The sequence below is a fragment of the Arachis hypogaea genome, chromosome 11, assembly GCF_003086295.3.
Source record: "Arachis hypogaea cultivar Tifrunner chromosome 11, arahy.Tifrunner.gnm2.J5K5, whole genome shotgun sequence".
NCBI lineage: Eukaryota > Viridiplantae > Streptophyta > Magnoliopsida > Fabales > Fabaceae > Arachis > Arachis hypogaea.
In genome coordinates this window covers 138910427-138981414 of record NC_092046.1, presented here as the reverse complement: position 1 = coordinate 138981414, position 70988 = coordinate 138910427, and the positions used below count along the sequence as shown (strand labels likewise).

At 37.4% G+C, this 70988-nt stretch overlaps 7 protein-coding genes and 2 pseudogenes across 9 annotated transcripts; 2 read left to right on the top strand and 7 right to left on the bottom strand.

Moving 5' to 3' along the window:
* Positions 1-13257: 13257 nt before the first annotated feature.
* LOC140176240 (uncharacterized) lies at positions 13258-14910 on the bottom strand. The gene is made up of 2 exons (XM_072206175.1): positions 14271-14910; positions 13258-14081 (listed from the first exon to the last, which is right to left on the bottom strand). Exons 1-2 carry the CDS (start codon positions 14908-14910, stop codon positions 13258-13260), a joined length of 1464 nt encoding a protein of 487 aa, XP_072062276.1.
* Positions 14911-16328: 1418 nt separating this feature from the next.
* On the bottom strand, positions 16329-21152 carry LOC112722954 (uncharacterized). Of its 2 annotated transcripts, XM_072207541.1 has the most exons (4): positions 19069-21152; positions 17907-18967; positions 16979-17798; positions 16329-16863 (listed from the first exon to the last, which is right to left on the bottom strand). In XM_072207541.1, the coding sequence occupies exons 1-4, from the start codon at positions 19982-19984 to the stop codon at positions 16526-16528; spliced, it is 3135 nt and encodes a 1044-aa protein (XP_072063642.1). In that variant the 5' UTR covers positions 19985-21152; the 3' UTR covers positions 16329-16525. The 2 variants fall into 2 exon arrangements, with proteins under 2 accessions (XP_072063642.1, XP_025629931.1); XM_025774146.3 differs by having other exon boundaries at positions 16979-18967.
* Positions 21153-32157: 11005 nt separating this feature from the next.
* On the bottom strand, positions 32158-33674 carry LOC112722956 (uncharacterized). The gene is made up of 2 exons (XM_025774158.3): positions 32738-33674; positions 32158-32622 (listed from the first exon to the last, which is right to left on the bottom strand). The coding sequence occupies exons 1-2, from the start codon at positions 33582-33584 to the stop codon at positions 32285-32287; spliced, it is 1185 nt and encodes a 394-aa protein (XP_025629943.1). The 5' UTR covers positions 33585-33674; the 3' UTR covers positions 32158-32284.
* Positions 33675-33886: 212 nt separating this feature from the next.
* LOC112722955 (glucose-6-phosphate/phosphate translocator 1, chloroplastic-like) lies at positions 33887-37606 on the top strand. Of its 2 annotated transcripts, none has more exons than XM_025774152.3 (7): positions 33887-34621; positions 34701-34926; positions 35029-35251; positions 35356-35569; positions 35847-36062; positions 36429-36724; positions 36873-37606. In XM_025774152.3, the coding sequence occupies exons 1-5, from the start codon at positions 34127-34129 to the stop codon at positions 35856-35858; spliced, it is 1170 nt and encodes a 389-aa protein (XP_025629937.1). In that variant the 5' UTR covers positions 33887-34126; the 3' UTR covers positions 35859-36062; positions 36429-36724; positions 36873-37606. The 2 variants fall into 2 exon arrangements, with proteins under 2 accessions (XP_025629937.1, XP_025629936.1); XM_025774151.3 differs by having other exon boundaries at positions 36413-36724.
* On the bottom strand, positions 36755-39222 carry LOC112722957 (1-phosphatidylinositol-3-phosphate 5-kinase FAB1B). Its single transcript, XM_072207542.1, has 4 exons — positions 38926-39222; positions 37981-38702; positions 37686-37901; positions 36755-37397 (listed from the first exon to the last, which is right to left on the bottom strand). Exons 1-2 carry the CDS (start codon positions 38931-38933, stop codon positions 38018-38020), a joined length of 693 nt encoding a protein of 230 aa, XP_072063643.1. The 5' UTR covers positions 38934-39222; the 3' UTR covers positions 36755-37397; positions 37686-37901; positions 37981-38017.
* A 10284-nt stretch (positions 39223-49506) lies between these two features.
* Positions 49507-50793, bottom strand: LOC112721989 (protein-tyrosine-phosphatase MKP1-like). The gene has a single exon (XM_029289983.2). The coding sequence runs from the start codon at positions 50791-50793 to the stop codon at positions 49507-49509; it is 1287 nt and encodes a 428-aa protein (XP_029145816.2).
* A 522-nt stretch (positions 50794-51315) lies between these two features.
* Positions 51316-54867, bottom strand: LOC112722946 (uncharacterized). Its single transcript, XM_025774141.3, has 3 exons — positions 53975-54867; positions 51894-53873; positions 51316-51778 (listed from the first exon to the last, which is right to left on the bottom strand). Exons 1-3 carry the CDS (start codon positions 54804-54806, stop codon positions 51441-51443), a joined length of 3150 nt encoding a protein of 1049 aa, XP_025629926.2. The 5' UTR covers positions 54807-54867; the 3' UTR covers positions 51316-51440.
* Positions 54868-54965: 98 nt separating this feature from the next.
* LOC112722948 (glucose-6-phosphate/phosphate translocator 1, chloroplastic-like) lies at positions 54966-57450 on the top strand (annotated as a pseudogene).
* Positions 57451-59710: 2260 nt separating this feature from the next.
* Positions 59711-64065, bottom strand: LOC112722952 (1-phosphatidylinositol-3-phosphate 5-kinase FAB1B-like; annotated as a pseudogene).
* Positions 64066-70988: the final 6923 nt, after the last annotated feature.

The following is a 70988-nucleotide window of genomic DNA, read 5'->3' as shown; positions in this document are numbered from 1 at the left end:
TTCAACTGTTATATCTTTTCTGGTATTATCTTGGTGCTTATGACTTGTTTTATTCTGGTTAGGTAATATTATTTAAATCAATGCCAATCTTTTATACCTGTATTACTTTTTGCATTGACATGAATTTATATTATCTCTCTTTCCCCACTCTCTTCTCCATTGTTGTAATTTTGCACCACTGGTATGCCATGGCTTCTATTGTTTTCTCACTTACATGTTGAAGCTTCCATGTAAATGAGACCCTTATCATTTGGCATTAACCAACCCATGTTTTATTTGCTTTTTTATCTTTGTTTTGGGTTACTTTTCTTTCCTTTTTCTTTCAGGATGGCCACCAGGAAGAGGACCAGAAGACGTTTACAAGGGAAAAGACAAGACAAGTCCATCTGCACAATCCTTGAAGAAAAGCATCAATTGGAACAACCCGTCCACCTGCACATCTCAGCATGCACCGAGGACGGTGCAATTTTTAGGTGTGGGGAGGTCGATACCGATCTCCGTGGGTTAGTACCTTCCTATCTCAACACCAATGTTTAAATTTTCTTTATTGCATTTGCATGTTTGTTTGATTTTATACATTTAGCTACCACTTGGTTGAAGTAATATATTCTTTTTCAAGAAATTTTTATAGTATTTCACTAATTTAAATTAAAAACTTTTCTATTAAAACTTATTTGAAGTTGTAATTGGAACATAGTTTAAAAAGCTAAGAACACACAACCTGTGAGATTTTGAGCTTATTTACATGGTTACATTATTTAACCATAAATATTTTATTCTTGTGTGTTTTCTTCCCTATGATTGCAATATTAGCTTTGTTCCCTTCTATATGTCCAATATTTAGTGTATTTACATGCTTGCATATGATTGAGGCCATTATTTGATTTTAGCTCACTTATCCCAAATAAGCCTACCCTTTAAATCACCCTTGTCAGCCACTTTGAGCCTTTTAATCCCCATTTGTTCTATATTTTACCACATCATTAGCCTTAAGTGGAAAACAAATTAATTATCCCAATTGAATCTTTGGTTAGCTTAAGATAGAGATTGTGTATCAACTAAGTGTGGGGAAATTGTGGAAACATGGGTTAATAAGAGAATGTATCATGTTTCTAATTTATTTGAATATTGGGAATTTGGGAACTACTCATGAAAAAAAAAACCAAAATAGAAAAATAATGAAAAATCCATGTGCATTGATAAGTTATGTTCATTTTTCAGATTCAAAAAAAAAAAAAAAACCAAAAAAGAGAGAAAAAGAGAAAAAAAGAATATATATATATATAAGGAGAAAAAATTACCCCAATATTAAGTTTAATAAAAGATCAATGCACATGTGATAAAAATTAAAGAAATTTTGGTACATGAGTCTGGGAATTATACAAAAGTGGGAATTATGGGTAGCTAGGCATGAATTTAAAAGTATATAGAGTATATGTATATTAGGTGAGAGCTTAGGTTAATTAAAGATTCAATTTATAAAGCTCACTTAGCCATATATATACCTTTACCCTTACCTTAGCCCCACTACAACCTTGAAAAAGACCATATGATGTTTGCATTGGTATATTAAATATTGTTGATTGGTTAGATGAAGAACAAGGTTTAGAAAGCATGACTAGAGAAGAGTAGAGTGAATAACTCTATACACTTGAGAGATTAGAGTAATATACACTACTAGTAAGGGTTCAATGCTTGATTCTATGTTCCCGGTTTTCATGAGATATCTTCTTACAAGTTTATTTGCTTTTTATTGTATGATTTGAATTAGTGAAATCTGATTTATATTTGTCTTGAAGATTTATTTACTTTTAACCAAGTAGGTAGAAACATTTTTGCATGTAGTTACATTCATAGGTTGCATTTCATACATTCTACCATTCCTCTTCATTCATTTATAGCTTCTCTTGAGCTTAGCATGAGGACATGCTAATGTTTAAGTGTGGGGAGGTTGATAAACCACTATTTTATGGTTTATCTTGTACTCAATTGAGTGGTTTTTATCAACTCTTTACCCACTTATTCATACTATTTGCATGTTTTACATTTTTCTTCCTGGTTTTGTGCTATGATTGAAAACATGCTTCTTTGATCCATTATTTGCTTATTATTAATCCTCTCTTATTACCATTAGATGCCTTGATATGTGTGTTAAGTGTTTTCAGAGATTACAAGGCAGGAATGGCTCAGAGGATGGAAAGGAAGCATGCAAAAGTGGAAGGAATACAAGAAGTTGGAGAAACTGCTAAGCTGTCCAGCCTGACCTCTTCGCACTCAAATGGCTATAACTTTAGCTACAGAGGTCCAAACGACATGGTTCCAATTGCTTTAGAAAGCTAACGTCTGGGGCTTCGATTTGATATATAATTCGCCATAGCTTCCCCGAAGTTAAGCGACACGAACGCGTGAATGACGCGTCCGCATCGCATCTGCGAACCTCAACCCGCGCGGCCGCATAGACGACGCCTCCGCGTCACTTACCTGCGACCTGAACGTAATAGAAATCGCAGGGAGCGATTTCAGGGCTGCTTTTGACCCAGTTTTTAGCCCAGAACACACAGATTAGAGGCTATAAAGTGGGGGAATGCATCCATTCAAAAGGAGCTCGCCAATTTTTACTTTCCATGATTTAGATTTAGTTTTGAGAGAGGTTCTCTCCTCTCTCCTTAGGATTAGGATTTAGATTTAGGATTTTTATTCGCTTTCAGGATTATCTCTTTTGATCAGGTTTTAATATTCCTTTACCTTAAGCTTCCCTTTCACCTTTATTCATTACTTTAGTTGATTGTTTACTTTTATAATTGAATTTATGAATACTCCCATGTTACAGATTACTATTTTGAATTAATGTTATTTGAGGTATTTCAGTCTAATATTGATTTCTTTTATTTACGCCATTGTTGCTTTTACTCTGAAGACATTTTTATTCCAGTAAATTTACTTTCCCTTTTAGTCTTGGTTAAGAAATTAGTAACTCAGGAGTTATCCAATTCAACAGCATAATTGATAATTGTTATCTTGCCAATTGAATCGAACTTCAATAATCCCAATCTTTTCTTAGGAAATAAATAGGATTCGAAGATCAACCCAATTTGTCCCTTGACCTTTCTTTGCTTTAGCAAGGGCTAACAAAGTAGAATTAAGATTCAATTATCATCATCGTTGACAAGGATAGCTAGGATAGGATCTCTTATTTCACATACCTTGCCAAAAGTTTGCTTTACAGTTATTTATTTATTTTAATTGCCATTTAATTTATTCGTCATTAAATCACCTATTCCCCGTTCTTGAAACCCCGATTTTACAATCTTCATAGCCAATAATAAGAACATACTTCCCTGCAGTTCCTTGAGAAGATGACCCGAGGTTTGAATACTTCGGTTAATAATTTTTAAAGGGGTTTGTTACTTGTGACAACCAAAACATTTGCACGAAAGGGATTTTTGTTGGTTTAGAAACTATATCTACAACGCGACTGTTTTTATGACATTCTTTACTAGCAAAAATCTTGTTCGTCACTCCCCCTTAATATATGCCATTTTTACCAAGGGAAGCACTAACTTGTAACATTTTAATCAAGCTTCAAGTAACAATATTATTTAGCATATTCATTACATGATGCTAAATGCTTGATTTATGAGCAGAGTTGGATGATAATCAAAACTTATTCGATATCATAAATTGATTTTCTGCTCAAACTATAATCAACCAAAAAGTCTTTTGAAAATAAATTGTTGTTTAAAATATTTTCCATTCAAATAAGAGCAAAGTAATTATGATAAAGAAAATATTTTTAATCAAGCTTGATCCTTTCAAACCATAGCAATTTTCAAACTTCATGTTTATATCACAGTTTAAAGGAACTGTCAAAGACAATTCAAAACAGCAACCTAAACAACAATAATTTTATCAAGGTAATTCAAATGTCACACAACAAATATTTTACCAAGATAAATATTAAATTACAAACTTCAAAGCTTCAAGCATCAACTCAAAACAGCAAGCATCAATCAGATGCATTATTAACATCAAACACATAACAAAATATTGAAACTTAAAACGAGGGAGGTCATGAATCCAAACAAGAATTTCATCCCTGTTTTGTTAATTTCAATTTTCAGCACTTTCTCCCCCTTTTGGCATCAAGGGGTACTGCAAAATAAATGAGAACAACATAGAAAAGGCAAAATATTTGTTTTTCACCAAAACACAATGGTCCAGTCAGCACACATGCATTTGAGCAAATGACAATCAAAGCTTAACTCGAAATTAATCCACTAACACAGAGTGTTCAAAACAGAGCCAGATCAGAGCATAAAACAAAGCAAAACAGGGCAACACATTATACAAAGCAAAACAAGTTAATGAAACATAACAGTTTCAATTCAGCCCTTTTTCTCTTCTCCCCCTTTTGTCATCAAGGAGGGACCCTGCAAAGCAATGCAATCCATAATAATTCAAGCATAAAACAAAACAGCATCGAGTTAAGTTTGGTACAGTCATCCAAGACACATGAAAATAGTTCCCCTGAGTCAAATACACATAGAGCAAAATAACAGAGCATTCAGCAGCAGCAACAGGTAACCAAAACTCAACATGTTCAAAAATATTTCCTTCCAAACAATTCAATCAAGCAAAAATATCCAGCAACATAAAGTTCAGCCAACATATCAGATCAAATAAAATTGGCAGGCAGTAAACATCAGAAAATTCAGAGTATCATTAGATCAGTCACTCTCTTTTTCTACTATCCTCTCCTATTAAGATATGATGTGATAATCTCCAAAAATTATTATTATTATTATTATTATTATTATTATTATTATTATTATTATTATTATTATTATTATTATTATTATTATTATTATTATTATTATTATTTTTATTTTTAATAAAAATATGATGAAGGACTCAAACGGGCCAGAGTCATGGAGTGGGTAAAAGAAATTGGTTGGGCCCATGATTATTAATATCAGAATCTGTCTCCCCCTGTATCAGTGCCAGTTCATCACGTCCTCAATTTTGTCTCCTGATTTCCTACAAGACAAAAACAAACAGAATCAAAAAATTTACAAATTTTCAATAGAACTTAATTCTATCATTCCCAAACTATTTCTCAAGGTGCAGAATCTGTCTTCACAGAGGGGCTTAGTGAAAATATTCGCAAGTTGATCTTCGGATTTCACAAATTGAATATCAATAGTTCCCTTTTGCACATGTTCTCTAATGAAATGATATTTTATCTCAATGTGCTTTGTTCTTGAGTGCAAAATAGGATTTTTTGAAATATTTATGGCACTCATGTTGTCACAGAATAAGGGTATACTATTGATCTTTAATTTGTAATCTTCCAGTTGGGTTTTTAACTAAATTAATTGAGAGCAACATGCAGATGCGGAAATATATTCTGCTTCAGCTGTGGATAAAGTCACTGTGGCTTGCTTCTTGCTTGACCACATGTTGAGTGAGCTTCCAAGGAAGCAACACATGCTTGATGTGCTTCGTCTATCCACTCTATCTCCCGCATAATCTGCATCACAAAACCCTACTACACAAAAGTCATCAGATTTAGGATACCATAATACAAAATTGTAAGTCCCCTTAATGTATCTAATGATGCGTTTAACGGCCGTAAGATGGGATTTCTTTGGGTGAGATTGAAACCTTGAGCATACACCCACACTTTGGACAATATCCGGTCTAGAGGAGGTAAGGTACATTAATGAACCTATCATTCCTCTATACCTTGTTTCATCCACATCTTGACCATCATCATCCTTTTCAAGTTTTGTGTTGGGATGCATTGGTGTACCCATTGGTTTGGAATTTTCTAGGCCAAATTTTTTGATAAGTTCTTTTGCATACTTTCTTGGTGAATAAAAGTACCACTAGGAGTTTGTTTGATTTGGAGGCCAAGAAAGAAAGTAAGCTCTCCCATTAAACTCATTTCAAACTCACTAGTCATAAGTTTTCCAAACTCTTCACACAAGGATACATTGGCCGATCCAAATACAATGTCATCAACATAAAATTGAACAAGGAGTATATCATCATTAGATGCTTTAATAAATAAAGTAGTGTCGGTGGTACCCCTTTGAAATTGGTTTTCCAACAAGAAGGCACTAAGCCTTTCATACCAAGCTCTTGGAGCTTGTCTAAGACCATAAAGAGCTTTCGATAGTTTGAAAACATGATTTGGAAACTCTTTATGTTCAAAACCGGGGGGTTGTGCCACATACACTTCTCTATCAATAAAGCCATTAAGGAAAGTACATTTAACATCCATTTGAAACATTTTGAAATCCTTATGGGCAGCATAGGCAAGAAGTAACCTAATTGCTTCCATTCTAGCTACCGGAGCAAAAGACTCATCGAAATCTATACCCTCTTCTTGATCGTAACCTTGGGCCACTAATCTAGCCTTGTTACGAACAACTTGTCCATCCTCACCAAGTTTATTTTTAAATACCCATTTAGTACCCGTAACTTTCTTACCATCCGGATGGGGTACTAGTGTCAAAACCTCATTCTTGTCGAATTGAGCAAGCTCTTCTTGCATGGATTTGACCCATGATGGATCTTCAAGGGCTTGTTTGACATTGTTGGGCTCCATTTGTGACAAGAGAGCGAAATTGCTAGGTTCGGTTTGCCTTTTGGTGGAGGATCTTGTAGTTACACCTTGAGAGGGATCACCAATGATGAAGTCATGAGGATAACCCCTCATGGACTTCCATTCTCTAGGATTTCGGATAGGTGTTGAGCTTTGATGAACTTCTGGTGGTCTCATTGTTTCAGTTTCTCGTGCTTGCTCAGGAGACAAAACGAAAATGTCTCCTCCAATCTGACGAGACAAAACCGGGCTGACAGATTCTTCAGTTTGCACAGATTTGGGATTTTCTTTACTTGTTCCAACCTCTTCACAATCTGAATCATTATCCTTTACAATACTGGAAAATAAGTTAGAATCACAAAAAGTAACATGTATGGATTCCTCTATGGTTCTATGCTCTTTGAGATAAACTCTATAGGCCTTGCTTGTGGTGGAATATCCAACAAACATTCCTTCATAAGATTTTGGATCAAACTTTCCAAGGTTTTATTTATTGTTAAGTACAAAGCATTTGCATCCAAAAACATGAAAGTACTTAAGATTTAGAGGGGTTCCTTTCCATAACTCATAAGGGGTTTTCTTTAACCCTTTTCTAATGATTGTCCTATTCAAAATATAACAAGCTGTATTCACAGCTTCAGCCCATAAAAATTTAGGAATCTCATTCTCACAAATCATAGCCCTAGTCATTTCTTGAAGGCTTCTATTCCTTATTTCAACCACCCCATTTTGTTGGGGGGTTCTAGGGCATGAAAAGTTATGAGAAATTCCTAAGTCATCACAGAATTTTTCAAAATCTTGATTTTCAAATTCTCTTCCGTGATCACTTCTTAAATGAGCAATTTTTAAATCCTTTTCATTTTGAATTTTCTTGCAAAGAGTGGAAAAGGCATGGAAAGCATCATTTTTATGAGTAAGGAAAAGTACCCAACCAAATCTAGAGTAATCATCTACCACCACAAGACCATAGTGTTTACCTCCTAAGCTTTGAGTTCTTGTTGGTCCAAAAAGATCAATATGTAACATCTCTAATGGCCTTTTGGTTGAGATTCCATCTTTAGGTTTAAAAGAGGATTTTACTTGTTTGCCCAATTGGCAAGCATCACAAGTAAGATCCTTATCAAATTTGATATTTGGAATTCCTCTAACCAGATTTTTCTTAACTAGCTTAGAAATTTGGTACATGCTAGCATGACCCAACTTTCTATGCCAAAGCCATTTTTCAGATTCAAGAGAGGTAAAACATGTTACATTTTGTTCTTTTAGGTCCTCAAGGGTTAATCCATACACATTATTGCATCTTTTAGCTTCAAACAAAATATCCCCAGTTTTCTCACAAACAACTAAACAAACAAACTTCTTAAAAATAATTTCAAAACCCAAATCACATAATTGACTAACACTAAGTAAATTATGTTTCAAACCATGTACAAGGAGGACATCATTTATACAAGATGAAAAATTTTTACCAACTTTCCCAACAGCCACTATTTTTCCTTTTGCATCATCACCGAAAGTGACAAGTCCTCCATCATATTCATTAAGCTTTATGAAGAAGGTTGTCTTTCCAGTCATATGCTTAGAGCATCCGCTGTCCATATACCACATATTCTCCTTCCGTTTGGATGCTAGGCACACCTACAAAACAAGCTTAAGTGACCTTAGGTATCCAAATCTTCTTGGATCCTTTTACGTTAAACTATCTCCTATGTCCTAAGCCATTGTGATAAAAAACGACTTTATACACCTTTTCACCAATCATTCTTTTACCAAAAAAACATTGAATGGGAAAGTGTCCATGTCGGTTGCATAGTCTACAAAATCTTGGAGTTGCTGTTTTGTTAAAGTAGGTGGGGTCTTGAAATTTTGTATCATTAGAAGATGAAGCAATGTTCTCAAAATGAGATTTTTCTGTAGATTTATAAAAACCCAATCCAGCTTTATCATAAAGACGTTTTTGACTAGCCAAGATTTGATTAAGATTTTCAGAACTTTGAGTGAACTTGGCCAAGTCTTCCTTAAGTCTTTTAACCTCTTTAAGCAACTCTTCATTTTGTTTAAAACAATCTACATATGCAAGAATGGAATGATCACTTTCACAACTCTTAATTTGGGCTCTTAACTGCTTATTTTCTTCAACAAGATCACAAGCAGTTTCGGCCTCTCTCACTTTCTCTTTAAGAAAGCTGTTTTCAGCTTTAAGAATGGTGATTTGTTGTTCAAGTTCTTGATTTTCCAGCAGGAAGCATCTTATTTTTTCAGAAAGGTGGTCTATCATAAGATGAAGATCTTCAGTGTTAGGGTTATGAAAGACTACCTGATCAATGTGATCTGCCATGAGACATGGTTGTGACTTGGTCTCAGTTTCTTCATCATCATCATCTGAGTCATTTTCCAAGTCTTCCCACGAAGCCATCAGTCCCTTCTTCTTTCCTCTTTTTGGCTTATCCTCCTTCTTTAACTTGCGACAGTCAGATTTGAAATGCCCCATTTCCTTGCAGTTGTAACAAGTTACTTTGCTAAGGTCTTTCTTCATTCTCCTTGAGCTGCTGCCTTTGCCTTTGAGCTTCATCATTTTCCTGAATTTTTTGACAAATAACACAAATTCATGTTCAGAGGAGTTATTACTGGATTCTTCATCCAGAGGGTTAGTCATAGAAGAAAAATCAATTCCTTTCTTTTTTGAATCTTTTTTCAAATAGGTGTTTTCAAAAGCAAGAAGATTTCCTCTCAAATCATCACATGTCATGGAGTCTAAGCTACTGCTCTCAGAAATAATTAAAGCTTTTGTTTCCCACTCTTTTGTGAGACATCTCAGCACTCTCCTCACAAGCACAGAATCAGGATATGTAATTCCCAGAGCATCTAAGCCAACAATGATGATATTGAATCGTTCAAACAGCTCATCAATAGACTCTCCTTCCTTCATTGCAAACATTTCATACTCTCTGTTCAACATATCTGTCCGAGTCTTCTTTACAATGGTGGTTCCTTCATGAGTGATTTGCAATTTGTCCCAGATTTCCTTTGCCGTTGTGCATCGTGATACCCGTCGGTACTCCTCGAAGCTGATAGCACAGTTGAGCATGTTTACTGCCTTGGCATTTAACTCCACATTCTTCCTATCTTCCTCGGTCCAGCTTGCTTCTGGTTTGAAAGTGACTACTCCTTCAGCACTTGTGTTAGTTGGAAATTGAGGGCCTTCCAAGATGATCTTCCAGAGTCTGTAGTCTACTGCCTGCACAAATATCTTCATTCTCTCTTTCCAATAGGTATAGTTTTTCCCATTGAAAAGAGGCGGTCTGTTGCTTGACTGCCTTTCTGTAAGATTGTAGGACACCAGATTAGAGCCACTGCTTTCTACCATTTGGATCTTTTCTCCAAGCTGCAAAGCTTGATCTCTTTGAGACCAAGCTCTGATACCAATTGATGGTTTCAGTGGCTAAGAGAAGGGGGGTTGAATCTTAGCCCCCTTTTTGGCTTGATTACGCTTGCTGAACTTTGAGGAGACTTTTCTGTTTTTATCTCGTCCCTAGCCACGAGACTTTTTATTTTTGTCTCGTCACTTGGCACGAGATATTTTTGGTTTTAGCTTCTGTGCAGTAGAACCAGAAATGAAGTAGTAGAGAAAGAAGATTATACCCAGATATATCCTGGTTCGGCTGCTAAGTGCAGTGCAGCCTACATCCAGTCTTCATCACAACCATGATGGAATTTCACTATAATCAACTTGATTACAAACGGTAAAGTGCTAACCCAACTTACAAGAAGATTCTCACAGAATCATGAAACATAACATAGATGAACAAAGGAACTCTAAGACATCTATGGCTTTTTCTTTTAATTTTGCACTCTCTGCCTTTTTTCGCTCTATGGTTTTTTCATACAAACCTCACTGTTTGCCTTTTTTCCATGAGACTCAAGACATGAAAAAATTAAACAGAAAAATACTAAACAGAATACATTGAAGGAGAAGAGAAAACTGTTAGCTCAGGTAGCTCTGAGAATTCTGTGCCTTGCACTCTCAAACTTTCTCCTTGCTTCAAACAGTGGCTGTTCACTCTTTTTATAGAAGAGAGAAACCTCCACACTTGAAGCCAAAAGCCCAAGCCAACTCCTTCTTCTCCAAGAAACAGAACCGGTTCGGCCACATAGAGAGAGAAGAGATAACCATGCAAAACCCAACATGCAATTACCTCTAGTCCTTCCTTGGTCACCACTCTTCATCAATCCGAGCGCTCCATCCTTGGCTTGCTCTCCAAGATGGATTTCTGGCCCTTGATGCTTCATGATGATGGCTTCATCTGCTCCAATCTCTGCCTCTTCCATCACTTCGCCACTCTAGCTACTTCCTGTGGTGGTTGAGCAGAATCAAAGACAAGCCATACCTCCAAGAATCTCTTCCTTGCTTGCCGAATCTCCTTCTCCATTTTTGGTATGAAGAAGCCAAGATCTCATCACCATATCTTACCATTCATGGTTGAAGATCTTAGCCACAGCATACTTTTCTTTTTCTTTTTCGTGCCATCATTTTGATGGTCTTGTAGCGTGCTTCTTTTTCTCTTCGGTGGCTATGCTTAGCCTCCATGGTTTCTCTGTGTTATGATCGAAGGTTAGAAGCAAAAGAGAGAAGAAAGGAAGGTATGAACATTAACTAAAGGATTTAGACAAAATAAATTAAATGTCCACTTCCTTTTTGTTTCTTAGTAGCGTGCCTTTCATTAAAGGCCATCAATCAAATCAATGAAACTTTCTCTCTCATATTTCCCATGCATTTATTAGCTTTACCCAATAAAATTTTGAATTCCACTTCATGATGAGTAAAGAAGTTCCGTTGGAAGCAATGGAACTTTGCTTTCTATGCTTAGTGGATTCGGATCATGCATTGGGTCTTGTAGCATCAATATTAATTTGGGCTTGTAGCAATAATAGCTTCAATTTGGCCCAAATAATATCACAACAATTCAGCCATACTTCTTTGAACATTTTTTTGAATCAAAGCTGAATTAGAAATAAAATCACACTTGGGCTTGTTGCAATTATATTTTATTTTCGGCCCAATTATAAAACCTGCAACACAAAATTATTAATTAACATATGTTAGATAAAAATCAAATTAATAATTTTGTAATTAATTATTTTAATAATGTTTAGTCATCACAAATATTAATTTAGAATTTTCCAAACTCATCACAGGCATTTGAGCGGTGCCCAGCATCATGACTGGAGAGACCGGACCAAGAAATGGCTTGACATGTGGCGTTATGGCCGCTATAACTCACTGGAAGTCGGGGACGAGATTGTCGACTTCCATCCCCTCCCATTGTACTATGACTGGTACACACAGCAGTACGGGGGTCACCTACAGCTGTCAGATAGAGTTGCAGGTGAACAAGCCGACGCCAACGCACAACAAGAAGGTCCACCACAACCAGCTGGACCTCAGCATCAGGATCCGGCGTATGACCAAGGGTTTCAGGTATCATTAAGGTCTATTAGTATTAATATTACTTCCTCTACTTATTATCATTACTGTTACCATTATTTATTAGTGGCATTCATTTTCATTTAGGTGCCGGCACATGACCACCACTTCTAGATGCCGGCATTTGAGCAACCATTTATGATGCCGGCATATGAGCAGCATTATCAGGTGCCGGCATACGAGTAGCACGTTCAGGGGCCAGCATATGCCCAACAGTTTCCGGTATATCAGGAGCAACAACCGTACATACCTGAACCACAACAACATCAGGTAGCGGATCCCTACATACCACAGCTGGTAATTCCAGCTAATGGTCAGTTTAGTCTGTTGGGTGGGCTTGATTCGATCAGCTTCTCTCGGCTCATGAGAGAGACATCTCATCTCTTTCTAGCGCTAGGGCAGCAAGGGCCTGTTGGTAGTGAGCCGTCTATTGGTCGTCGTGCGACATCAGGTCATGCCAGTGACTTCGACATGGATCGATCGTCGGGGCATGTAGATCCTCCTTGTCCTTCCGCACCGCCGCGCACCGAGTTGTTCGACTTGAATGAGTACCCGCAGCCGGAAGAGGGATTTCTGGGACATGACCTCCAGCACGAGTCTCATTATGGTGGTTATAGTGCTCTGGGTATGAGTAGTTCCGGTTATGTCGACGCTGGCGGTGCCAGCATGCCAGATGTCGGTGTTGGTGACGCCAGTATATCTCAAGGTCATCGGTATAATTTACGGACACAGACTGCGCCCCGGGACAAATACACCCCATCGCAGTATGCGAAGAAGGCGCCCAGGAAGCAGGTTATTGCTTTTTAGTTCAGTCTGTTTCAATTTATGTTTTCATTCAGTAATGTAGATCGTATAGTATGTTTAGATATTTCTATTAGTCATTGTATATATTACTATGTACTTAGATTTGTATAGTATATTTCTGTTTCAGTTCCGTGTGTTGCAGAATTTAACTACATTCGTAGTTATTATTTAATGCATATATAAATAAAATGCACAAAGACATAAGTAAAATGCACAAAAACATAAAAAAGCTTACACACTAGTTAGAACTAAGTAATGAAGGCACAAAAAAATTTACATGAAAAGTTAAATAGGTCATAAAAAGTTACATACAAAGTTACTGACTAGTTTAAAATGCGTTAACATGCAAAAGGCTTAATCACGATTGACCCCCGGTAGAGCTTGGACCTGCGTGCTGTGGACATCGGCTCCGGCTATGTCCCTCCTTACCACATGTAGTACACCGGCGAGAACCACGCATGTCACGCGAATACATCTCATTCAAGTAGCGGGTTGATTTGGGTCTTCCTTTGATTGTGCGCCTCAATGTCCAGTTCGCGATCACCTTCGCTCCTTCATATGGAGCCCACGTAGATGGGTCACCCATCGGGACAAACTCGCCTCTATAGACCTTGCAAATTTTGGACATCTTGTACACATCATGCACATATACTTGCCAATCAAGACGCTGGTTAGCGCAACATGCAAGGACGTGGCGACATGGAAGTCGCTCGACTTGGAAATGGCCACAGTCGCAGTGTCGTTGTGCGAGATTAATAGTGTAAATGGAACCATCTGGCATTTCGCGAACCTCAAACACCTCGTTGCGCCTGTCGAACCGATTGACCACAATGCTTCCTGCACGTCGAAAACTTTCTTCTACTCTTTTGGTGGCAAATTCTGAATACGTGAATCCATTGCGGACATGCTCATGAGCCTCGGCGCTCTTCCGAGTGAACAACTCGTTTAGCCGATAGAAAGTAAACCTAACAATGGCAGTCACAGGAAGGTTGCGTGCACCTTTCATGACAGAATTTATGCACTCTACCAAGTTTGTCATCATATGTCCCCAACGATGACCCCCGTCGAATGCCAACACCCATCTATCAACACCGATCTCATCACACCAGTGCATGTATGCCTCACCTCGCTCTTGAAGCCTTTGGTAGTTCTTGTTGTACTCCTGTTCCGTCCTCGAATATCCTGTTATACAAACCATTTAATCATAAGAAAATGCCACAAAATTATTGTGAATAGAATCATATCAGCAAAATCAAATACCTGTATTAACCACAAGTTTATGCAAATACGAAGCCTTAAACCTCCTTAAGAAGTTGGACCCGATGTGCCTGATGCAGAACATATGCTACGCTCTTGGTGGTGATCATGCACCGTTACTGCGAGCTATTGCTGCGTCGATGGAGTTATGACGGTCAGAAATAATGCCGACGCCATCAATGGTAACAACATATCTCCGCAAGTTGGTTAGGAAAAACTCCCACGCGTCTGCCGTCTCACCCTCGACTATTGCAAATGCAACAGGTACAATGTTTTGATTCCCATCTTGTGCAATGGCAACTAGAAGTGCACCTTTATATTTTCTGTACAAGTGTGTGCCATCAACCTGCACCAGTGGCTTGCAATGTCGGAAGGCTACTATACATGGATAGAAACTCCAAAAAACGCGATGCAAAACTCTTACACCTTGAACCTCCTCACTCTCACGGTAAACGGGGAGCGTCTTTATCTGGACACGAGACCTCGGCATCTTTGCAGTCATTGCTTTCAACCATACCGGCAGAGTCTGGTAAGAAACTTTCCAATCACCGAAAACTTTTACGACGGATTTCTGCTTTGTCAACCAAGCCTTGCGGTAACTAACAGTGTAGTTGAACCTGGATTGAACTTCTGTAATAATAGACTTCACCTTTATCGATGGGTCTGCTTCGACCAACGGCCTAATGGCATCTGCAATTGTGTCTGAGTCTAACTTGGCGTGAGATCGTGCCCATGCTGCACGTGTGTTTGCCATTGTATCTCCTGATCTCCCAACAAGCTTTCTTTCGAATCAAGCTAGCTCGGATAAGCCAGTCGCACCCGGCACCATAACCCTTGCATTTCGCATAGAATGTCTGCGGCTCAGACTCATACACAGTGTAATTAACTCCTTTAGAAATAGTGTAGCTTTTGATTGCAGATATCACCGACTCTCTAGAGCCAAATTCCATTCCGACATTAAACTCACCATCTTCCGCCGCAACGTTGCCTTCACCTACAACATGCGCACCACCATTACACAGACAAGGCAAATAAAATGTACACTAATGGTAACTTGAATTAATAATCATAACATACCCTTATTCGCATACTCAGGAAATTTCGGGGCATGCATTGGTTCGAGATCCAAAGTCCGCATAAAAGATGGAACACCAAACGGGTGCCGGCTTACAATCGAGGCCGCTTCATTCTGCATCACCGAATTGCCTGCCAAGTCTCCGTCATCGTTTTCGTCATCGACTTCATAGTTGGCTTCGAACTCCTCTTCACTATCGTTGTTATCTTCTTCCCAATCTAGGTCCCCGCACTCATCAACATCGACCTCCTCGCCGGCCACGTCCAGGCTCGAATGCTGTTCGAACTCAACGTACAGCTCTATCATCGGCACGTGAAATCGGATTTGTTGATAAATACAGAACATCTGCTGCATGTTGGCGTCATCCGTGATGGGCATTATTTGAAACTGTATCAGCCCACCAAATACTTGTACATGATTCCTGTATAAAATATTGCTCACCCTTTTCGAAATGTGATTTTGTATGTTATCACAAAGACCATTTTTCAACTCTACAAAACTCATCGTGCACAATATAACAAATGACAACGGACATTGACAAAGAAAACTCACTCCTTCGTATGTGTTTGGTATAATATCACCGTTATAATACACTCGCAAATTTGCAGTACCTTCCATAACTCGATTTTTTTTACACCAAAAAAATTCAGAACTGTTACATATATGAAAGAAAGAAGAAAAGGAGGAATAGAAGTGCAATGAAGTATTTTGAATGAATCTTGCTTCGTATTTATAGGTTGGGTTCCTGCTTAAAATATATTTTTTTTAACAAACGCATCCTGCATTTTTGGCTTTTCAAAAAAAATTTCTGACGCACAAAAAACGCAACTTGCGTTTTATTTGTTCGAAAAAAAAAAGACTGCCAAACTAAAAAAAACGCAAGCTGCGTTTTATTATTTCAAAAAAAAATAACATACTGCCCTCATTAAACGCAGGTTGCATTTGGGCGCAATCAAAATTTTAAAAAAAATTTGAAAACCATTAAAACAATAAAACGCAACCTGCGTTTATCTAAATTGCTGAACCAAAAAAAAAGAAAAAAAAAAACAAAGATAAAACGTAGCTTACGTTTTTTCTCTGACACCATACCAGTAGAATTTCTTTCCACTCTTCCATTTCATTGCACATCACGTTTCTTGTTTCCATATAGGAAAAAATCAGCCGAAACACGATTCCAATTCGCAATGCATATAATTGTTAAAATGAGAAGTTACATCTTAATGAAAAGGGGTTACTAGAACTTCTAAAAATGATTCTAAATATGTAAATTGAGCCTAACACTTAAGCATATATTTTAGTTCAAGAGTAATCTTTTAATCTTGTTAAGAGCATTCATAGCGTCTTTCATTCTTGTCCTTTCACCCGGAGACTCAGCTGAGCAATTCAGAGCTAAAGTCATTATAGACAACAAGCAGTCCTGTTTAGTATCTGTTTCTCCTTCTTCCACCAATAATTTTGCATCAACGATATCAAGTAGTGAATCAGGGCATGACATTTTCACCCACTCTTTGATGCTAAACTCTCCCACAAACATTTCATCAGTGGGTTTTTTCTGTGTGAAGGTCTCCATAAGTAAAATTCCATAGCTATACACATCACCTTGCCTAGACACTCTTCCCTCAAGTCCATATTCTACAAAATAAGAAGAAAAACATCAAAGTGGAAAACAAAACAAATTTTATTAGATTCATAGCTGATTGCTATCAAGGTTTATTACATAAAGCATAAGATTAAATAAGAAACTCACCAGGGGCCATATAGCCTATTGTGGCTAGATTCATGGTTTGAGTGATGGAGTCATCCCCACTCAGCAATTTTGCAATGCCAAAATCAGTCACGTGGGCAACCATGTCTTCATCTAGTAATATGTTGCTGGGTTTCAAATCACAGTGTATAATTGGTACAGAACCACCATTATGCAGGTAATCCATTGCTTCTGCAACATCTATCATTATGTTTAGCCTCTGGATCATACTCAAGCCATGGTGTTCCGAGTGTAGCCACCTCTCTAAACTCCCATTAGGCATGTAGCTTAGGATCAATGCCTTGAAGTCCATGTTGCTGCAGCTGCTAATGATTTTGGTTAAGTTTCGATGGCGGACACTGCGCAATATCTCACATTCAGCTTCAAAACTCCTGAATGCTCCTTCTAGTCCCAGATTAAACACTTTCACTGCAACATTCGTCCCATCTGAGAGTACTCCTTTATACACTCTTCCAAAACTCCCTACACCAAGCAAGTTGCCATCATTGAACCTATCTGTTGCTTGCTGAATTTCATAGTATGATATTCTTCTCCATCTTGCTCCTGATTGATTCGTCTCTGAATTGTTGACCACCTTGTGCTTCCGGAATTTTAGGATGCAAAGGAATGCCACAAGAAGGGTGGCAACTATTGCTGCAGGTAAAATATATGTCAACACAATATGTGCATTCCATCTTCTGGATTTTTCAATTTTACATTCCGAAAACTGGAAACGTGGAGCACCACATAATCCTTTATTCCCCATGAACGACTGAGCTGAGAAGTTTGCAAAAGGTCCTCCATCAGGGATTTTTCCTTTTAACTTATTGTGAGAAACATTGAAATATTTCAGATATACAAGTGCCTCCAATGTTTTGGGAATGACACCAGACAAGTTATTTTCTGATAAATCAAGGAGTTCCAAACTTACCATACGACCAAATGATTCTGGAATGGGCCCTTCAAATTTGTTTCTTGCTAAGGTAAGAAGAACCAAATTCCTAAGATTGCTGAGGCTTCTTGGGATGCTACCTGAAAATTGATTTCCTGATAAATAAATCCAACTTATGGCTTTTAGATTTCCACTATCTAATGGGAGATATCCACTTAAATTATTGGAAGATAAGTCTAAAAGCAATAAATCGGACAGCCCCCACAAGGTGGAAGGTATTGAGTTGAATTTATTTGAAGAAAGCCGAAGCCATCTTAATGAGGTAAGATTGCTTAAGCAAGAAGGTATAGGGCCAGAGAACTTGTTGCTTTTAACGGTAAATGAATACAAGCTCGTTAGTTGACACAATTGATTCGGAACAAATCCTTCCAATTGGTTGTCATCTAAAAAGAGGCCTTGTAGCTTTATTAATTTCCCTATGCTAATAGGAAAGGTTCCAACAAAATTATTATCACCAAGGTCAAGGTTTATCAAGCTGCTCAAGTTGCCAATACTTGCTGGAATGGTGCCTCTCATTGAACAACCCTTAAGATCCAAGTCGGCCAGAGAAGTAGAAAGGTTTCCTACCGATATTGGAAGAATAGAATCCAATGGATTTTCATAAAATATCAAGGTTTTGAGAAATCTACAATTTGTCAAAGAATTTATAATGCTTAGCTCTGAATCGGATGAATCACTTGTCAAATTATTTGCACCAAGATTGAGCCACTGGAGACTTCTTAAGCTGCCAAAAATGTCTGGAATGTATCCAGAAAATGAATTGTTAGACAAATCTATGATATTAAGCATAGTGGCATTGCACAAGGAGCTTGGGATTCTTCCACTGAGATAATTAATCCCCATGTACAGCCCAACAAGTTTTGGAAGCATGGAGCCTAGGCTTGCTGGGAGGCTGCCTGATAAATGATTTCCAGTAACAGTAATTACCCGTAGGATAGAAATATTATAGATTGACGGCGGAATGTAGCCACTCACATTGGCGAAAGGAAGACTCAGAATCTCTAAACTACGTAGATTACCAAACTCATATGGTATTGCACCTGCCACAACATTCGAACAATGTGATACGTTAAATTGTATAAACAACGATAACGTTAATCAAACTCAATTCGCAGAGTCATATTGGCATAACATACGATACCTCTGAAATTGTTATGGCCAAGATAGATCTCTTTGAGGCTTGTCAAATTCCCGATGGCAGATGGTATGTTTCCACCGAAGGTGTTGTAGGATAAGGATAAAAATTGCAGTTGCTTGCAATCGAACAAACTGCATGGAAGTTCACCGGATAAGGAATTACTAGTCACGTAAAGCCCTTTCAAGTTTGGAAGATGGTGGAAGATGTTCTCCGGCAGTTGTCCGGATAGGTGGTTGTAGTCGAGGACAATAAACTGCAGTAACGAACTGTTGATGATAGCTGAAGGGATAGCTCCTGAAATTTGGTTGTGAGTAAGATACACATATTGCAACGAAGGAGACAAGAAAATGTTGGAAGGTAAGGGACCCCAAAACTTGTTTTCAGAAAGTTCAAGCGATTGCAGGGAAGTCATGTTGAACAGAAAGTGTGGGACTGTGCCAGAGAAACTGTTCCCTCTCAGTAACAGGTATTCTAGTTTGGGTAGAAATTCAAACCAGGACGGGATGCTTCCTGTGAATTTGTTGAATCTGAGGTTGATGATGCTCAGTCTACGTAATCCAGCAAGTTCAGCAGGTAGAGTACCATGGAAGCTATTGTTGCGAAGAAGCAAGAGAGAAAGGAATGACAGGTTTCCAAGATGCGGAGGGATGGTAGCATCAAGAGCCATGTAAGCGAGATTCAAGGCAGTTACTCTGCGGTGGGAAGAGCCGCAGGTGACGCCAATCCAGTTGCAAACAGAGGTACTGCTAGACCAGTTGCTTGCGAGCACATTGTTGGGATCCAAGGAGTTAAAATGCTCCCTCATGGCTACCAAGGCCGATTCATCGCTAGCCATGTTCAGCCTTGCAGCTGATACCACCGCCACGTGCCAATGCAGAAATGATAACAGGGTCGGATATAAGATGGACTTCATTTTCATTGCACCTTATCTTCTGCTTCAATGCAACATTTTGCGTTGTATATATATGTGTGTGGAGAGAGAGAGAAGAGATTCCTTTCCATTGTTCGTCGATCTTCCTTTGTACTCCAAGTGGCAGCTGAACCTGAGTTCGCAGCATCAGCCAATTACCAGGAGAATTAAAATCGTGATTAGCAACAGTGCTTAACGATCTAAGACTACTTTAAGTCGTTGGCCCAACTTACACTTAAAAAGACACCCTAGGAAGATCCGTCTCCATATTCCATTAAAATCTCTTCCTCTTCGATCTTGTCACCTTCCAAAAGTACCTTTGCTAACAAACTTGTCAACCGTTGCTCATGTGGCTTCCGCGCAGTAATCAATGCGTAAGACACAAGAATCCACATCACATTGGTTTCATCAAATATACAAATACAAATACCCTTTGTTGATTATATGAAAATCTACAAACTCATCATCTTCTTTGTTTTACACCATCAGAAACCACCATGATATCATCCTTAAAGTACACACTACACAGCACCCTCACCCCTCGCCGGCTCTGCTGCATTCTCCTGCAGAAAGCGTGTTCCTGTTCCAAGGTTACCACCCTCTATTCAAAATCTTCAACAAAGCACTGCACTACCCTCTTTCTCTTCCCATAAACCACTTTACATTATTCCATGCACTCAGAACCTCACATTGTCAACTAAACCTAGAAGGAAGGTTGCAGGGTGTCATGCCTATGAGGCAGATAAGTCACAGCCACAAGCAGCAGAGACATCAGAGGCAGCTCAGAAGCTCAAGATTGGTTTGTATTTCGCTACATGGTGGGCACTCAACGTCGTCTTCAACATATACAACAAGAAGGTTCTCAATGCTTTTCCATACCCCTGGCTCACTTCCACTCTCTGTCCCTCGCCGCCGGCTCTCTTATCATGTTCATCTCCTGGGCCACAAGGCTCGCTCATGTCCCTAAAGTTAACTAATCAATCCTCTTTTCTTATTACTATCAAATATTAAACTGATCAATTTTCTTTGTCAAAAATACTTAAGGACGTTTCGGCTGTAACTTTTTTCAGGTGGGTAGTTGCTCAGAGTGTGTTCTACCACATGTGTAATCAAGTCTCTTGCATGTCTCTTGATCAAATATCTCCCTTCACATTTAGCATAGGGAACACAATGAAGAGAATTTCAGTAATTGTCTCTTCCATTCTTATCTTCCACACGCCAATTCATCCCACCAATGCAGTTGCTGCTGCGATTGCAATTCTTGGCACCTTCCTTTATTCACAGGTGCATTCTTATTTCCTCTATTTTTAGTTTGTCTTTGCTATGTACTACTTGAATATTCAGAGACACACTGAAATCAAACCCATGATTGAGAAATTTTTCATATTGCACACAACACAGGAAAACCATATATAGTCACTGTCAATTTTATCTATGCCGGCCAAGTAAAATGGATAAAATGGAACGGTTTAATGTCTAATGAGTGATCAACTAGGGTCACACTATTAATTTGTAAATGTAACACAACAACTGAGAGCTTTTATGTTATTTCTTTGAACAGGCAAAACAGTGAGGCCTAATTCAGAAGCTAAGTTAAGTGAATGCTTATTCAGGGATGGAGCTAGAACTATGAGCCTGTCAGTGATAGTGAGAACAGTTGATGTTACTAATCATGTTTTGATCTTTGTCATTGTAGACGAAATTTTCGTTTCTTTCGTGTAATCTAAGGTTGAGAAGAATTTACCTGATTCAATAAGGACTAAGAACGAACTCTGGAATGTGAGTACACTAATGAGGATTTCTATAGCCCAAAATTAGTTACACTTACCAAAAAAGAAGAGGATTTGTTGGATTAGATCTCACTAACTATTTGTGAGTAGGTCTAATAAGCTAATTATTGCAATTGTGCCTGTATAAAAAGTTTGCTTGCTGTGTGTATATTCAATCATATAGAACAATTATTTCTTTAAAGTACTATAAAAATATGTCTCTATCTCTAGTTCTCTATAGTATTACCTCAATGACTATCAAAGAATACAAAACACCCTAAAATTAAATATCCTTTCGTTTTTGTAAGTTTGAGTAATTTCTAGTTCCATTTTTTTTTGTGGAACTAATGAATTTGCAGTCTCACCCAATGACAGCATTTGAGGATAGTTCAACATTGTGCAAATGTCTTAATTACAAAAAACTAAGCTTTCAAATTTGGAAAGATCTTGTAAAGAACCCAAGAATACCTCCAAGGATTGCAATGCAAGCTCTTATTTCCCAAAAAGCAAAAATCCCATCAAGTCTTTTTGCAATTAATGGAAGGCGCATAATGCAAGAATAATACCTGATTATGAGGCTCGGCTCCTGTCATAACAGTTGGCATCACAACAGTTGGCACAATTTCATCCCACCACGAACGACCAAATGTCTGTGTTATGTTCCAAAACAGGTAATTTGAGAACTCTTATATATCAGAAACTTAAGAAAACTCAAGTTCTTATTATTAAAGAGTTCTTATTATTGACAATGCAGCCACTGAAATACAATGAAATGGATATTACAAAATCTATTGATGCCATGATCTAATTTCTCTGCAGGTCAATAACCATTTACAGTAGGATCATTCATGATTCCCAAAGAGTTGTTCACTTCAGGAGTTTCCTCCTCCAGGGGTTGTGTGGAGTCATTTGTGTATTTGCTAGGAAGAATTTTCTCATTGTATGAACCTGGAATTGCATTTCCAGAAGCGACAATGGAAGAATAAAAGGCAGTTGTATGGCTGATACATGATGCAGATTGCAAAGATTCAGATGGTCCATTTCCTATACAGAGAATGTAAATCCATTAACATGAACTCGTGATAATAGCATTTGCACCACAACATGAGCAAGTTAATAAATAAATAAATGGATCGCAATTAAAACCTGCTGTAATAAGGTATCTACACTAGACAACAGATTAGCAACACGCTGGTACTCAAGAGCCCCTCCAACGATCAACAAGCGAGGATATTCACCTGAGGATAATGTCTCATCTCGGAGTCCAACTGATATACACCATACTCATCCTCATCATCACTCCTGAAAAAAGCGCATACAAGCCACAATATAATCTATTAGAAAAAGCAGCAGTCCTAATTAGCTATAAACACATAGTTATTACACACTATTTTTTAGTTTGTCATAGACACATGAAGAATATGATTGGCTAAATACTATTTATATAAAATATAACACTACATGGAACACGCCTAACTAAACAAATATATCAATGCTTTTGATGAACACAAGAAACAGAAAATACCTGTTCATAGGGAATTCGAATTGCTTTTCTAATGGATCCCCTATGTCTCCTGCAAGATCATTCCTCCCCCCTAGCCCTAATGGAGGTGATAAACCTTCCCTATCAGTGTTGTTTCCACTCATAGGAGACTGATGCAAGTTCAGACACGGACCCTGTTGCATTTGTTGATAAGGCCCGGCTGAATAAGGCATGGAGAAAAGAGTAATGTTAGTACTGTCAGCAGTGACACATGTTTTACTTAAATTAAGTTTGAAAACTTATTCTCAAAGTTCTTAAGTTTTGAAACTAAATTTGATAGGTAACATCGAATCAAACTAGAGAAAATTCTTATGAATTTTGTAATATATAAATCAATGAACGGGTTTAACTCTTTTTTTAAAGAGTAAAGTATTGTTTTTATCTTTGGATAAGTCCTAAAATTGTCCCTAATATTTTAAATCGTCTTCTACCGTTTTAAAATTGGCTCATTGTTGTCGTTAACAGAATTGACGGCTGGACAAAATTGAGACGATTTTGAAACGTTAGGGACTTAAATATGACGAAAACGTTGGGGATAAAAACGATACATAGAAATAAATTTTAATTTTATCCTTTAATAATATCAATTTTTTACGGTACATAGTTATTCAATTATTTTTTATTTTATTTTTAATCACATTATTTTTTTCTAAGTAAATTTATTTTTTGTTAAGAACAAAATTAAATAATTATTTGTCGTGAAAAAGTCAAAATTATTGAAGAAAAGATTAAAATTTATTAAAAATTAAAATGATTGGAATTATTAAAAAAAAGATTTTAATAATTTTTAATAATTTTTAAAATTTATTAAAAATTCTAAAAAAATCTTTTTTTTAATAATTCCAATCATTTTAATTTTTAATAAATTTTAATCTTTTCTTTAATAATTTTAATTTTTTTACGTCAAATAATTACTTATTTTATTTTTTTATTTTATTTTTAATAAAAAATAAATTTACTTAAAAAAAATAATGTAATTAAAAATAAAATAAAAAAATAATTGAATAATTAGCTACCATAAAAATTTGATATTATTGAAAATAAAATTAAAAATAAAGTTTAATTAAATTAAACATTAAATAATTTCGATACATTATAGACAAAAGGTACAATTTATACTTTATTATATATGTATCATTTTTTTTTCGCAAGTTTATGTACTAGTCATTCTACAAATATTTCATGATGAGTAAAAATATTTAAGAGTAAAATTATAAAAAATAAATTTATTTAGAATAAAAGTAATGTGATTAAGTGTAATTTACTTAGATGTGATTAAAAAATAATTGAATAATTATGTACCATAAAAAATTAATATTATTGAAGGATAAAATTAAAATTTATTTCTATGTATCATTTTTATCCCCAACGTTTTCGTCCTATTTAAGTTCCTAACGTTTCAAAATCGTCTCAATTTTATCCTGCCGTCAATTCTGTTAACGGATCTCTAACAGCAGGACAACATTGAGCCAATTTTAAAACATTGGGATTTAAATAGGTCGATTTACAACTTTAGGACTTACCCCAAACGTTGGGGACAAAAACGATACTTTACGCTTTCTTAAATAATTGACTAAGAAATTAGCAATTAATTAGGTTAAAGAGAAATCAAATTATCAAGAGATTGATGTTTGATTATTAATGATTTTCCATAGATGTATATTTGCATGATCAAGGTGGAAGGTGAAAAATATTGATTAAGTCTCGACATCTCTAGAATCTTAACTCTTTTAATCATATCATCTTTTCAGTATTTACTGTTTGCTTTTGCCTATTTTACTGTTTATGTTTTAAAGCTTTCTAAAAACCAAATTTTGATTGTTTGACTAGAATAATTAATTGACTATTGCTTACTTAATCCGTTAATTCTTATGGAAATGATAACCAACTCCCGTGGTATTACTTGAGAAAAACGATTGTGGAGATCTTGCCAAATAGACGAAGCAGGGGTAAGATAGATAACATTTTGTGTGATTGAGGGAGATATTGAGTGAAAGAGCCAAAAAAGTACTAAGTTATTGCATCTTTCCCAAGATGAAGAGAGGGGATAATTTGCAGGAGGAGCGTGTTGGTGGATCCCCAACCAAGTGGGGCCCACAGTTTTAAAAAAAAATAAAGAGAGAAAAGTGGCATAAGCCACGGAAGAGAGAGTGAAGCTTTCTTTTGAAATTGAAAGCAACGAAGCAAGGTTTTTCGGCGTCGAGAGAAGAAGGAAATTTGGGGAAAAAGAGCATGCTAACCTTGATCACATTGACTTGGTAAACTTACTCCATTTCTTATATAATTTTAGTATGTTATTCCTGGTATAGAGATGAACATTAGGATATAACTTGCTTATGGTATTGTCTTCTCTTTTGCCTGATTTGAGATACCCACTTTTGTGGAGGGTTTATGTTGATTCCATCAGTTTTGATGATGTATTTTGTTGGTTGTTGAGATGCCCTAGTGTCATTAGGAAGACTGTTTGTGTACCCATTATTCTGGACTAGGTCCCGTGGGTTTTTTGTCCCTCTTTTGGGAGTTTTCCTACGTTAAAAATTCTGGTGTCTGATTATTTAATTTCTACCATTATAATTGTTGCTTGGAGTATCTTTGGTATTACCTATTTAATTGCATAGGTTGTGGAAAAATTATTTCTAGTGCTTCCGCTGTTAAATAGGTTCTTGTTTTTGAACCTTTATTGAGTTTTTCCCAACAAAGTGGTATCTAGAGCTTTGGTTGTTTATCTATGTGCTGATTAAATGGAGAAAAATATTCATGGACTGAATATGGTCAAATTGAATTCCCAAAATTATTCAATTTGGAAGACCCTCATGGAAGATATGCTGTATAGTAAGGACTTGTATGATCCTGTGGAGGGAGATAAATCCAAAGGTACTAAATACGATGCTGAATGGAAGAAGCTGAATCGGAAGGCAGTTGCTTTGATTAGGCAATGGCTTGATCTTAGTGTGTATCCATATGTTGACACCGAAACGAATGCTGAGAAGATGTGGAAGAAATTGAAGGAGTTATATGAGAGGAAGAATGTGCAAAACAAAGCATTCTTGATCAGGAAGCTTGTCAATATGAAATATGTTGAAGGTAAATCAATGCCGGAGCACTTGAGCATTTTTCAAGAGACGGTAAACCAACTGACAAATAATGAAATCACTTTGAATGATGAGTTGCAAGCCTTGTTGTTGTTGAGCTCTTTGCCTGATAGTTGGAAAGTTCTGGTTGTGACACTGACTAACTCAGCTCCAAAAGGAAAGTTGACATTAGCAATGGTTAAAGAGAGCATGTTGAATGAAGAAGCCAGAAGAAGAGAGCGAGGTTTGACTAATGCCTCCTCCCAGTCAGAAGCACTTGTTTCAGAGTCACGGGAGAGAAGTCAAAGTAGAAAACCTCACAGTTCTGACAGGTCAGAGAGTCAAAGCAAGTCAAGAGGAAAGTATAAGCCAAGAAAAGAGTTCATTTTTCACCATTGTGGCAAGTCGGGGCATATCAAGAGGTATTGTAGGTTCTTGAAAAGAGAACAATCAAGAGGAAGAAACGAAGACAAAGGTAAAGATAGTGATAAAGAAACTGCTGCTATTGTTTATGAAGATGTTCTTATCACATATGATGAAAATTATGTGAATCTTGTCTGTGATGATTCCACTTGGATTATGGACTCTGGTGCCTCATGTCATGTCATTCCGAGGCATGAATTTTTCACTTCCTATACTACTGGAAATCTTGGCAAGATCAAATTGGGAAATAAAGGAGTGTGTGATATCATTGGTATGGGTTATATGTGGCTTGAAACCAACATGGGATGCAAATTGCAGTTGAAAAATGTTAGTCATGCACCAGATATGCAGTTCAATCTTATTTCTGTGAAGGCATTGGATCAAGAGGGGTATTGCACTTCCTTTGGTAGTGGAAAATGCAAGATTACCAAAGGGGCTCTCATTGTTGCTAGAGAAGACAATAGTCTTACTACTCTCTACCGATTACAAGCAAAGTTGTGCAACGAAGATGTGAATGTAGCTAATGATTCCTCTTCTGATTTGTGGCATATACATCTTGGTCACTTGAGCGAGAAAGGACTAAGCGTCTTAGCCAAGAAGCACTCACTTCCAGTGAAAGGTACAACTTTAAATACTTGCACTCATTGTTTTGTTGGAAAGCATGCTAGAGTATCATTTCATAATTCTGGACCTCATAGGAGATCACATGTTCTAGATTTAGTTCACACTGATGTTTGCACTATGGATGCTAAGACACTAGGTGGTGCATCATATTTTGTTACTTTTATTGATGATTATTCTTGAAAGGTGTGGGCTTTTATTTTGAAATCTAAAGACCAGGTGCTCGGAATCTTCAAACACTTTCATGTAAGTGTTTTGAAAGAGAAACAGGAAGAAAATTAAAATGTACTCAAACAGATAATGGTGGTGAATATAGGGGTCCATTTGAAGAGTATTGTAAAGGACATGGGATCAAGGTTGAGAAGACGGTTCCTAAGACTCCTCAACATAATGGAGTTGCAGAGAGAATGAATCGCACTATCAATGACAAAGTCAGGTGTATGCTCTCTCATGCAAAGTTGCCTAAATCCTTTTGGGGTGAAGCGATGAGGACTACAGTAGATCTGATCAACCTTTCTCATTCAGTTCCACTTAATGGTGATGCCCCAGAGAAAGTTTAGAGAGGAAAAGATGTCTCCTATAGTCACTTGAGAGTGTTCGGCTGCAGGGCTTTTGTTCACATTCCAAGAGATGAAAGGTCTAAACTTGATGGAAAGTCAAAGTAGTGTATCTTCGTGGGTTATGGTCACGAAGACTTTGGTTACAGATTATGGGATCCGGTGAGCAAGAAGATAATTAGAAGCCAAGATGTGATTTTTCTTGAAGACCAAACTATTGAAGATCTTGAGAAGATAGATAAGCCAACAGTAACTGTTAGACGCTCTATTGATGATGAATCTGGTCCTTCCACTAGACCTCCTGTTGATGGGGGAGATGTACAAGTTGATAATGATGGTGATGATTTGCATGATGAACCTGCACCTCAACCTGAGGTTCCAGATGTTGAAGTTCTACCTGAACCACCAGTTGAGCCTGAATTGAGAAGATCTACTAGAGAGCGTCATCCTTCTCAGAAATACTCTCCTCATGAGTATGTGATGAACACTGAGACTGGGGAGCCAGAGAGCTACCAGGAAGCTATGTCTGATGAGCATAAGGAAGATTGGTTGAAGGCCATGCAAGAAGAAATGAAATCCTTGCATGAGAATCATACTTTTGAATTGGTGAAGTTGCCGAAGGGTAAGAGAGCATTCAAGAATAAATGGGTGTTCAAGTTGAAAGCAGATGAAAATGTCTCACGGCCAAGGTACAAAGCTCGATTGGTTGTGAAAGGCTTTGAGCAAAAGAAATGTATTGATTTTGAGGAGATTTTCTCTCCAGTTATGAAGATGTCCTCTATTCGAGTTGTGCTTGGATTGGCGGCTAGCTTGAATTTAGAGGTTGAGCAGCTTGATGTGAAGACTGCATTCCTTCACGGTGACATAGATAAAGAAATTTACATAGAGCAACCAGAGAGTTTTGAGGTTAAAGGAAAGGAGCATCTTGTATGCAAGTTGAAGAAGAGCTTATATGGGCTGAAGCAAGCGCCAAGGCAGTGGTACACAAAGTTTGATTCCTTCATGGAAGGTCATGGGTATAGTAAGACTTCTTCTGATCCTTGTGTCTATGTTAAGAAATTTTCTGATGGTGATTTTATAATTCTCTTGCTTTATGTTGATGACATGTTGATTGTTGGTCATGACACTAAGAAGATTGAAAGTCTTAAGAAAGACTTGAATAGATCCTTTGCTATGAAGGATTTGGGTCCTGCAAAGAAAATCCTTGGCATGAGTATCACTCGTGACAGGAAGAATGGGAAACTATGGTTGTCGCAGCAGAAGTACATTGAAATGGTTTTAGAGAGGTTTAGCATGAGTAATTCCAAACCTGTTAGTACTCCACTTGCTAGTCATTTCAAGCTGAGTTCGCAGCAATGTCCTACAAGTGAGAAAGAGAAAGCAGAAATGAAGAAGATTCTATATGCATCTGCAGTTGGCAGTTTGATGTATGCTATGGTTTGCACCAGGCCGGATATTGCTCATGCAGTTGGAGTTGTTAGTCGGTTTCTCTCTAATCCTGGAAAGGAACACTGACAAGCAGTGAAGTGGATTTTCAGATACCTTAATGGTACTTCCAGAGTTTGTTTATGCTTTGGGAGTGGCCAACCTGTGTTGGATGGTTACACAGATGCAGATATGGCTGGGGATCTTGATTCAAGGAAGTCTACTTCTGGTTATATGATGACTTTTGCAGGGGGAGCTGTGTCGTGGCAATCTCGACTTCAGAAATGTGTTGCTTTGTCTACTACAGAGGCAGAATACATTACTGTTATTGAACCTTCTAAGGAACTCTTGTGGATGAAGAAATTTCTACAAGAGTTAGGCATCAATCAAGAGAAGTTTGTGTTATTCTGTGACAGTCAGAGTGCTATCCATCTCAGTAAGAATCCAACGTTTCATTCCAGATCGAAGCACATAGAGGTGAGGTATCATTGGATACGTCAAGCGCTTGAGATGAAGTCATATGCACTAGATAAGATCCATACTGATGATAATAGTTCAGATATGATGACTAAGAGTTTACCTGCAGTGAAGTTTGATTACTGCAAAGAGAAGGCGGGCTTGGTGGAGCAGCCTATCCCCACTTGAGTTGGTGAGGGAGAGATTTGTTGGTGGGTCCCCAACTAAGTGGGGCCCACATCTTATTAAAAAAAAAGAAATAAACAGAGAAAGTGGCATAAGCCACGGAAGAGAGAGTGAAGCTTTCTTTTGAAATTGAAAGCAACGAAGCAAGGGTTTTTCGGCGTCGAGAGAAGAAGGGAATTTGGGGAAAAAGAGCATGCTAACCTTGATCACATTGACTTGGTAAACTTGCTCCATTTCTTATGTAATTTTAGTATGTTATTCCTGGTGTAGAGATGAACATTAGGATATAACTTGCTTGTGGTATTGTCTTCTCTTTTGCCTGATTTGAGATACCCACTTTGTGGAGGGTTTATGTTGATTCCATCAGTTTTGATGATGTATTTTGTTGATTGTTGAGATGCCCTAGTGTCACTAGGAAGACTGTTTGTGTACCCATTTTTCTGATAGTGAAAGATTTTTCTGGACTAGGTCCCGTGGGTTTTTTGTCCCTCTTTTGGGGGTTTTCCCACGTTAAAAATTCTGGTGTCTGATTATTTAATTTCTGCCATTATAATTGTTGCTTGGAGTATCTTTCATATTACCTATTTAATTGCACAGGTTGTGGAAAAATTATTTCTGGTGCTTCTGCTGTTAAATAGGTTCTTGTTTTTGAACCTTTATTGAGTTTTTCCTAACAGAGCGGAAATTAAACTTATCAAAAGCCATACTGAAAAAAATAAGAATTGAAGTAGGACTCTGACTTGGATGTATATAGTAAGGACGGTTTGAATTTTGAGAAGGATTTAAAGTGTTGTCATCCATTGCGAGAGTTTTGTTATTGGGTTTTGGCATATATGGATGAAAAGGAATAACAAAATTTTTAAAAGTTAAGAAGCAGGAATAACGGAAGTTATCAATAGGTCGCTTATGAGTTACAAAGAATAGATTAGAATTGATCCTAACAGTTGTTGATGTAATGCTGAAAATGACCATGTGTTAAATTGTTATACTTGCTGTTAAGTTTTTTTCTATTCTGTTGCTCCACTTTATTGTGTTGAGTTCTTTTACTTCAAAAAAAATTTTCACTATTAATGGGTATTAACAAAGTTTTGAGTGTTTTGATACCATAACAAAAAAATAGAAATAAGATTAAAAAAATGAAAAATATATATTGAAGTTGTTATTTTTATATAATACAAAAATTATTCTATTTATAAAAAGAGTAAAGTATTGTTTTTGTTCCCAACGTTTGGGGTAAATCCTATTTGTGTCCCTAACGTTTAAATTGTCCTATTTGTATCCTTAACGTTTATAAAAGTGATTCAATGTTATCTTACTATCAATTATACTAACAAATCAGATTATATTTTTCAATTATTTTCACTTGGATGTATTCATTCTCAATTAGGTCTCACTTGGATGTGTTCGATTTTAATATTATACCCACTATTTGTGTTTAGATTCAAATATGTCCCTAGAAAAGTGAATTATGTAAATGTTGTAGGAATTAGTTTCAACATTTGATGAGCTATTTTTCGGAGTAGATCATCGATTCTATCTCAGACATTTATATTCTAACTTCAAGAAGAGATTTTTAAAACTCAAACTAAAGCGCTCAAGATTTGTAATTGATGGCAGAATAACATTAAATTACTTTTACAAACGTTAGGGATACAAATAGGACGATTTAAACGTTAGGGACACAAATAGGATTTACCACAAACGTTGGGGACAAAAACGATACTTTACTCTTATAAAAATATTATCAATTAAACTAAAAAATATTTATTTACTAACTATTAAATCTCAACTAAAAAAAAAAGAAAGTATGTGCTGAAATAAAATGTGATAAAAATGAAAAAAATTTTGTTCATATATTTTGAAATTTTTTTTGTCATTTGATTGTGCTTTGCCTAATAATTCATTTAATACCTTCTACGGTTTCTCTTTTAGCATAATGGCTCCTATACCAAGGAAATTTAACAAAAAGCCACCATATTTTAGCAAATCGTGTATGACACTCCAAAAAAAAAAAATCATTTTTTATCTTTACTTAAAACAAATATATATATGAAATAAATCTCTAACCTAGGCCTTCCTTTTTTTTCTTGAAAAAATAACTATAGTATGTACGGATGAAACACGATCCCAATTCGCAATGCACATAATTGAAGTAATTTTGTTAAAATGAGAAGTTACATCTTAATCAAAAGCGGTTACTAGAACTTCTAAAAATGATTCAAAATATGTAAATTGAGCCTAACACTTAGGCATATATTTTAGTTCAAGAGTAATCTTTTAATCTTCTTAAGAGCATTCATAGCGTCTTTCATTCTTGTCCTTTCACCCGGAGACTCAGCTAAGCAATTCAGAGCTAAAGTCATTATAAACAACAAGCAGTCCCGTTTAGTATCCGTTTCTCCTTCTTCCACCAATAATTTTGCATCAACGATATCAAGTAGTGAATCAGGGCATGACATTTTCACCCACTCTTTGATGGTAAACTCTCCCACAAACATTTCGTCAGTGGGTTTTTTCTGTGTGAAGGTCTCCATAAGTAAAATTCCATAGCTATACACATCACCTTGCCTAGACACTCTTCCCTCAAGTCCATATTCTGCAAAATAAGAAGAAAAACAACAAAGTGGAAAACAAAACAAATTTTATTAGATTCATAGCTGATTGCTATCAAGGTTTATCACATAAAGCATAAGATTAAAAAAGAAACTCACCAGGGGCCATATAGCCTATTGTGGCTAGATTCATGGTTTGAGTGATGGAGTCATCCCCACTCAGCAATTTTTCACCGGATAAGGCATTACTAGTCACGTGAAGCTCTTTCAAGTTTGGTAGATGGTGGAAGATGCGCTCCGGCAGTTGTCCGGATAGGTTGTTGTAGTCGAGGTCAATAACCTGCAGAAACGAACTGTTGATGATAGCTGAAGGGATAGCTCCTGAAATTTGGTTGTAAGTAAGATACAGATATTGCAAAGAAGGAGACAAGAAAATGTTGGAAGGTAAGGGACCCCAAAACTTGTTTTTAAAAAGTTCAAGCGATTGCAGGGAACTCATGTTGAACAGGAAGTGTGGGACTGTGCCAGTGAAACTATTGCCTGCCAATAACAGGTGTTTTAGTTTCCGTAGAGATTCAAACCAGGAGGGGATACTTCCGGTGAATTTGTTGAATCTAAGGTTGATGATGCTCAGTCTACGTAATCCAGCAAGTTCAGCAGGTAGATTACCGTGGAAGCTATTGTTGGGAAGATGCAGGCCAGAAAGGAATGACAGGTTTCCAAGATGCGGAGGGATGGTGGCATCAAGAGACATGTATGAGAGATTCAAGGCAGTTACTCTGCGGTGGGAAGAGCCGCAGGTGACGCCAATCCAGTTGCAAACAGAGGTACTGCTAGACCAGTTGCTTGCGAGCACATTGTTGGGATCCAAGGAGTTAAAATGCTCCCTCATGGCAACCAAGGCCGATTCATCGCTAGCCATGTTCAGCCTTGCAGCTGATACCACCGCCACGTGCCAATGCAGCAATGACAACAGGGTCGGATATAAGAGGGACTTCATTTTCATTGCACCTTATCTTCTGCTTCAATACAACATTTTGCGTTGTATATATATGTGTGTGGAGAGAGAGAGAAGAGATTCCTTTCCATTGTTCGTCGATCTTCCTTTGTACTCCAAGTGGCAGCTGAACCTGAGTTCGCAGCATCAGCCAATTACCAGGAGAATTAAAATCGTGATTAACAACAGTGCTTAACGATCTAAGACTACTTTAATTCGTTGGCCCAACTTACACTTAAAAAGACACCTCGAGTTTTGATTAATTTAGAATAAAATCAAACTTGATTATTCTAAATCCGCTTCCTAGGAAGATCCGTCTCCATATTCCATTAAAATCTCTTCCTCTTCGATCTTGTCACCTTCCAAAGTATCTTTGCTAACAAACTTGTCAACCGTTGCTCACGTGGCTTCCTCGCAGTAATCAATGCGTAAGACACAAAAATCCACATCACATTGGTTTCATCAAATATACAAATACAAATCCCCTTTGTTGATTATATGAACATCTACAAACTCATCATCTTCTTTGTTTTAGACCATCCGAAACCACCATGATATTATCCTTAAAGTACACAGCACCCTCACCCCTCGCCGGCTCTGCTGCATTCTCCTGCAGAAAGCGTGTTCCTGTTCCAAGGTTACCACCCTCTATTCAAAATCTTCAACAAAGCACTGCACTACCCTCTTTCTCTTCCCATAAACCACTTTACATTATTCCATGCACTCAGAACCTCACATTGTCAACTAAACCTAGAAGGAAGGTTGCAGAGTGTCATGCCTATGAGGCAGATAAGTCACAACCACAAGCAGCAGGGACATCAGAGGCAGCTCAGAAGCTCAAGATTGGTTTGTATTTTGCTACATGGTGGGCACTCAACGTCGTCTTCAACATATACAACAAGAAGGTTCTCAATGCTTTTCCTTACCCTTGGCTCACTTCCACTCTGTCCCTCGCCGCAGGCTCTCTTATCATGTTCATCTCCTGGGCCACAAAGCTCGCTCATGTCCCTAAAGTTAACATGGATTTCTGGAGGGCCTTGTTCCCGGTAAGCCAATATTAGTGTATCACCCTTTTTTTGTTTACCATCTATGGCTTTGATACTAATTCCGTGTCTGTGCCTGCAGGTTGCAGTAGCACACACCGTTGGGCATGTTGCAGCTACTGTGAGTATGTCCAAAGTTGCAGTGTCATTTACTCACATCATCAAGAGTGGAGAACCGGCTTTCAGCGTCCTAGTATCGAGGTTCTTGCTCGGCGAATCGTTCCCTATACCGGTTTACTTATCACTGGTGCCAATTATTGGAGGTTGTGCTCTTGCTGCTGTGACCGAACTCAATTTTAATATGATCAGTAAGGCCATTTACTTATAGCAAGGTTGATTAAATTCTCATCAAGATCAAGTAGTAGTCTAAGTAGAAGTAGAACTCTTTTTTGGTTGATTGTGTTTTGCAGGGTTTATGGGGGCTATGATATCAAACTTGGCATTTGTGTTTAGGAACATATTCTCAAAGAAGGGAATGAAGGGCATGTCTGTTAGTGGATTGAACTATTATGCTTGCCTTTCCATATTGTCTCTATTGATTCTCATACCTTTTGCCATTCTTGTGGAGGGTCCTAAGATGTGGGCTGTTGGCTGGCAAACTGCCCTCTCTCAGATTCGTCCAAATTTTGTTTGGTAATCACTAATCAATCCTCTTTTCTTATTACTATCAAACATTAAACTGATCAATTTTCTTTGTCAAAAATACTTAAGGACATTTCGGCTGTAACTTTTTTCAGGTGGGTAGTTGCTCAGAGTGTGTTCTACCACTTGTGTAATCAAGTCTCTTGCATGTCTCTTGATCAAATATCTCCCTTGACATTTAGCATAGGGAACACAATGAAGAGAATTTCAGTAATTGTCTCTTCCATTCTTATCTTCCACACGCCAATTCATCCCACCAATGCAGTTGCTGCTGCCATTGCAATTCTTGGCACCTTCCTTTATTCACAGGTGCATTCTTATTTCCTCTATTTTTAGTTTGTCTTTGCTATGTACTACTTGAATATTCAGAGACACACTGAAATCAAACCCATGATTGAGAAATTTTTCATATTGCACACAACACAGGAAAACCATATATAGTCACTGTCAATTTTATCTATGCCGGCCAAGTAAAATGGATAAAATGGAATGATTTAATGTCTAATGAGTGATCAACTAGGGTCACACTATTAATTTGTAAATGTAGCACAACAACTGAGAGCTTTTATGTTATTTCTTCGAACAGGCAAAACAGTGAGGCCTAATTCAGAAGCTAAGTTAAGTGAATGCTTATTCAGGGATGGAGCTAGAACTATGAGCCTGTCAGTGATAGTGAGAACAGTTGATGTTACTAATCATGTTTTGATCTTTGTCATTGTAGACGAAATTTTCGTTTCTTTCGTAATCTAAGGTTGAGAAGAATTTACCTGATTCAATGAGGACTAAGAACGAACTCTGGAATGTGAGTACACTAATGAGGATTTCTATAGCCCAAAGTTAGTTACACTTACCAAAAAAGAAGAGGATTTGTTGGATTAGATCTCACTAACTATTTGTGAGTAGGTCTAATAAGTTAATTATTGCAGTTGTGCCTGTATAAAAAATTTGCTTGCTGTGTGTATATTCAATCATATAGAACAATTATTTCTTTAAAGTACTATAAAAATATGTCTCTATCTCTAGTTCTCTATAGTATTCCCTCAATGACTATCAAAGAATACAAAACATCCTAAAATTAAATATCCTTTCGTTTTTGTAAGTTTGAGTAATTTCTAGTTCCATTTTTTTTTTGTGGAACTAATGAATTTGCAGTCTCACCCAATGACAGCATTTGAGGATAGTTCAACATTGTGCAAATGTCTTAATTACAAAAAACTAAGCTTTCAAGTTTGGAAAGATCTTGTAAAGAACCCAAGAATACCTCCAAGGATTGCAATGCAAGCTCTTATTTCCCAAAAAGCAAAAATCCCATCAAGTCTTTTTGCAATTAATGGAAGGCGCATAATGCAAGAATAATACCTGATTATGAGGCTCGGCTCCAGTCATAACAGTTGGCATCACAACAGTTGGCACAATTTCATCCCACCACGAACGACCAAATGTCTGTGTTTTGTTCCAAAACAGGTAATTTGAGAACTCTTATATATCAGAAACTTAAGAAAACTCAAGTTCTTATTATTAAAGAGTTCTGATTATTGACAATGCAGCCACTGAAATACAATGAAATGGATATTACAAAATCTATTGATGCCATGATCTAATTTCTCTGCAGGTCCATAACCATTTACAGTAGGATCATTCATGATTCCCAAAGAGTTGTTCACTTCAGGAGTTTCCTCCTCCAGGGGTTGTGTGGAGTCATTTGTGTATTTGCTAGGAAGAATTTTCTCATTGTATGAACCTGGAATTGCATTTCCAGAAGCAACAATGGAAGAATAAAAGGCAGTTGCATGGCTGATACATGATGCAGATTGCAAAGATTCACAAGGATCATCATTAGACAAATAGGATTCAGTACTGCTGACACTCTTAGTTCTCCATGGTCCAGTGTCGGATTCAAGCCCCTGAGACTTTTCACTGCTAGCAGCAACGAAATCAGGAAATGTTGAGATTGACCTCTGAATGGTTGATGTTGTATTAGGAAGAGGCAGACTGTTAAGCGGAATTTATGGGAAGAGATTCCTTCATCAGCAAGAAAAGATGTCTCCAAAGCCAGATGGTAAGCTGCAAAAACTGCATACTGAACCACATGCTTTACCTCCTTCAATTCTTCCTCATCAGCACCTTTAAGTAAAATCTGTTCAATGATGTCAAAATTAGAAAAATATTAATGATGTGTAGTTGGTAGTAATGACAATTAAGTTATATTTTTTCCTTAAAAAAGACACATGCCTTGTGGTTGCTAGTGCACACACATTTTACATGATTTGTAATTTACAAGTTAAAGTCTCCAGAACATTTTTTTTATAATAATAAAATAATAACAATAAAATTTCTATAAAATAAGATTAGATTAGAACTGTGCAACCCAATGGCTTTGGGCAGCGGTCAAAAAACATAAATGTTTTCATTGGTTTTTTACTACCTTGAGCAGCAGCACTGCTCAGATTTTCAACAAACTTTTCAACATGAAAAGCTTCACAGTAACCCAACTTTGGTGATGAAAGATGATCAATTGAAGGCACATTTTGAGTGCCTGTACTCAAGAGCCCCTCCAAGGATCAACAAGCAAGGTTTATCAACTTTTGATGTCATGCGACGATGAGCCACATTCTTCTTACAAACAACTCCTTTAACAACCCTATTGTAGAAAAGAAAACCTGATAAGTATGACAACATAGAAATCACGTGCAGAAAATCAGATAAATTACAGCATTTACCTTTCAATGCGGCTGCCACAAGCAATGCACTTGACTTTCACATCCCTCCACTTTTGCTAGTATCTGGCTTCAATAAAGTAGCAGCTTCCCACGAGAGAGATGTGATTATTTCCATCCAAACATTTTCACCATTGTCTTCAATAGGTAGGTTTTCGACCTGTAACAGCTGAGCCACTAATGCCCTAAAATGTCCATCTACTGCATTCTTCATGACCTTCTTCTGCTCCTCACTTGTCCTATCCTTGTGGCGATGCTCTCCACTTCCAAAACTGTTTGAATTGCGCAGATATCCCCACTCACCAATGGCATTCCCATTCCCGCCATTATCTTCATCATCTTCATCAACAAAAAAAGTTTCTCGCTCGTCTTCTGCATCTTCTGGTACAGGAGGGAGCCAGAGAAGTCCATTATTTTCAAAATCAACAGGTTCAGCATCAACATCTTCTGAAACATATAGTGAGGAAGGTGCTTCATTTTCATATATATAAGGTTCATCCTCACTCTTCCCAACTGCTGTGTTTCTTTCTAAACCCTGTGTGTCGAATCCGTTCTCTGAAGTGAGATTTGCATTACCGTTATCTGCATCAGGATGCACTTTCTGCGAGCCATCAGTGTTGCTTATTCCTTCGAACTCAGCCTGTCCATAGTAGATATTCACCTGAGGATAATGTCTCATCTCGGAGTCTAACTGATATACACCATACTCATCCTCATCATCACTCCTGAAAAAACCGCATACAAGCCACAATATAATCTATTACAAAAAGCAGCAGTCCTAATTAGCTATAAACACATAGTTATTACACACTATTTTTTAATTTGTCATAGACACATGAAGAATATGATTGGCTAAATACTATTTATATAAAATATAACACTACATGGAACACGCCTAACTAAACAAATATATCAATGCTTTTGATGAACACAAGAAACAGAAAATACCTGTTCATAGGGAATTCGAATTGCTTTTGTAATGGATCCCCTATGTCTCCTGCAAGATCATTCCTCCCCCTAATGGAGGTGATAAACCTTCCCTATCAGTGTTGTTTCCACTCATAGGAGACTGATGCAAGTTCAGACACGGACCCTGTTGCATTTGTTGATAAGGCCCGGCTGAATAAGGCATGGAGAAAAGAGTAATGTTAGTACTGTCAGGAGTGACACGTTTTACTTGAATTAAGTTTGAAAACTTATTCTCAAAGTTCTTAACTTTTGAAATTAAATTTGATAGGTAACACCGAATCAACTAGAGAAAATTCTTATTTTAAAGATTAAAGTATGTTTTTGTCCCAACATTTTTTTTTTGTGACTTAAAAGAAAAATAAACAAAAACTAAGAAAGAAAAAAAACAAGAAACTGCTTAAGAAAGGCAGTCCCGCTGAATACTACTCTCAAACTCCTTCCAAGGCAATGGAAGCTCCACTTGGGGAGAAATAGTCCTCATTGCAGTCTTTGCCATGATGTCTGCTACTGTATTTGCATCTCTCAAGATCAACCGAAGATCAGCACGCCATTTCCAAGACATGATATCTCGGATTTTTAACACCAAAGGATCAGTAAACCCAGAGCAATCTTGTAAATTATTGACAATAGTAAAAGCCTCCACACAGTCTGTCTCACATATAATGTCTCTTTGTCCCGAGTCCCATGCTAAAAGAAAGCCTCTCCAAATAGCAAACAACTCTCCTTGCAAAATGCTACGACTCTCAATTGTTCCCAGACAGCCTTGTTGCCACCTTCCCTTCCAATCTCTGCTAACACAAGCAAAACCAACTCGAGCACTACTGCCAGGATAGCTAGCATCACAATTAATCTTAAAGGTACCCACTGAGGGGAGAATCCAAGAGCCACTAATGGTTGAGGGGATAGATAGTCGTTGCAACTCAAAAATATTTTGGAGCTCCTTTTCTAAGGACAAAGCCATACCAATCACCTTGTCTGTGGTCCAATGCTCGTGAGGATGAAAGATCTCGTTGTTTCTCGAACACCAAATCCACCAGAGACCAGAAAAGAATCTAAAGGGGCGCTGTTTGCTATTATGTAAGAACCAACTCATCAAATCCACTGGTTGATCGGAGATCCCTAAAGCTTGCCAAACAAGTTGGGCTTTTGGACAATCCCGAATACAATGTAAAACCGACTCCTGACTTGAGAAACATCGTGGACAGCTATCCGTGTGCGAAATGCCCCTTCTAAAACGAAATGCAGCAGTAGGAAGAGCCTCCCGAAGACATAGCCAGGCCAAAAATTTGTGCTTTTCCGGAACATGTTGACGCCAAAGCCAAAGCCAATTACCCCTATCCTCCCAACTAAACATCTTCTTACTGAGCCATAAATAACCACTATGAGCATCATAAACCTTTGAGGCCGCACCAGTCCAACACCAACCGACCTCTGAACCAGCTTGAACATCTGGGTTGTAAGAATTAATGTTGCTCTGCAGAGACTGATTCAGAGGAGAATAGATATTCTCAAGGTTCCACTGTCCAGATGACCAAAGGTCCAAGATCCTGAGATCCGAATCAGAAATGTGAACATAATCCATCTCCTGACACAGTCGCCCCTCTCTTCTCCATTTAGAAAACCAAAAGTTCTGTTCCAAATCCCCAATGCACCAACTAAAACCTTCCTTTAGGATATCCCAAGCTCGACATATACTCTTCCAAACATAAGATCCACTTCCTCGAGACCGACTAAAACAATCATCCTTAGAAGAATGGTATTTCTCCGTCAACAGTTGAACCCATAGCTTGTTGGGATGGTGAAAAAGTTGCCAAACTAGTTTTCCAAGAAGAGCAATATTGGCACAAAAGGGATCTCTAATTCCCAGACCTCCAAACTTCTTAGGAGTGACCAACACTTTCCAGTTAACTAGATTCAGGCCTCTACCATCAGCTTGACCCTTCCATAGAAAGTTTCGCATCATGGATTCTATCTTATTAGTTACCTCTTTAGGGAAGAGAGATACTTGCATGCGATAAGTAGGAATCGCAGTCACTACCGAGTTGAGCAAACAGAGTCTGCCTGCCTTATTAAGCAATCTTCCTTTCCAACTGGCTAGCCTTCCCCGAATTTTGTCCAAAACATCGTTGAAAGTTGCGCGTGTCACCCGAGAGTGATTAAGGTTCACCCCTAAATACTTGCCCAAGTTCTGAACGAATCTGATGGAGGAGACTCCAGTGAAAATCTCTTTTCTTGTCACTGAAACATTCTTGGAGCATAGCGCTTTAGATTTTTCCACATTAACCTTCATCCCAGAGGCTCTGCAGAAATTTTCCAAAGCTACCATTACAGTTTGAACTTGCTGTTTTTCAACTTTACAGAAAAGAAGCAAATCATCGGCAAACATCAAATGAGAAATTCTTGGACCCCCTCTAGAAACCGCAACTGGCTTCCACACGCCCTTATCAACTTGCTGATTAATAGAACAGGACAATCTCTCCATACACAACACAAACAGATACGGTGATATAGGATCTCCTTGCCTAAGACCCCTGCTCGGAGTAAAGCTATTTAATCTATCCCCATTCCAGAGGATAGACAGTGAGGAAGCAGTGACACAACGCATAATCAGATTGACTGTCGGAGGAGGAAAGCCAAAACTCACCAGGGTTTGTTTCAGAAATCCCCAATCCACTCTATCGTACGCTTTCTCCAAATCAATCTTAAAGGCCAGGGTGCCTTTCTTTGACTTTGTCTTCTTCATGAAATGGAGAACCTCTTGTGCTACAATGATGTTGTCAGGGGTTCCTCTCCCCGGGATAAACCCTCCTTGAAGGGGCCCAATAATCTCTTTGAGATGGGGACGAAGTCTATTGACCAGAACCTTCGTTATAACTTTGTAAACCACATTACAGAGACTAATTGGTCGGAAATCCTTCATGGAAACTGGGTTTTCTACCTTCGGAATAAGAACCACAAGAGTTTCCATCATCCTTGGATCCATATCCAAACCAGAGAACGCATGACGAACCATAGTCCAAACATCAAAACCAACAATCTTCCAGTATTCTTTAAAGAAGAAAGCCTGAAACCCATCAGGGCCCGGCGCCTTAAAAGAATGCATACTGAAAACAGCCGACTTAACTTCTTCCAGAGTAACTGGCGCTGTGAGGCTACAACAGGCTTCATCATTCAGGGAAGGCAGTGACACATCACCAAGACAACCTAAGTCTACATCCTCCGACTGGCAGAATAGGCGTTTATAGAAGGATTCAGCTTCCCTTCTAAGGATATCCGGGTCCGTTTCCCACACCCCATCTTGAAGAAAGAGACCATGAATCTTATTATGCTTTCTCCGCACAAGAGTCTGGACATGAAAGAACTTGGTATTTCTATCCCCAAATTTTACCCACTGCTCTCTGGATTTTTGAAACCATAGAAGTTCCTCCTGCACAAGCGTGTTATTAAATTCCTCAATCAGCTGTTTTTCTTTTTGCCGCATAGACAAATCTTCCATTACTTCAAGTCGCTTCTGAAGGAAATTAATCTGTCTCTCCAATTTGCATTTCCTAACGAAAATATTGCCGAACACTTTAGAATTAAACTCCAAAGAGTTCTTCTGCACTTCTGAAAGCTTGCCGTGCATCTCTCTGTAGCCAGCCTGCCATGACTGGTTCACAATATTTCTGTACCCCGGATGAGTTTCCCAAGCTGCAATAAACCGAAAAGGTCTATTCTTTTTCGGTTGAGGACGACCTGTACAGCGTACTAGGATAGGACAATGATCAGATTGAAGCCTATTTAAAATTTCTGCGTAAGCCTCTGGAAATAGAGATAGCCAGCCACTATTGATACAAACCCGGTCAAGTTTTTTCGCCACCTCAACACCATTTTTAACCCTTCTGTACCAAGAAAATTGTCTTCCAATAGTCTTCAAGTCAAACAGATTACTATCCCCTAGAGAGGCAGCAAGCCGATCTGCATGATGACTCGAGAAGAGGCAACCCTTAGATTCATTAAAATCACCAAGAACAATCCATGGCCCGCAGAAAGACGAAGACTGAGTAACAAGATAATCCCATAGCGAAACTCTGGTATTAAATTGAGGACTACCATAGATACCACTGCACCTCCAAATCACATTATTTACCTGAACCTCAACTGTAACACACTGATCGAAAGCATCAACCCATTTGCAGTGAACACCCTGTATTGCAGAAAGGAACCAAATACCCCCCTTGTGTCCTGACGCCTTCACTATACCAATAGGGTGATAACCAAGTCTTTCCCAGAACATTTTCAAGTGTTGAAAAGGACAGTGAGTTTCAACCACAATAAAAATTACAGGTTTAAATTTCCTAACCAGCTCTTTACAATTCACCCGGGCTAACTTATTAGAAGCACCCCTAATATTCCAAACTATTATATTTAAACTATCCATAATATAAAATATAAAAATATAAAACAAGGAAATCAAAGTGCTTCACCAACCTCAAACCGAGGCTTGCCCAGCGGAAGTGACTCCCGTGACCTTCAGGTTTGCCGGATCTCCCTGGAATATCTCCTTAATCCCGCCTACCGACGCAGTAACAGCCGGCAATGCGCCTTCCTTCTCCAATGGAACCGCCACGGTAACACCCTCCTTCACGGTTGCAGGAAGACATGACGATGCTTCCACCATCGTGCCTCCATTCTTCTCAACTGGCGAGCTCTGTAGGGACCCCGGCCTTGGTCGTTTCCGGAGAGAGGACCCGCAAGGCACTGGGGTGTGTCGGGTTGAGGAGATCGACGTCTCACCAACACGGGAAGCGCTGTGTCCGACCTTGACTCGTGACCCGACCCTAGCACGATAGGAGCTTGATCCATTCGTGTGAGAGAAGTGAATGGTGGGCCTGATTACTCTACCCGAATCGATTCTGGATTGAATGCCTCTTTGGACCTTGTTAGATTGCTTCTGACCCAGCTTGGTTTTACCTTTCCTCACGCTCCCAGCCTGGTTCATCATACATGCAAGCCTCCTCAACATTATTTCCTTCCAAATTATTAGCCTCCAAATCTTCTTGCAAATTCGATGCAGGATTCTCGCCAGTAACGCCACCTACCACATTAGGTTCTACTTCATTTGAATTGTGACTTTTGGTCTCAGGATGTGGCACTGCCTTTGTACCGTCCCGTGGCTTGGTGGCATCGAAATCAACACTCTTTCCTTCCCTAGAGTCTCTACCCAAGCACTGTGCCATATCGTGACCATAACGTGCACAAGAGTTACAAATTAAATTTAAACTTTCATACTCCACTACATGAGTTACGCCTTCCACAATGATATGCTTGATCACTGGCAGTCCTAAATTTATTTGAACACATACTCGGGCATATCGTCCTCTCTCAGCCAATTTAGTGGCTAAGTCCACTTTGATGGGAACTCCTATTGCAGAAGCAATACGCATCATGGCCTGTTCCTGATAGCACCAGATTGGGAGCCCCGAAATCCGAACCCATACAAGCGTAGACCCGAAGGATTGCTCACATGGCCGAAAATCTATATCCCACGGTTTTACAGCAACATAGTGCCCCTCAATCAACCACGGACCACCAAGCATGACCTTCTCACGATCTTCACATGCATCGAATTTTACCATGAAGTACCCAAACCCCACATCAAGCAGATCAAAGCCACCTTTGATGCGCCAAACCATCCGAAGCTTGTGTGAAAGAGCTGTGTAACTATAATTTTTATCAAGAACCTTAATCACTAAAGCTTCTCGATAAGGCTCTGCCAAACAAAGCTTGGCTTCTTCAGTGAAGTTTACACATGGAGGTTGGGAATCGCCCTGCTTGCCCACCATCGTGGCTATACTATCCCCAGATAGAGATCCTGCAAGTGCAAACGCCTTCGATTTCTCTGGACCAATGACTTTATCTCTAAAGGAGATCTTTGTAGGATTTGAAAAACCCCCTCGTGAAAAACCCTCCTTGACACCGGATGCACCCCCACCCACACTCTCCCCCTTATCTCTTCCGACGGCATGGCCGCCATGCTCACTATGTTTCACCCTCAAACACTCGTTCCCGCTCTCTCCTTCTCTCATTCTCTCTGAGTACGGAGTACGTACTCTTTCTCTGCTAGGGTTTCTCTTTTGTCCCAACATTTGGTAAGTGTTAAAATTGTCCCTAATATTTAAATCGTCCTTTTTAAGTTTTTAACGTTTTAAAATTAGCTCATTTTTGTCGTTAACAGAATTGACGGCAAGACAAAATTGAGACAATTTTAAAACATTACGGGCTTAAATAGGAATAAAACGTTGAGGATAAAAGCGATACACAGAAATAAATTTTAATTTTATCCTTTAATAATATTAATTTTTTACAGTACATAGTTATTCAATTATTCTTTTATTTTATTTTTAATCACATTTTTTTAAGTAAATTTATTTTTTGTTAAGAAAAAAATTAAAAAATAAATTAAATAATTATTTGTCGTGAAAAAATCAAAATTATTGAAGAAAAGATTAAAATTTATTAAAAAGTAAAAAAAAATCTTTTTTTTCAATAATTTTAATTTTTAATAAATTTTAATTTTTTCTATAATAATTTTAATTTATTTACATCAAATAATTATTTAATTTATTTTTGGAAAAGTATAGGAACTAAGTGTCTAATCAGCCAAAAAGTGAATAACTCAATTAATTATAATTATTAATAATTAATTTTAAATTTTTAAATTCAAAATTAAAAAAATTTTAAACTGATTAAATAAACCTAATCAAAACTTATAAAAACATTACTCTTCTCTTCCATATTAACCTACCTACCTCTAAAAATATCCATAAGAATTTGTGTCCACTCAATTCCAATCCAAATGCTATCTCATTCACTTGCTCCTGAGAGAGTGTTCCACCACTCCCGAAACATATATACAACATAGATTTCGATAGCTGATAGTTCAACCATGCAACACATTCATGAATCTTCTCATCTTGGTTTTGGTTGGGTTGAGCAACGATGGGTCCAACCGAAAAAATAGAACGAGAAGGATGAGAACCCTTGTGTAAAGCTCTCATGGCCTCTGATTCCAAATCATTGAAGGTATTCACTATGATACCATCAACCAAGGAGGCTTTCTGGCACACACTGAGAAATAGTGTGTAGATTTCACCTGATCGACAAAACAGAATTAGATCTGGAAGGTCCTTCACCTTGAAAGAAGCATAATCACAACCAGGAACGGCCATTGTTCGTTCCAAGTCAAAAAATTCGGGTTCGGATTCGAATTCGGAGAAGAAGCTTTCATCAAACTTTGGAAAGGAAAGAACGAAAAGAACGAAGGAGAGGAAGGTTTTTATAGGCACAAGTCTTCGAATCGGTCAAATCGCGATTTCATCGCATCCAATCGGTCTTTACCTTGCACTTGGTTCAACTTCAAGGATAAGGAAGGAGTGGTGGAACACAAGTTGTTCTTAAACAATTACAGAAATATAAAAAAAAAATATTTATTTAATATGAAAAAAAACATCCTAATGCTTAACAAAAGAAATATTCAGTTATATTTTATATTTATAAGATTTAAAAAAAACTATAAAATTCTTAAAAAAATAACGATATTCACATTTGCAATACAAAAATATTCAAAAAATATATAAAAGAACATCCATTTAGTATGAAAAAGAAACATTATGATACTTAGCAGAAGAAACATCCATATATGTTAACTTATTTATAATTCAAAAAATAGATTCAGAACCATCCAATTTACAAATAAAAGAAACATTCTAATGCCTAACATAAGCACCATCCACGTAGAGGTTTTAGATTCACCCAGAGGCATTTGACTGGTTTTTGGCTGATACCCTCTTGGTTCCCTAGCATTGTTGTTTATTTTTTAATTTTGCTCTTAATAAAAAATAAATTCACTTAGAAAAAAATAATATGATTAAAAATAAAATAAAATAATAATTGAATAATTAGCTACCGCAAAAATTTGATATTATTGAAGAATAAAATTAGAAATAAAGTTTAACTAAATTAAATATTAAAGAATTTTGATACATTAGAGACAAAAGATACACTTTATACTTTATTGTATGTGTATCATTTTTTTTTCTTTTTCGCAAGTTTATGTACTAGTCATTCTACAAATATTTCATGATGAGTAAAAATTTTTAAGAGTAAAATTATAAAAAAAATAAATTTATTTAGAATGAAAGTAATGTGATTAACTGTAATTTACTTAGACGTGATTGAAAAATAATTGAATAATTATGTACCGTAAAAAATTAATATTATTGAAAGATAAAATTAAAATTTATTTCTATGAATCATTTTTGTCCCCAACGTTTTTGTCCTATTTAAGTCCCTAACGTTTCAAAATCGTCTCAATTTTATCTGGCCGTCAATTCTGTTAACGGATCTCTAACGGCAGGACAACATTGAGCCAATTTTAAAATATTGGGGTTTAAATAGGAAGATTTACAACTTTAGGACTTACCCCAAACGTTGGAGACAAAAACGATACTTTATACTTTCTTAAATAATTGACTAAGAAATTAATGATTAATTAGGTTAAAGAGAAATCAAATTATTAAGAGATTGATGTTTGATTATTAATGATTTGCCATAGATGTATCTTTGCATGATCAATGTAGAAGGTGAAAAATATTGGTTAAGTCTCGACATCTCTAAAATCTTAACTCTTTTAATCATATCATCTTTTCAGTATTCATTGTTTACTTTTGCCTATTTTACTGTTTATGTTAAAGCTTTCTAAAAACTAAATTTTGATTGTCTGACTAGAATAATTAATTGACTATTGCTTACTTAATCCGTTAATTCCCATGGGAATGATAACCAACTCCCGTGGTATTACTTGAGAAAAACGATTGTGGAGATCTTGCCAAACAGACGAAGGAGAGGTAAGATAGATAACACTTTGTGTGATTGAGGGAGATATTGAGTGAAAGAACCAAAAAAGTACTAGGTTATTGCATCTTTCCCAAGATGAAGAGAGGGGATCATTTGTAGGAGAAGCTGAAATTGAACCTGTCAAAAGCCATACTGAAAAAATAAGAATTGATGTAGGACTCTGACAAGGATGTATATAGTAAGGACGGTTTGGATTTTGAGAAGGATTTAAAGTGTTGTCATCCATTGCGAGAGCTTTGTTATTGGGTTTTGGCATATATGGATGAAAAAGAATAACAAAATTTTTAGAAGTTAAGAAGCAGGAATAACGGAAGTTATCAATAGGTCGCTTATGAATTACAAAGAGTGGATTAGAATTGATCCTAACGGTTGTTGATGTAATGCCAGAAATGACCATGTGTTAAATTATTATACTTGCTGTTAAATTTTTTTCTATTTTGTTGTTTTACTTTATTATGTTGAGCTCTTTTACTTCAAAAAGAGTTTTCACTATTAATGGATATTAACAAAGTTCTAAGTGTTTTGATACCATAACAAAAAAATAGAAATAGGATTAAAACAATAAAAAATATATATTAAAGTTGTTATTTTTATATAATACAAAAATTATTCTATTTATAAAAATATTATCAATTAAACTAAAAAATATTTATTTATTAACCATTAAGTCTCAACTACTCAAAAAAATAAAAAAAAAATATGTGCCGAAACAAAATGTGATAAAAATGAAAAAAATTTTAGACATATATTTTTTTATTTTTTTTTGCCATTGGATTGTGCTTGGGGCTGATAATTCATTTGATACCTTCTACAGTTTCTCTTTTAGCATAATGGCTCCTATACCAAGGAAATTTAAACAAAAGCCACCATATTTTAGCAAATCGTGTATGGCACTCCAAAATAAAAATAAGAATAAAGGACATTTTCGTTCCTGACCTTTTTTTTCGCGAACATTTTCGTCCTCAAGGAATAAAAAATACATTCAAGTCCCTGACCCCTGAAAAACGTGGATATTTATGTCCTTCCGTTGAATTCAGCCGTTTGCACTGAACGGAAAAGGATGAGCTGGTAGAGGTGGCGCTGAGGTGGCCGTAACGGAGGCCTGGAGCATTTCGTAACCGGACATATAAGTCCCTAGAGACAAAAACGACGCCATTTTTGTAACCTCCCCCAATCCTGTTTCGAATTTCTCTGCCTTTTCTTCTTCCTTCGTCCTTTTTCCCTTTCATTCTTCTTCCTTGGCCGCTGCCTCCATCACCACCGTACAGCGGCGCCTCTGTCAGCCACCATCAACGCCGGCGACCTCCTCCTTCCTCTCTTTTCGCGTCTTCTTCTCTTTCTCACTCCCTTACTCCCATTAGATGATGATACGAGGGCGAAGATGATGATATAGATGATGAGGATGGAGATGAAGTTTTTGTTGAATGAATACACAACATGAAATCGGAATAAATCCTTGAGAGGGATGACTTAGGGGCTGTGACAATCTCCTTCATATGAGAAGAGAAAACTTTACGCCTTAAGGCACTCCAACTACTCTCTCTTGCAAGAAGATGGGTTTCATGTTTATCCTCTGATGATGGAAATGGTGGCACAAAACCTCCAACAATAGCTTTTTGAAAAACTTCATAATCAACATCATAGCAGCCCACTTTCCTCTAATCACCAAACAAATATTGCAGTGGGAATATGTACAAAAAAAGCTCCCCTGGAGTCCAATGCGGAAGGCGAAGGATCCGTTAACATTTTGGGGACGAGATGCAAAGGATCATAAGGCGAGTGTGGAGCCTTCCTATACATCCTAAGCAAAGAGGTAGGACTAAGAGGAACTGCATGCACCCTCTTCTGGCACTGCAACAACTGGCAAACAAACCCCATATTCGGATCGGCAATACCCCTTGCAGCCTTCACCAACTGAAAAGCATCATCAAAGCTCTGTCCTTCTCTCCACATGAGGTATGCAATCACCAACGAAGTAGACCTAGACACACCTTGACAATAGTGCACAAACACCCTACCACCTTGTTCCATAACATCCTCAAAGTAATCAAACACATCATACAAGATACTAGTAATATCCTCTGAAGGACTATCCTGAAGCCACAATGTTCTATACACAAAATCAGCCTTAAAATACTCGGGGCACACAAAACCAACACAGTTCAAGATATGAGTGATTCCATTCTGTTTCAATATATCCCTATTCTTAGCAACAGCATCACCACCAAGGTAAACATGTTCAGCAACCTTTGAACACTCCTTATCAAAAAATGCAATTCTATCCCTCTTCAAGAGTCCACTAACACCATTATTGTTACAACTATTATTATTACCACTACTATTACTGCCATTATTGCAATTCCTATCATTGTTCATCTGAATTGAGGAGAGATCAAGTTTCAACCTTTCACCAGGGTTACCTCTCATGGCGCCACCGGTGGTCAACGGCGGCTGTGGGGGCAACCACTCCCCAATGTCATCTGAGCTCGCCTGCGGCCACTCATCGAGGCTCCGCCGGGCTATCGAAAGCGGCTGGAGGGGCGGCAGGCTCGACCGGGACTTGGAACTCTGCTGCAATCGCGGCGTAAGTGGCAGCGGACAGAACTTGCGATTCTGGCCGGTGACAGTGTCTCCGCCGCAGGAATTTGGATCCGCCTCACCGGATGGGTTATTGCTGGAAGCGGTGCTGGTGCGAGAGGAAGGAGGAGGTCGTCGGCGTTGATGGTGGCTGACGGAGGCGCGGCTGTGCGGCGGTGATGGAGGCAGGGACCGAGGAAGAAGAATGGAAAGAAAAAAGGACGAAGGAAGAAGAAAAGGGCAGAGGTAGAGAGGGAGGAAGATGGGGCAAGGAGAGGAGGGGCAGAGTAGGTGGTGGTGGAAGAGGGAGTCAGGGGCACATGAGGTGGTTGGGGTTGGAGGTGGCTGATTTGTGGAAGGATTTGGGCTCATAAATGTGAAAGATTGGGGGTTTTGGTGAAATGACGTTGTTTTGAGTTAGGAGGACTAATATGTCCTGTTTTGAAAAGCTACACGTTTTGGTGTGAGAGGACTAATATGTCCTGTTTTAAAAAACTACATGCCATGTGTGCTCCCGTAACGGCCAGGTCAGCGCCACGGGAGCCATGTCAACGTTTTCCGTTGAGTCTAACGGAGTCACTTTAACGGAGGGGTCAATTTGTCCGCGTTTTGGAAGAGTCAGGGACATGAATGTATTTTCCAATCCTTGAGAACGAAAATATCCGCGAAAAAAAAAAAGTCAAGGACCTATTTATCCTTTATTCAAAAAATAAAAAGAAAAATCATTTTTTATCTCTACTTAAAACATATATATATATATATATATATATATATATATATATATATATATATATATATATATATATATATATGAAATAAATCTCTAGCCTAGGCCTTCCTTTTTTTTCTTGAAAAAATAACTACGGTATGTGCGGGTGAAACACGATCCCAATTCGCAATGCATATAATTGAAGTAATTTGGTTAAAATGAGAAGTTACATCTTAATCAAAAGGGGTTACAAGAACTTCTAAAAATGATTCTAAATATGTAAATTGAGCCTAACACTAAAGCATATATTTTAGTTCAAGAGTAATCTTTTAATCTTTTTAAGAGCATTCATAGCGTCTTTCATTCTTGTCCTTTCACCCGGAGACTCAGCTGAGCAATTCAGAGCTAAAGTCATTATAGACAACAAGCAGTCCTGTTTAGTATCTGTTTCTCCTTCTTCCACCAATAATTTTGCATCAACGATATCAAGTAGTGAATTAGGGCACGACATTTTCACCCACTCTTTGATGCTAAACTCTCCCACAAACATTTCATCAGTGGGTTTTTTCTGTGTGAAGGTCTCCATAAGTAAAATTCCATAGCTATACACATCACCTTGCCTAGACACTCTTCCCTCAAGTCCATATTCTGCAAAATAAGAAAAAAAACAACAAAGTGGAAAACAAAACAAATTTTATTAGATTCATAGCTGATTGCTATCAAGGTTTATTACATAAAGCATAAGATTAAATAAGAAACTCACCAGGGGCCATATAGCCTATTGTGGCTAGATTCATGGTTTGAGTGATGGAGTCATCCCCACTCAGCAATTTTGCAATGCCAAAATCAGTCACGTGGGCAACCATGTCTTCATCTAGTAATATGTTGCTGGGTTTCAAATCACAGTGTATAATTGGTACAGAACCACCATTATGCAGGTAATCCATTGCTTCTGCAACATCTATCATTATGTTTAGCCTCTGGATCATACTCAAGCCATGGTGTTCCGAGTGTAGCCACCTCTCTAAACTCCCATTAGGCATGTAGCTTAGGATCAATGCCTTGAAGTCCATGTTGCTGCAGCTGCTAATGATTTTGGTTAAGTTTCGATGGCGGACACTGCGCAATATCTCACATTCAGCATCAAAACTCCTAAATGCTCCTTCCAGCCCCAGATTAAACACTTTCACTGCAACATTCGTCCCATCTGAGAGTACTCCTTTATACACTCTTCCAAAACTCCCTACACCAAGCAAGTTGCCATCATGGAACCTATCTGATGCTTGCCGAATTTCATAGTATGATATTCTTCTCCATCTTGCTCCCGATTGATCCACCTCTGAATTGTTGACCACCTTGTGCTTCCGGAATTTTAGGATGCAAAGGAATGCCACAAGAAGGGTGGCAACTATTGCTGCAGGTAAAATATATGTCAACACAATATGTGCATTCCATTTTCGGGATTTTTCAATTTTACACTCCGAAAAATGGAAACGTGGAGCACCACATAATCCTTTATTCCCCATGAACGACTGAGCTGAGAAGTTTGCAAAAGGTCCCCCATCCGGGATTTTTCCTTTTAACTTATTGTGAGAAACATTGAAATATTTCAGATACACAAGTGCCTCCAATGTTTTCGGAATGACACCAGACAAGTTATTTTCTGATAAGTCAAGTTGTTCCAAACTTACCATACGACCAAATGATTCTGGGATGGGCCCTTCAAATTTGTTTCTTGCTAAGGTAAGATGAACCAAATTCATAAGATTGCTGAGGCTTCTTGGGATGCTACCTGAAAATTGATTTCCTGATAAATAAATCCAACTTATGGCTTTTAGATTTCCACTATCTAATGGGAGATATCCACTTAAATTATTGGAAGATAAGTCTAAAAGCAATAAATCGAACAGCTTCCACACGGTGGAAGGTATTGAGTTGAATTTATTTGAAGCAAGCCAAAGCCATCTCAATGAGGTAAGATTGCTTATGCAAGAAGGTATAGGGCCAGAGAATTTGTTTCTTTTAAGGGAAAATTGATACAAGCTCGTTAGTTGACACAATTGATTCGGAACAAATCCTTCCAATTGGTTGTCATGTAAATAGAAGCCTTGTAGCTTTATTAATTTCCCTATGCTAGTAGGAAAGGTTCCAACAAAATTATTAGTACCAAGGTCAAGGTTTATCAAGCTGCTCAAGTTGCCAATACTTGCTGGAATGGTGCCTCTCATTGAACAACCCCGAAGTTTCAAGTCAACCAGAGAAGTAGAAAGGTTTCCTACCGATATTGGAAGAATAGAATCCAATGGATTTCCAGAAAATATCAACTTTTTGAGAAATCTACAATTTGTCAAAGAATTTATAATGCTTAGCTCTGAATCACTTGTCAAATTATTTTTTCCAAGATTGAGCAGCTGGAGACTTCTTAAGCTGCCAAAAATGTCTGGAATGTATCCAGAAAATGAATTGTAAGCCAAATCTATGTTATTAAGCATAGTGGCATTGCACAAGGAGCTTGGGATTCTTCCACTGAGATAATTAATCCCCATGTACAGCTCAACAAGTTTTGGAAGCATGTAGCCTAGGCTTGCTGGGAGGCTGCCTGATAAATGATTTCTACTAACAGTAATTACCCGTAGGGTAGAAATATTAAAGATTGATGGCGGAATGTAGCCACTTACATTGGCGAAAGGAAGACTCAGAATCTCTAAACTACGTAGATTACCAATTTCATTTGGTATCGCACCTGGCACAACATTCGAACAATGTGATACGTTAAATTGTATAAACAATGATAACGTTAATCAAACTCAATTCGCAGAGTCATATTGGCATAACATACGATACCTCTGAAATTGTTATAGCCAAGATAGATCTCATTGAGGCTTGTTAAATTCCCGATGGAAGATGGTATGTTTCCACCGAAGGTGTTGTAGGATAAGGATAAATATTGCAGTTGCTTGCAATTGAACAAACTGCGTGGAAGTTCACCGGATAAGGTATTACTAGTCACGTGAAGCTCTTTCAAGTTTGGAAGATGGTGGAAGATGCGCTCCGGCAGTTGTCCGGATAGGTTGTTGTAGTCGAGGTCAATAACCTGCAGTAACGAACTGTTGATGATAGCTGAAGGGATAGCTCCTGAAATTTGGTTGTAAGTAAGATACAGATATTGCAAAGAAGGAGACAAGAAAATGTTGGAAGGTAAGGGACCCCAAAACTTGTTTTCAAGAAGTTCAAGCGATTGCAGGGAACTCATGTTGAACAGGAAGTGTGGGACTGTGCCAGTGAAACTATTGCCTGCCAGTAACAGGTGTTTTAGTTTCCGTAGAGATTCAAACCAGGAGGGGATACTTCCAGTGAATTTGTTGAATCTAAGGTTGATGATGCTCAGACTACGTAATCCAGCAAGTTCAGCAGGTAGATTACCGTGGAAGCTATTGTTGGGAAGATGCAGGCGAGAAAGGAATGACAGGTTTCCAAGATGCGGAGGGATGGTGGCATCAAGAGACATGTATGAGAGATTCAAGGCAGTTACTCTGCGGTGGGAAGAGCCGCAGGTGAGGCCAATCCAGTTGCAAACAGAGGTACTGCTGGACCAGTTGCTTGCGAGCACATTGTTGGGATCCAAGGAGTTAAAATGCTCCCTCATGGCAACCAAGGCCGATTCATCGCTAGCCATGTTCAGCCTTGCAGCTGATACCACCGCCACGTGCCAAAGCAGCAATGACAACAGGGTCGGATATAAGAGGGACTTCATTTTCATTGCACCTTATCTTCTGCTTCAATGCAACATTTTGCGTTGTATATATATGTGTGTGGAGAGAGAGAGAAGAGATTCCTTTCCATTGTTCGTCCATCTTCCTTTGTACTCCAAGTGGCAGCTGAACCTGAGTTCGCAGCATCAGCCAATTACCAGGAGAATTAAAATCGTGATTAACAACAGTGCTTAACGATCTAAGACTACTTTAATTCGTTGGCCCAACTTATACTTAAAAAGACACCACGAGTTTTGATTAATTTAGAATAAAATCAAACTTGATTATTCTAAATCCGTTTCCTAGGAAGATCCGTCTCCATATTCCATTAAAATCTCTTCCTCTTCGATCTTGTCACCTTCCAAAGTATCTTTGCTAACAAACTTGTCAACCGTTGCTCATGTGGCTTCCGCGCAGTAATCAATGCGTAAGACACAAGAATCCACATCACATTGGTTTCATCAAATATACAAATACAAATACCCTTTGTTGATTATATGAGCATCTACAAACTCATCATCTTCTTTGTTTTACACCATCAGAAACCACCATGATATCATCCTTAAAGTACACAGCACCCTCACCCCTTGCCGGCTCTGCTGCATTCTCCTGCAGAAAGCGTGTTCCTGTTCCAAGGTTACCACCCTCTATTCAAAATCTTCAACAAAGCACTGCACTACCCTCTTTCTCTTCCCATAAACCACTTTACATTATTCCATGCACTCAGAACCTCACATTGTCAACTAAACCTAGAAGGAAGGTTGCAGGGTGTCATGCCTATGAGGCAGATAAGTCACAGCCACAAGCAGCAGAGACATCAGAGGCAGCTCAGAAGCTCAAGATTGGTTTGTATTTCGCTACATGGTGGGCACTCAACGTCGTCTTCAACATATACAACAAGAAGGTTCTCAATGCTTTTCCATACCCCTGGCTCACTTCCACTCTCTGTCCCTCGCCGCCGGCTCTCTTATCATGTTCATCTCCTGGGCCACAAGGCTCGCTCATGTCCCTAAAGTTAACATGGATTTCTGGAAGGCCTTGTTCCCTGTAAGAAAATTTTAGTTTATAATCCACTTTTTGTTTCCCTTCTATGGCTTTGTTACTAATTCTGTGTCTGTGTCTGCAGGTTGCAGTAGCACACACCATTGGACATGTTGCAGCTACTGTGAGTATGTCTAAAGTTGCAGTGTCATTTACTCACATCATCAAGAGTGGAGAACCGGCTTTCAGCGTCCTAGTATCGAGGTTCTTGCTCGGCAAATCGTTCCCTATACCGGTTTACTTATCACTGGTGCCAATTATTGGAGGTTGTGCTCTTGCTGCTGTGACCGAACTCAATTTTAATATGATCGGTAAGGCCATTTACCTTATAGCAAGGTTTATTAAATTCTCATCAAGATCAAGTAGTAGTCTAAGTAGAAGTAGAACTCTTTTTTGGTTGATTGTGTTTTGCAGGGTTTATGGGGGCTATGATATCAAACTTGGCGTTTGTGTTTAGGAACATATTCTCAAAGAAGGGAATGAAGGGCATGTCTGTTAGTGGATTGAACTATTATGCTTGCCTTTCCATATTGTCTCTATTGATTCTCATACCTTTTGCCATTCTTGTGGAGGGTCCTAAGATGTGGGCTGTTGGCTGGCAAACTGCCCTCTCTCAGATTCGTCCAAATTTTGTTTGGTAATCACTAATCAATCCTCTTTTCTTATTACTATCAAACATTAAACTGATCAATTTTCTTTGTCAAAAATACTTAAGGACATTTCGGCTGTAACTTTTTTAAGGGGGGTAGTTGCTCAGAGTGTGTTCTACCACTTGTGTAATCAAGTCTCTTGCATGTCTCTTGATCAAATATCTCCCTTGACATTTAGCATAGGGAACACAATGAAGAGAATTTCAGTAATTGTCTCTTCCATTCTTATCTTCCACACGCCAATTCATCCCACCAATGCAGTTGCTGCTGCGATTGCAATTCTTGGCACCTTCCTTTATTCACAGGTGCATTCTTATTTCCTCTATTTTTAGTTTGTCTTTGCTATGTACTACTTGAATATTCAGAGACACACTGAAATCAAACCCATGATTGAGAAATTTTTCATATTGCACACAACACAGGAAAACCATATATAGTCACTGTCAATTTTATCTATGCCGGCCAAGTAAAATGGATAAAATGGAACGGTTTAATGTCTAATGAGTGATCAACTAGGGTCACACTATTAATTTGTAAATGTAACACAACAACTGAGAGCTTTTATGTTATTTCTTTGAACAGGCAAAACAGTGAGGCCTAATTCAGAAGCTAAGTTAAGTGAATGCTTATTCGGGGATGGGGCTAGAACTATGAGCCTGTCAGTGATAGTGAGAACAGTTGATGTTACTAATCATGTTTTGATCTTTGTCATTGTAGACGAAATTTTCGTTTCTTTCGTGTAATGTAAGGCTGAGAAGAATTTACTTTGATTCAATAAGGACTAAGAACGAACTCTGGAATGTGAGTACACTAATGAGGATTTCTATAGCCCAAAATTAGTTACACTTACCAAAAAAGAAGAGGATTTGTTGGATTAGATCTCACTAACTATTTGTAAGTAGGTCTAATAAGCTAATTATTGCAGTTGAGCATGTATAAAAAGTTTGCAACAATTATTTCTTTAACAATTCAACTAGGTATCCTTTAAAAATGGTACAATATTCAGCCTTTTTATTATAATAATTTAAAAAAATTAAAACAAACACATTTAAAAATTATGAATAGATTTATTGTCTTTTTAAAATTAAATACATATCCAAAATACAAACTAAATAAAACTGAAATTTAAAATTTAAATTTTAAATTTCTATTTCAATTTTAATATATTTAATTATTAATATATTATAATTAAAAATATATCTAAAAATCAAATTATTCAAAATTCAAAATTTTGATTTTAAAATTATAAAATAAACCTTAAACCAATTAATTATTAACTAAATCTGTACAAAACTCTCAAAAAAGCAAAGAAGTCGTGGAAAACCAGAGGCTCACAAGGAAAATTTAGAGCCGCACATCGAGAACTCATCCTCCGCCGTCGTTCATCCGCGCCACCTTCATCTTCCGCGCTCATCTTCGACGTTGCCTTCCTCCTTCTCGGTACTCATTCACAACGCCACATTCCCCTTCGTTAACACTCATCTTCGTCGCCACCTTCCTCCTCTTTAGTCCGCATCAACCTCGCCGAAAACTTACTAAGGTTTGGTTGGGTCGCTGACACCATTACTTTTTTTTATTATTCTGTATAAATTTTTGAAACAAAAAATCGAATAAAATGGTCTGAAGAGATTTTCATATATATTGCAATGTTAAATTATTTTTGTATGTGCGATTTCTGTATTTTGGATGTGTTTCAAAAATATTTTCTGTATAACTTCATAATTTTAGATGTGTTACAATTGTTTTTTAATGTTTAAATTTAAATTTTAGATTTATGATTTTAGATGTATTTCAAAAATATCTTCCAAAATATTTTCTGTATAACTTCATAATTTTAGATGTGTTACAATTATTTTTTTAATGTTTAAATTTAAATTTTAGATTTATGATTTTGGATGTGTTTTAAAAATATTTTTTGTATAACTTAATAATTTTAGATGTGTTACAATTGAAAAAGAAACTACAAAAGAAACTACAATTGAAAATATTTTAGTTTGTGTATATAATTATATTCGACCAAAGTCGTAAAACAGATTCTGCATTTTATCAAAGGTATAATAAGTAAGGGATTAATTTTTTTCTAAATTCACTGACTTTGAATTCTTTTTTTTTTTGCAGATACAAATTGGAATATTGTAGTAGAATAGAAGAAAGAAAAAACTATGTTACAAAGAGAGAAGAAACGTAAAACAAGGAAATAATAACTAACTATGAAGTGGGTAGGAAGTTAGAGAAATTTTAGTTTTTAAAATTTAAATTAATCTTAATTATAAATGGGTATCCTAAAAAATAGGAATATGTTTTAATTAAAAAATAATTAAATAATATTAAAGGCTGATCAAAGGCTGAATTTTGTTGTACAAGTATTTTCCTTTCTTTAAAGTCCTATAAAAATAGGGTAAAGGACAAATAGGTCCCTAACCTTTTAAAATGCGGATATTTTCATTCCTCAAGATTGGAAAATACATTTCGATCCCTCACCATGTAAATTCTGTGACAATTAAGTCCTTCCGTGGAATTGGTGCTCGAATTGGTCCTTAATGACCAAAACGACGCCGTATGCATCCCTACTTTCATGCCCATCATCCCATACCTCTTCTTCTTCTTCTTCTTCCATGGCAGTTTCATCGCGCCCTTTCTTCCTCTCTCGTCTCACAGACCTCTCACTCCACAACCCTTTCATCCCCATGGTTCTAGCCAATGCAGCAAAAGTAACTAACAGAAGCTCTAACATGAAGTAAATATGGAAACAGTACATGTCAAAAATGACTTTTGGGTGGATCTGGTCACTATAATCATACGTTTCACCAAAGAAGCCAAAAGAATGGCCTTTATTGCATATGGTAAAAGTGGCGTGTGACCTTTGCTGGGGTTGGTAGGAGATATATTTTCTTTGCTCTGGTTATTGGCTTTTGGCATTTCTGAAGATGGATTGGTCACAAAATGTGAACTTTTGGAATATTTTGATGGATCTGGAGGTGGTGGACTTTTGCCATCTTGAGAGGTTTTGGATCTGATGTGTGGTTAATTCTGGAATAGGCAAATTCTTTCGGTTTTGATAGTCATTTATCACCCACCAGAAAATAGAGATCTCCGAGCCAAAGCAGGTACTGAAATGAACTGGTCTGGTCTACATATCAAACTGCAGCAACAGGAATGTGTGATTCAACTGACTTCAGTATCTCTTCACCAACTTGTTTGCATCCAACCAGCTTCTGCATAACACAATCCAAACATCAAGTTAGTCACCAAGAAAACTACAAGCTACTTCAGAGAAACCAAGAAAAAAAAGTGAAAACTGTAAGCAACACATTAACTTAGATGTCCCTCCCACACAATCTTTTTTCCATCCTTCTTTATGAAAGAAACCCCTCCAACATAATCTCACATCAAACAATTGTGAAAGTTCTGAATCATTGGATATATTTTTCACAACATGTGTTGGCTCAATCGACTATTCTGAATCATTGTATAATAATAAAATCTGTAATCAAATAGTGCACATGAATTCTCTTCCACTTAAGTATTCAACCAAGGTCAACAACCTTGACGAATTCTATTGCAACCATAGCTTTTTGTTTATATTTCACTCACAAATCACAAGCAAGTTATAATTCATATAGAAGATTTAACCCTATGAATCAGGGGACAACAACTAGAAATTCAGTATAATGAGCGGGGAACCGAAGGAGGACTGACCGCCAGTGAGTTCCCTCACAACCATGAGATCAACACCTTCAACAACCTCTTTCTTAAGGGTTGAAGCATCCACTAACTAGAGGATAACCAGCACAAATAAAAAGGCATGCAGATTATTTCCATGTGAGAAGAAGCAGCAAGAGCTGATTAGTACATGTGGGAAGACAGTGGCTAGTCTGAGATTTGCAAAAACTTGAAGGCCAGATCGGAGCTGAAGCAACCTAGTCTCTGACTTCAGATGTTTCTCGTTTTTATCCCATTTATAGCCTCCAATGGCACCAAGAAGAACAGCATCGGATTGCTTCGAAACAACAAGGGTCTCGTTGGGCATGGGAACTCCAGTGGCATCCAATGCAGCGCCTCCTAGAAGCATCTCTCGGAACTCGTATGTGATCCCTGATGCAATAAGGGGGGAAAATTAGGAAAATTGTGGGATGGTGTAGGATGTGAGAGAGGAAGAAATGGCGCGATGAAACTGCCATGGAAGAAGAAGATGAAGAAGAAGAGGTCTGGGATGATAGGCATGAAAGTGGGGATGCATACGGCGTCGTTTTGGTCATTAAGGACCAATTTGTCCTCTAACAATTTGTTCCCCATTCACTTCAGCAACACATCACTCTCCACCCCTCCACCTCAGCAATCTCCGTTATCGTTTCGAGCACCAATTCCACGGAAGGATTTAATTGTCACGGAATTTACATGGTGAGGGATCGAAATGTATTTTCCAATTTTGAGGGACGAAAATGTCCGCATTTTAAAAGGTTAGGGACCTATTTGTCCTTTACCCATAAAAATATGTCTCTATCTCTAGTTCTCTATAGTATTACCTCAATGACTATCAAAGAATACAAAACATCCTAAAATTAAATATCCTTTCGTTTTTGTAAGTTTGAGTAATTTCTAGTTCCATTTTTTTGTGGAACTAATGGATTTGCAGTCTCACCCAATGAGAGCATTTGAGGATAGTTCAACATTGTGCAAATGTCTTAATTACAAAAAACTAAGCTTTCAAGTTTGGAAAGATCATGTAAAGAACCCAAGAATACCTCCAAGGATTGCAATGCAAGCTCTTATTTCCCAAAAAGCAAAAATCCCATCAAGTCTTTTTGCAATTAATGGAAGGCGCATAATGCAAGAATAATACCTGATTATGAGGCTCGGCTCCGGTCATAACAATTGGCATCACAACAGTTGGCACAATTTCATCCCACCACAAATGACCAAATGCCTGTGTTTTGTTCCAAAACAGGTAATTTGAGAACTCTTATATATCAGAAACTTAAGAAAACTCAAGTTCTTATTATTAAAGAGTTCTTATTATTGACAATGCAGCCACTGAAATACAATGAAATGGATATTACAAAATCTATTGATGTCATGATCTAATTTCTCTGCAGGTCCATAACCATTTACAGTAGGATCATTCATGATTCCCGAAGAGTTGTTCACTTCAGGAGTTTCCTCCTCCAGGGGTTGTGTGGAGTCATTTGTGTATTTGCTAGGAAGAATTTTCTCATTGTATGAACCTGGAATTGCATTTCCAGAAGCAACAATGGAAGAATAAAAGGCAGTTGCATGGCTGATACATGATGCAGATTGCAAAGATTCACAAGGATCATCATTAGACAAATAGGATTCAGTACTGCTGACACTCTTAGTTCTCTGTGGTCCAGTGTCGGATTCAAGCCCCTGATACTTTTCACTGCTAGGAGCAACAAAATCAGGAACTGTTGAGATTGACCTCTGAATGGTTGATGTTGTATTAGGAAGAGGCAGACTGTTAAGCGGAATTTATGGGAAGAGACTCCTTCATCAGCAAGAAAAGATGTCTCCAAAGCCAGATGGTAAGCTGCAAAAACTACATACTGAACCACATGCTTTACCTCCTTCAATTCTTCCTCATCAGCACCTTTAAGTAAAATCTGTTCAACGATGTCAAAATTAGAAAATATTAATGATGTGTAATTGGTAGTAATGACAATTAAGTTATATTTTTTCCTTAAAAAAGACACATGCCTTGTGGTTGCTAGTGCACACACATTTTACATGATTTGTAATTTACAAGTTAAAGTCTCCAGAACATTTTTTTATAATAATAAAATAATAATAATACAATTTCTATAAAATAAGATTAGATTAGAACTGTGCAACCCAATGGCTTTGGGCAGCGGTCAAAAAACATAAATGTTTTCATTGGTTTTTTACTACCTTGAGCAGCAGCACTGCTCAGATTTTCAACAAACTTTTCAACATGAAAAGCTTCACAGTAACCCAACTTTGGTGATGAAAGATGATCAATTGAAGGTACATTTTGAGTGCCTGTACTCAAGAGCCCCTCCAAGGATTAACAAGCGAGGTTTATCAACTTTTGATGTCATGCGACGATGAGCCACATTCTTCTTACAAACAACTCCTTTAACAAACCTATTGTAGAAAAGAAACCTGATAAGTATGACAACATAGAAATCACGTGCAGAAAATCAGATAAATTATAGCATTTACCTTTCAATGTGGCTGCCACAAGCAATGCACTTGACTTTCACATTACCAGCTGGGTCCATCCCTCCACTTTTGCTAGTATCTGGCTTCAATAAAGTAGCAGCTTCCCACGAGAGAGATGTGATTATTTCCATCCAAACATTTTCACCATTGTCTTCAATAGGTAGGTTTTCGACCTGTAACAGCTGAGCCACTAATGCCCTAAAATGTCCATCTACTGCATTCTTCATGACCTTCTTCTGCTCCTCACTTGTCCTATCCTTGTGGCGATGCTCTCCACTTCCAAAACTGTTTGAATTGCGCAGATATCCCCACTCACCAATGGCATTCCCATTCCCGTCATTATCTTCATCATCTTCATCAACAAAAAAAGTTTCTCGCTCGTCTTCTGCATCTTCTGGTATAGGAGGGAGCCAGAGAAGTCCATTATTTTCAAAATCAACAGGTTCAGCATCAACATCTTCTGAAACATATAGTGAGGAAGGTGCTTCATTTTCATATATATAAGGTTCATCCTCACTCTTCCCAACTGCTGTGTTTCTTTCTAAACCCTGTGTGTCGAATCCGTTCTCTGAAGTGAGATTTGCATTACCGTTATCTGCATCAGGATGCACTTTCTGCGAGCCATCAGTGTTGCTTATTCCTTCGAACTCAGCCTGTCCATAGTAGATATTCACCTGAGGATAATGTCTCATCTCGGAGTCTAACTGATATACACCATACTCATCCTCATCATCACTCCTGAAAAAACCGCATACAAGCCACAATATAATCTATTACAAAAAGCAGCAGTCCTAATTAGCTATAAACACATAGTTATTACACACTATTTTTTAATGAGGAATGCTAGGGGCCAGCAACTTTTGTGATTTGTAGCCATCAAATAGCCATCAATGATGGTTTTAATGGTGTGAGATTGGTTTGAGATTTCATCCAATGGCTCACTTTTCTTTGCTAGTTACATGCTGGCCAGAATTTAACAAAGTTGCTGGCGCCCTAGACTTTTCCTTTTTTAATTTGTAATAGACACATGAAGAATATGATTGGCTAAATACTATTTATATAAAATATAACACTACATGGAACACGCCTAACTAAACAAATATATCAATGCTTTTGATGACCACAAGAAACAGAAAATACCTGTTCATAGGGAATTCGAATTGCTTTTGTAATGTCTCCTGCAAGATCATTCCTCCCCCCTAATGGAGGTGATAAACCTTCCCTATCAGTGTTGTTTTCACTCATAGGAGACTGATGCAAGTTCAGACACGGACCCTGTTGCATTTGTTGATAAGGCCCGACTGAATAAGGCAGGGAGGAAAGAGTAATGTTAGTACTGTCAGCAGTGACACAGGTAAGATAAATGTTTATTTTAATTATTAATTTATTGTTAAAAACATTTTTTTTATGAAAAAAATGTGTCTAATCAATCATATAATTAATTTTTTTATAATAACATACTTATATATTACAAAATTTACCAATGTTAAATTATTAAAAAAATTATATAATTAAAACTAAAAAGTAAAATCTTAAAAATTTTTATGAAAGCACTTATATTTAAACGATATATGAAAAAATAGAATTGAAATTAGTGTATCCAAGATATTAAAATTTTAAATTTAAAAAATGAGAAAAATTGGTGAAGGGACTAGTTTGGTGCACAACATTCAATTTTAGGGACTAAAATGAGTCACTTAATGCAAAATGAGGGACTAATTTGGTGCATATACAACGATGACATAATGGATGACACGTGGACGAATACTGTTGCAACACGTGGCACAAACGGACACGTGGCCAAATAACATTGTGACACGTGGCACAACCATCCACGTCAGCATGCCACGTGTCACTGGTCAGCACATCATCATACCATTACACGTGGCTAAATTATGAAGTGACACATGTCACTTACAGTCCACGTCATCATGCCATGTCATCACGTTGTTAATGGAAAATAGGTCAGGGACTAATATGGTGCATTTTTTCAATTTCAGGGACGTAATTGGTGCAATTGGAATCTCGGGGACGATTTTAGTGCATAACGCCAATCTCAGGGACCATTTTGGAGTTTATCTCGCTGAATAAGGCATGGAGAAAAGAGTAATGTTAGTAATGTCAGCAGTGACACATGTTTTACTTGAATTAAGTTTGAAAACTTATTCTCAAAGTTCTTAATTTTTGAAATTAAATTTGATAGGTAACATCAATCAACTAGAGAAAATTCTTATTTTAAAGAGTAAAGTATCGTTTTTGTTCTCAACGTTTGGGTAAGTCCTAAAATTGTCCCTAACGTTTAAATCGTCCTTTTTAAGTTTCTAACGTTTCAAAATTGGCTCATTGTTGTCGTTAACAGAATTGATGGCAGGACAAAATTGAGACGATTTTAAAACATTAGGGACTTAAATATGACGAAAACGTTGGGGATAAAAACGATACATAGAAACAAATTTTAATTTTATCCTTTAATAATATCAATTTTTTACAATACATAGTTATTCAATTATTCTTTTATTTTATTTTTAATCACATTATTTTTTTAAGTAAATTTATTTTTTTTAAGAACAAAATTAAAAAAATTAATTAAATAATTATTTGTCGTGAAAAAAATCAAAATTATTGAAGAAAAGATTAAAATTTATTAAAAAGTTAAAAAATCTTTTTTTCAATAATTTCAATAATTTTAATTTTTAATAAATTTTAATTTTTTCTATAATAATTTTGATTTATTTACATCAAATAATTATTTAATTTATTTTTGGAAAAGTATAGGAACCAAGTGTCTAATCAGCGAAAAAGTGAACAACTCAATTAATTATAATTATTAATAATTAATTTAAAATTTTTAAATTCAAAATTTTAAAAAATTTAAACTGATTAAGTAAACCTATTCAAAGCTTATAAAAACCTTACTCTTCTCTTCCACATTAACCTACCTACCTCTAAAAATGTTCACAAGAATTTGTGTCCACTCAATTCCAATCCAAATGCTATCTCATTCACTTGCTCCTGAGAGAGTGTTCCACCACTCCCGAAACATATATACAACATAGATTTCGATGGCTGATGGTTAAACCATGCAACACATTCATGAATCTTCTCATCTTGGTTTTGGTTGGGTTGAGCAACGATGGGTCCAACCGAAAAAATAGAACGAGTAGGATGAGAACCGTTGTGTAAAGCTCTCATGGCCTCTGATTCCAAATCATTGAAGGTATTCACTATGATACCATCAACCAAGGAGGTTTTCTGGCACACACTGAGAAATAGTGTGTAGATTTCACCTGATCGACGAAACAGAATCAGATCTGGAAGGTCCTTCACCTTGAAAGAAGCATAATCACAACCAGAAACGGCCATTGTTCGTTTCAAGTCAAAAAACTCGGGTTCGGATTCGAATTCGGAGAAGAAGCTTTCATCAAAATTTGGAAAGGAAAGAACGAAGGAGAGGAAGGTTTTTATAGGCACAAGTCTTCGAATCGGTCAAATCGCGATTTCATCGCATCCAATCGGTCTTTGCCTTGCACTTGGTTCAGCTTCAAGAATAAGGAATGAGTGGTGGAACACGAGTTGTTCTTGAACAATTACAGAAATATAAAAAAATATTTATTAATATGAAAAAAAACATCCTAATGCTTAACAAAAGAAATATTCAGTTATATTTTATATTTATAGTGATGGTTTTCAGTGGCTAAGAGAAGGGGGGATTGAATCTTAGCCACTTTTTCGCTTATTAAAACTTGCTGGTCTTTGAAACAACTTCTGGAGACTTTTTGATTTTTGTCTCGTACCCAACCACGAGACTTTTTCTTTTTATCTCGTCATCCGGCACGAGATATTTTTCAGGTATATCTCCTATGCAGCAGAAATAGAAATGAAGTAGAAGAAAGAGAGAGAATCACACCACAATATATCTTGGTTCAGCTGTCCAGTGCAATGCAGCCTACATTCAGTCTCCATCACAACAATGATGAAATTTCACTATAATCTTCATGATTACATACACCAATTCTCCCTAGGAACTACCCTTCCTATCCTGGACAAGTCCAGAATCTAAACCCCAATCCTGAACTTGACTTGGTTACTGCCAAGCTTTCAACTGCTAAGTGCTAACCCAACTTGCAAGGAGATTCCCACAGAATTATAAAACACAACACAGATGTACAAAGCACCTCTAGGACATCTATGGCTTTTTCTTTTAATTTTGTATACTCTGCCTTTTTTCGCTCTATAACTTTTCTTACAAACCTCACTGTTTGCCTTTTTCCATGAGACTCAAGATAGACAAAACTAAACAGAAAAATTACAAAATGAAAACATTGAAGGAGAAGAACTTATGTTAGCTTGGGGAGCTATAGAAACTCTGTGCTCACTCTTTTCCTTGCTTCAAGCCCTGTCTGTTCTCCCTTATTTATAGAAGGGGAAGCCTCCAAGGTTGAAACTACATGAACCGAGCTAAACTTCTTCTTCTTCAAGCAAAACCGGTTCGACCAGAGAGAGAGGAGAGAAAACCGAATGCTATATCCAACATGCAATTACCTCTGTGTCTTCCTTTTACACCAAGCTTCACCAATCCGAGCCCTCTATCTTGTCTTGTACTCCAAGAAGGATCCCTAGCTCTTGATGAGTTCTTGATGCATGACAGCTCCTCCTGCTCCACTTTTGCTTCCTCCTTCACGTAGCCTCCCTAGCTACCTTCTGTGATGAGTGAGCACCAAGCAGAGACGAGCCATGCCTCTTAGATCTTCTTTCTCTGACCAAAATCTTCTTCATCCATTTTTGGTATGAAGAGCATGAGCTTACTTCACCAAATCTTACCTTATTTTGGTGAAGATCTCAGCCATAAGATACTTTTTGTTTTCTTTTTCTTACTATCATTGCAATGGTCTTGTTACTTGCTTCTTCTACTTTCAGGTAGCTTGCTATAGCTTCCATAGCTTCCTGAGAAGTGACCGAAAGAGAAGAGAGAGTAGAGAGAGAAAATTTGAACAATAATCAATGCAACAAAGAGAGAGAATTAGAGTGAATTAAGTTTCCCACTTCCCTTTGCTGAGTAGCGTGCCTCCTTAAGGCAATCAATCAAATCAATTGCAATTTCTTTCTCATGGTTCCCAATGCAAGTTAATTCAAGTTAATTGAATTTGAAATCCATCACTACTTGAAAGTGGGATCCGTTGGAAGCATGGAACTTTGCTTTCTTTCATTATTGGTTTCGGACCAAGCTTTGGTCTTGGTAGCAAGGATTTAAAATGAGCTAGTTTCAATATATTGGCCCAACCAACAAAAACTTGCTTCCGCCACAATAATTAATTCTACTTGATCCAAGGCTGAGTATGTTTTTTTTTAACACAATTGGGCTTGCAATTTATTTTTTTCTTTTCTTTTCGGTCCAATAGCAAATCCTGCATAGCAAAATTATTTTAATTAACATATATGAATTGGAATCAAATTAATAATTTTGTAATTAATTATTTTAATAATATTTGATCATCATTAATTTAAATTAGAGTTTTCCAAACTCATCATATAGGATTTAAAAAAAACTATGAAATTCTTAAAAAAATAAAGATATTCACATTTGCAATACAAAAACATTCAAAAAATATATAAAAGAATATCCATTTAGTATGAAAAAGAAACATTCTGATACTTAACAGAAGAAAAATCCATGTATGTTAACTTATTTATGATTCAAAAAATAGATTCAGAACCATCCAATTTATAAAGAAAAGAAACATCCTAATGCCTAGCATAAGCACCATCCACGTAGAGGTTTTAGATTCACCCAGAGGCATTTGGCTGGTTTTTGGCTGATACCCTCTTAGTTTCCTAGCATTGTTGTTTATTTTTTAATTTTGCTCTTAATAAAAATAAATTCACTTAGAAAAAATAATGTAATTAAAAATAAAATAAAACAATAATTGAATAATTAGCTATCGTAAAAATTTGATATTATTGAAGAATAAAATTAGAAATAAAGTTTAACTAAATTAAACATTAAAGAATTTCGATACATTAGAGACAAAAGGTACACTTTATACTTTATTGTATGTGTATCATTTTTTTCTTTTTTGCAAGTTTATGTACTAGTCATTCTACAAATATTTTATGATGAGTAAAAATTTTTAAGAGTAAAATTATAAAAAAATAAATTTATTTAGAATGAAAGTAATGTGATTAACTGTAATTTACTTAGACGTGATTAAAAAATAATTGAATAATTATGTACCGTAAAATATTAATATTATTGAAGGATAAAATTAAAATTTATTTCTATGAATCATTTTTGTCCCCAACGTTTTCGTCCTATTTAAGTCCCTAACGTTTCAAAATCGTCTCAATTTTATCCGGCCGTCAATTCTGTTAACGGATCTCTAACGGCAGGACAACATTGAGCCAATTTTAAAACATTGGGATTTAAATAGGATGATTTACAACTTTAGGATTTACCCCAAACGTTGGAGACAAAAACGATACTTTATGCTTTCTTAAATAATTGACTAAGAAATTAACGACTAATTAGGTTAAAGAGAAATCAAATTATCAAGAGATTGATGTTTGATTATTAATGATTTGCCATAGATGTATCTTTGCATGATCAAGGTGGAAGGTGAAAGATATTGGTTAAGTCTCGATATCTCTAATTTTACTCATTGAATTCCATAGTGTATTTTGGAGATGAGAGAGAGAGAGAGAGAGGGAGAGAGAGTGTGTGTGGGTGGGAAACACAGGGAGGGAAAGATCTAGGAACCATGGCAATGATCCCAGGGTTGGAACAGAGAAGAGTATCGGCGATTGGAACATGAGTCCTACTCGGTCTTTGTGAGCAACCTTCCTGCAAACATATCAAAGAGAGAGTTATTCCACCTGTTCAATTGGACAGGACGCATCAATGATATATATATTTATCCCGAAAACAGAAGTGTGGTAATATATACATTTTTGCTTTCATTCGCTATACAACGAAAGGAGGGGCGTTGAAAGCTATAGCGAAAATGAATCGACTGAGACTGAGAGGGAACGTCGTCTTTGTGGGAGAGGCTAGGTATAGAAGAACGCCAGAAACAGCACACGAACCTCTAATACTAAGAGGAGATGGCACCAAACACCACACCACTCACAAGATGCATAGAGAGGCAGGCTCAAATGATGCTGTGACAGATGGACGGACTCCACGAATGGAAATGTGCGAGAAGGGCCCACATGGCAATGGTTGGACGAAGAGGGTGGAAGTGGAGGTGGCAAAGGATAATCTGGAATGGCTGCAGCGAAGTCTCGTTGGGGGCACGACGAAGCCTATTAATTTTGGATCTCTGAAGAAAGTCATCGCAAAGAACCTTCCTAATGTCGTCCAGGTTAGGGAAATGGGAGCTTACAAAGCTCTTCTGACTTTTGATAGTACTGTGCATGCTAAAGAAATGTACACCTTGAACATGAATTGCCTTTTACGATTGTTCCACAATGTATGGAGGTGGGAGGAGGCGGAACATAATGGAACTCGTAGGGTGTGGCTTGAATGCTTTGGGGTTCCGTTGCACGCCTGGTCTGTCGATACTTTCACCACGATAGGATGCCAGTGGGGGGAAGTAGTTAGGTGTGCTCGAGAGACAGAATTGTGCGATTCTTTCACAGTAGGTCGCATCCAGATTGATACGTGCATAATGGATGTCATTCAGGAATGGATCTATATAACAGTGGGTTCTGGGGGCTTTGATGTGTTAGTAAAAAAAGTTGGACATGAGGCGTGCGATTTGCAGTGTACAAAGAGCCTGAGTAATGAAGCAATAATAACCGGGAAAATAAGTAACTCTGACAACACGAATACAAGCTTAGGATTGGGGATGAAGCAGGGACAGCAAGCAGGGCTGGCGCAAGAGTTCGATCAAAGCGAAGACATGCTAATGCAGGTGATCCGGGAAGAAGAAGGAGACAAGGGTAGAAAGGTAATTCCAGTGGCAATTTTGAATGAATGGGTTACTGGCAGTAATTGTCAAATCGCTGGAATCTTGGAACGGATCAATCAATTACGGGAGATAATCAAGGTGTGGCTGATTTTGTGGAAGGAACGGTTATGAGCGATGTGGATGATTCAGAGAGGACAAGGTCTTATGATTATAATGGGCTGAAAGTGGGATCCAATAAGGGAAAACAAAAACAGACTACTAACTACTTGGAAGGGGCCTGCCGAAACAAAAGCTTATATCAGGAGCA

Bases quoted from the DNA above. Each gene is read 5' to 3' on its own strand.
- LOC140176240 (XM_072206175.1), bottom strand. From the start codon at position 14,910: ATGGCAAACACACGTGCAGCATGGGCACGATCTCACGCCAAGTTAGAC. The intron at 14,082-14,270 runs GTGCATGATCAC...TTTGTATAACAG, and splicing joins AGCAATAGCTCGCAGTAACG to GATATTCGAGGACGGAACAG.
- LOC112722946 (XM_025774141.3), bottom strand. From the start codon at position 54,806: ATGGCTAGCGATGAATCGGCCTTGGTTGCCATGAGGGAGCATTTTAAC. The intron at 53,874-53,974 runs GTATCGTATGTT...ATGTTGTGCCAG, and splicing joins TGGCTATAACAATTTCAGAG to GTGCGATACCAAATGAAATT. The intron at 51,779-51,893 runs GTGAGTTTCTTA...CTTATTTTGCAG, and splicing joins AATAGGCTATATGGCCCCTG to AATATGGACTTGAGGGAAGA.
- LOC112722954 (XM_025774146.3), bottom strand. From the start codon at position 19,984: ATGAAAATGAAGTCCATCTTATATCCGACCCTGTTATCATTTCTGCAT. The intron at 18,968-19,068 runs GTATCGTATGTT...ATGTTGTGGCAG, and splicing joins TGGCCATAACAATTTCAGAG to GTGCAATACCATATGAGTTT. The intron at 16,864-16,978 runs GTGAGTTTCTTA...CTTATTTTGTAG, and splicing joins AATAGGCTATATGGCCCCTG to AATATGGACTTGAGGGAAGA.
- LOC112722955 (XM_025774152.3), top strand. From the start codon at position 34,127: ATGATATTATCCTTAAAGTACACAGCACCCTCACCCCTCGCCGGCTCT. The intron at 34,927-35,028 runs GTAAGGCCATTT...TGTGTTTTGCAG, and splicing joins ACTCAATTTTAATATGATCA to GGTTTATGGGGGCTATGATA. The intron at 35,252-35,355 runs GTAATCACTAAT...AACTTTTTTCAG, and splicing joins ATTCGTCCAAATTTTGTTTG to GTGGGTAGTTGCTCAGAGTG.
- LOC112721989 (XM_029289983.2), bottom strand. From the start codon at position 50,793: ATGAGCCCAAATCCTTCCACAAATCAGCCACCTCCAACCCCAACCACC.
- LOC112722956 (XM_025774158.3), bottom strand. From the start codon at position 33,584: ATGAAAATGAAGTCCCTCTTATATCCGACCCTGTTGTCATTGCTGCAT. The intron at 32,623-32,737 runs GTGAGTTTCTTT...CTTATTTTGCAG, and splicing joins AATAGGCTATATGGCCCCTG to AATATGGACTTGAGGGAAGA.